The sequence below is a fragment of the Lactuca sativa genome, chromosome 3 (genome assembly GCF_002870075.4).
Source record: "Lactuca sativa cultivar Salinas chromosome 3, Lsat_Salinas_v11, whole genome shotgun sequence".
NCBI lineage: Eukaryota > Viridiplantae > Streptophyta > Magnoliopsida > Asterales > Asteraceae > Lactuca > Lactuca sativa.
Window position 1 is genome coordinate 76,927,492 of NC_056625.2, and position 72,089 is coordinate 76,999,580.

At 40.1% G+C, this 72,089-nt stretch overlaps 1 protein-coding gene and 1 non-coding gene across 2 annotated transcripts; one reads left to right on the forward strand and one right to left on the reverse strand.

Moving 5' to 3' along the window:
* The first annotated feature begins 18,379 nt into the window (after positions 1-18,379).
* Positions 18,380-19,454, forward strand: LOC111912585 (probable ribose-5-phosphate isomerase 2). The gene has a single exon (XM_023908326.2). It carries the CDS (start codon positions 18,529-18,531, stop codon positions 19,321-19,323), a length of 795 nt encoding a protein of 264 aa, XP_023764094.1. The 5' UTR covers positions 18,380-18,528; the 3' UTR covers positions 19,324-19,454.
* Positions 19,455-28,752: 9,298 nt separating this feature from the next.
* TRNAE-UUC (transfer RNA glutamic acid (anticodon UUC)) lies at positions 28,753-28,824 on the reverse strand. The gene has a single exon. It is a non-coding gene; the product is annotated as a tRNA-Glu (tRNA).
* Positions 28,825-72,089: the final 43,265 nt, after the last annotated feature.

Consider the following 72,089-nt stretch of genomic DNA (forward strand, 5'->3'; position numbering starts at 1 on the left):
TTCCTTACGGTACCCCGCAATTTTTTTTTCTTTTTTTCATAATAGCTTATTTCTTTTGGAGAGGTGAGACTGAATAACAAAAGACGCGTTGGGACAAATGGAAGAAGTGAGTATTAGTAAGTTCGAATGTTTTTTGTGATGATGATATGAATGGATGAGACTTGTGGAAAGAAATGAAATCGAATGGATTTATATAGAAACAAAAACTAAAGCCTTGGATTGGATGAATATCATATTAATACAAGGGAATGAGGGATGAAAGAAATCAAAGTTGTGTTTCATCGTCAGGTAAGTGCTTGATGTATAATATTAAAATGAAATTGCCTTATATGATAGTTGTGGCCATAACCTTCGTACCACATTCTAAGTTGCTTCCTAAAAGTGTTGTATCCAAACCAAACTTAATTGTGTAATCTTTATTTATTTATTATTATTATTTTTTTAATAACTCAACCAAGAGGCAACTAGCAAGAAGCTAGCAACGAAAAAAAAAAAAGAGTTAAGACAGGATTGTTATTCATCCAATTACCCCAATTAATCCTAACCTTGGAATTACGAGAAGAAAACCAACGAAAAAAAAATTAACAATGGAATCAAATAAGAAACTTTTCCTAGGTTTTAAGGCGCTAAACATAACTACATTCCAATAAGTCCAAAGGACTCAAATTACCATCTTGCAAAGTGAATCAATAATAGCCCTCATCATTCTCGTATTTGGCCACGAATCCACCCAATCAGTCAACTCCAACAAAGTGGAAAAGGTAGGAATATCCACATCTAACCAAGAAGCCACATTTGAGACTCCAAAAGAAAAACATGATTGACATCTTCATGAGAACTTTGGCAAGACGGGCACAAAATGGAGTCAAGATTAACACCTCTCTGAGCCAACTTGGTCCGAACCAAAATACGGTCTAACAAAAAACGCCAGAAGAAACATTAATCTTGATAGGAATGTTGTGATTCCACCTAGTGGCATGAGAGGTTGAAGGAAGTCTCTCCTCATCAATCTTCCTTCTAATAGAACGAATCGTGAAAAGACTTGAGGGGTCTAGCTGCCAAACTCATTTGTCTGGAGAGGTACCTAAATATATATTCTCTAGAATAGAGGATAAATCGTCCAATCGTTGCCTCTCAGCCCCTCCTCCGATCGGTCGACGCCAAGAAAAGATCTAATCATTAGAAGACCGTAGATCACTAATAAACGCCTCTTGACAAGTAGACAAAGCAAAATTCTATGCAATTGCACCCTGAAAGGAGTACATGAATACCACACATCCATCCAAAATCTCGTGTTATTGTCATTATCAAACACCCTATACATGGAGTCAATCGGAACTATGTCTCTCTCATGAAGCTGATTAATAGACCCGATATTTTTTTGCCAAACACCCCCTCCTTGAATAGGTCGAAGAGTTTCCAAGAAACCACCACCATCTCCATATATATAAGTTTTATAACTTTCACTCAAATCGCTTGAGGTGCATTAAAAAATCTCCATTTCCATTTATATAGCAAAGCCAAATTAAAAGCATCAAGACTACCTATATCAATACCATAATGCTCAGGAGAACTAAGAAGAACATCCCACTTAACCCAATGGATTTTTAGTTGATCTTCCTCAATACCCCAGAAAAAATGAGACCTAAAGGTTTCAAGCAAATGGGACACTGTAGTCGGTAAGCAAAATAATGACAAATAACAAATACCAAGACTTCCCAGGACATATTTTATAAGAGTTAACCTGCCACCAATACAATGAAGCTTCACTTTCCAATTACATAACCTTTTCTTGAATCGATTAATAATCACCTGCCATGCTTTGATACACACCATAGACTCCCCAATAGGAATCCTTAGATACATAAAAGGGAAGGAGCCTGGCGCACATCCCGTGATGGACGCCATATAAGTAACATCAAAATCACCATATAAAAAATGTCTTAGAAATCCCGTATTTTTGTAAAACACCCGATTTTGTGATTCATTTATAGACCCGGTTTTTTGTTAGTTTTGACAGGTAATATGACCATTTTTTGGACAGTAAGTTGTTTTCCTGTAACTACCATATGGCAGTTTTAGGACAGGAAGTTAGTTTCTATTATATGATCAACTTCGGGTTTATTTTTGGGTATAAATTTCATAACATCTTCTTCATTCTCCATTCTAGAAAAACAGTAAGTTTCATCCGATTAGATATTTTGAGTGTACCCTCGAAATGCTTTAATCTGAAAGTGTTTCATAACTCTCACTAATCCAAGATTATCTATATTCCGTTTATCTAACAAAGATTAAAGCATTATGTGATAATGGCAAGTGGTGATTCTGTGAAGGATATGACAAACAAGTTTAACAAATTGAACAAGTTTGAAGGACAAGACTTTCGTAGATGGAAGAAGAAGATGCACTTTTTCCTTACTACTCTGAAAGTGGTGTATGTTTTGAGTACACCCATGCATGTCTTACCATAATCTGTTGAAGATGAACCTTTGGAGGCAACAAGAAGGAGATCAAAGTGGGAAAATGATGATTACATATGTTGTGGTCATATTCTATGTCTGACTCTCTTTTTGATATCTATCAAAATTTCGAATATGCAAAAGAACTGTGAGATTCTCTTGAATCCAAGTACATGGTTGAAGATGCTTCGAGCAAGAAGTTTCTTGTCAGTAACTTTATGGGTTAAAAGATGGTTGACTCCAGACCTATTATGGAACAATTCCATGAAATGTTAAGGATTTTGGGACAGTTTGCTCAAAACAGTCTGAAAATGGATGAAACCCTTTTTGTGGCTGTGATCATTGACAAACTGCCCCCTTCCTGGAAGGATTCTAAACATAACATGAAACATAACAAATAGGAATTGACTTTGATTCAACTTGGAAGCCATTTACGGATTAAAGAGTCAATAAGGACTCAAGAAATTGATAACAATCCGAAAGGCAAGAACCAAGTTGGTTCCTCTTCTGTGAACATGGTGGAAGGAGAAAGTTCAAAGAATCCCAAGAAGTCTAATGGAAAAAGGAAGTTTAAAGGAGAGGATGACAAGTTTTCAAACAAGAAGGCTAAGTTGGTTTGTTGGAACTGTAACAAACTGGGACACTTCAAGAAAGATTTTCGTCTTCGAAAAGTGAACAAGGATGGTGCTGGACCAAGTGGATCCAAGGATCCAGAAAAGCAACAAGGTCAGATTTCTGTTTTCATGTAGAATTCTAAATATATTCAAAATTATATTTCTGAAGCATTTTATGTGCAGAATGATAATGTTGCATGGTTGGTTGATTCAGGAGCAACAAGTCATGTTTGCAAAGATCTATATTGGTTCAAGGACTTTCAACCAATTGAAGATGGATCTATTGTGAAGATGGGAAATGTTGCAACTGAACCAATCAATGACATAGGATCTGTTTTACTTACTTTTACTTCTGGGAAATTTTTGTGTTTGAACAATGTTTTATATGTTCCAGGGATTCGTAAGAATCTCGTGTCTGAAATTGTATTAAATAATTGTGGTTACAAACAAGTGTTAGAAATTGACAAATATATCTTGTCAAGACATGGTTCTTTTATGGGATTTAGTTATATATGTAATGGAATGATTAGGCTTAATATTAATTATCCTTCTAGTGATAATTCTGTTTGCATGGCTTCTAGTAGTACTAGCAATAATTTTCATAAATCTGAATTATGGCATGCTAGACTAGGACACATTCATTACAAGAGATTAAAATACATGTCTAAAATGAGTTTAATTCCTGTTTTCGATATGCAAAATAATGAAAAATGTAAAACATGCATGCTAACTAAAATCACTTGACAACCTTTCGAAGATGTTGTTAGGGAAAGCAAGGTGTTGGATCTTATACATAGTGATTTATGTGATTTTCATGCAACACCTTCCCTTTGAAACAAGAAGTATGTTGTTACTTTTATTGATGATGCATCTAGATATTATTATATCTATCTGCTACATTCTAAGGATGAAACATTTGATAAATTTAAAATTTATAAACAAGTTGATCTTTATAAAAATGAACTAATAAAAAGATTGTGTACTGATGGAGGTGGTGAGTATTATGATCCAGTTTATTTTGAATCAACTGGAATAATACATCAAACCACAGCTCCATATACACCACAACAAATTGGTGTAGCTGAAAGGAAGAATAGGATTTTGAAAGAAATGGTTAATTCCATGTTGTCTTATTTTGGATTAAGTGAAGGATTTTGGGGTGAGACAATGTTAACTACATGTTACATCTTGAATAGAACTCCAAATAAGAGAAGTAAGAATACTCCTTATGAACTTTGGTGTAAAAAGGTACCAAATTTGAGTTATCTCAAAGTTTGGGGTTGTAGAGCAGTTGTAAGGCTTACTAAACCCAAAAGGAAAACATTGGATGAAAGAGGTATAGATTATATCTTTATTGGATATGATGAGCATTCCAAAGCTTATATATTCTATGTTTTAGAATCTAATGACTCTGTTTCTGTAAACAATATCATAAAGTTAAGAGATGCTATCTTTGATGAAGAAAGATTTACATCTATACCTAGACCAAGGGACATAATTCAACAATCTTTCAGCAAGAACACAACTAAAGTTGGAGATGATTTTGGTGGTACAAGTTCTATGCCTGAACTTAGAAAGAGTACTAGAGCTAGAAAAGCTAAATCTTTTGGATCTAATTTTCAACTATATTTAGTTGAAGGAACAAGGGATGAGATTATGTCTTAACCTCCATATTGCTTTAATATTGAGGATGATCCAAAGACTTTCAATGAAGCTATGACTTCTAGGGATGTTCATTTCTGGAAAGAGGAAATTCAAGATGAGATTGATTCTATCATGCATAACAATACTTGGGTATTGTCTGATTTACCTCTTGGTTGCAAGGCATTAGGATGTAAATGGATCCTCAAAAGAAAAATGAAGATGGATGGCACAATTGACAAGTATAAAGCCAGATTGGTTATCCAAGGCTTTAGACAAAAGGAATGCATTGATTTCTTTGATACTTATGCTCCTATTGCCAGGATTTCTACTATTAGATTATTATTAGCTCTTGCAGCTATACATAATCTTGTGATTCACCAAATGGATGTGAAAATTGCATTCTTGAATTGTTACTTGGATGAGGAAATATACATGAAACAACCTGAAGGGTTTGTGATGCCTGGAAATGAACACAAAGTGTGCAAGTTAAAGAAATTATTATTTGGTTTGAAATAAGCACCAAAACAATGGCATCAAAAGTTTGATGATGTTGTCTTGTCTAATGGGTTTGCATTAAACCAAGCTGACAAATGTGTATATAACATTTGATACTTCTGGTAAAGGATTCGTGATTTGTTTATATGTGGATGATATGTTGATTTTTGGTACTGATTTAAAAGAAGTTGATAAAACCAAGAAATTCTTATCATCTACTTTTGAAATGAAAGACCTGGGGGAGACTGAGGTAATTCTTGGTATAAGAATTAAACAAGGAAACAATGGGATGTCAATTTCTCAATCTTATTACATTGAGAAGATATTGAAAAAGTTTAACTTTGAGAATTGTTCTCCTGTTAGCACTCCTATAGATCCTAGTCTCAAGCTTCTACGTAATAAAGGATCTCCAGTGTCTCAATTTGAATATTCTAGGGCTATTGGTTGTCTAATGTATGTCATGATTAGTAATAGGCCTGATATAGCATATTTTATGGGAAGGCTTAGTAGATATACTAATAATCCTAGTTCACATCATTGGCAAGCTGTGAGTAAAGTATTCAAGTACTTGAAAGGGACCGTGAATTATGGTTTAACTTATAGTGGATATCCTTCTATTTTGGAAGGTTATTCAGATGTCAGCTGGATTAACAACTTAGAGGATCACTCCTCTACAAGTGGTTGGGTGTTTCTTTTTGGAGGAAGTGCCATTTCTTGAAAATCTAAGAAACAAAGTTGTATTACTAACTCAACCATGGAGTATAAGTTTGTTGCATTGTCTGCTACTGGTAAAGAAGCTAAGCGGCTAAGGAATTTGATTTATGAAATTCCATTATGGCCCAAACCGATATCTACCATTTCTATCAGATGTGATAGTGCTACAACCTTGGCTAAGGCTTATAGTCAAGTGTCCAATGGAAAGTCTAGAAATTTAGGTGTTAGATATAACATGATTCATGAGCTCATCATGACTGGTGTGATATCTGTTGTGTTTGTAAGAACACAATTGAATTTAGCCGATTATCTACCCAAAGGGTTAGCAAGAGATCTTGTGCACAAGGCGGCTGTAGGGATGGGTTTAAAGTCCACTTAAAATCTTTTATATTGAGATACCAATTCCCATTTAATGCAATATTAATATTAGATGTTGAATTCAATGTGGAAAGCTTGATATTTGAAGATTGGAACACATTTTATGATCATCCCAAGGTATGTGTTCAGTACTGCAAGTTAAGGAGGTTGGAATTTTATTTCTTAATAGTTCTTTGAAATATTGCATTTGTAGGTGCAAGAACAAAGGAACTATCCACTACTAGAAAAAAGGCCTTTTACGACGCGCAAAATACGACGCTCATTGATCTATGTTACGCAAAGGAGAGTGACATTAGAAAAATGTCATCTCTTCAAAAAATTTAAGGATAGAAGACACGCATTATTGCGCGCCCTTAAATTAGTGTCTAAAAAAACACGGAAGGCACCTATAATAAAATGCGCGTCGTCTAAGGATGTCGCTTTATATTTTTTAATGGAACGCGCGTTCCATCCTTTAATAGTGGGGGAAAGGGGGAAATGAAATTCTGAAAAAATTAAAAACCCCGCCATGCTCTCCTCTACCTTCTTTCAATCGTTCTTCTCTCTCTCCCTCTCTCAATCAAATACCAAAAATCGACTATTGTTGGAACTAGGGTTCCGATTCTTAGTGAAATCGAAGGTTTTTTGGTCACTAGGCCATGAAATTGATCAAAGGGGTACAATTTTTGGAACCATGACTATTGTTGGAACTAGGGTTTCAGTTCAAAAACCCTTCATCTACTTCCCTCGATCTTCAGTTCCTCAAGTACTTTCTCAGCCTCTCAATCAATAGAAGAGCTGTATCACAACTACAAATTTAGAGTGATTTCCATATCAAGTAGAACAGTAGCTCCATTAAAGTCAAGGTCTCGAAACTCCATGGTCAATCACCATCAACATTCTACTTATTTATTTGTTCCAGAGGTTTGTCTTCCTTTATTACGAGTTTTATAACCTTTTTAATCACACTCGATTAGCCCTCGATACCTAATGTTATCTTTTGCGTTGTTGCTTCTGCTCTGTTCTTCTTGAAACCTCCCCACACTCTCATGTCGAAACATAATTTATGATATCGAGTTGGAAATCAATAGAAATGGCTATGAAGGTCGGTTGGGTTGGACGATGCTTCCCACTCGTCTTGTTCGTCCTCTCGCTTGCGTATGTACTATCTTCTCTTCTCTTCTGTGTATTTTTGCTCTTAATTCTTCCTTTTATGTCCTTCAGGCACCATTGAAATCATTACATGTAAGCTAGGGTTTTCCTAAATCCAAATTGGGAGCCACAGGGTGACCCTATACGAGCCCTGATTTCTTACGAGCCACAGTGAAGCGTATAGGAATCGGTTGAGGCGGAACGATTTTCAGACGCGCACGCCTTCGAATTTTTAGTCTAATTTTGACTTATTTTGACTTAGTCTAATTTTGATGATCCCATCCCATGGCCAAATTGAATACTGGAATGTGTTTTTACCAAACGGAATTGCTTCAATTTGCAATTGGGATCGTCAATTTAGATTTTGGAATGTTGAATTGGAGATTGACGGGAAATTGATTGCCGACTGAAATTCCAGTCTTATGCTTTGATGCTTAGTCTTATGCTTTGATGGTTCGCCTGGTACTTTAATGGATTTAAGTGACATTCCTATTATCCTATATTCCTATTCCATGTATTCTACAATTCCTTCTAGTACTCTATTCTGCGTATTCTACACTTCGAGAGTATAAATATTGGGAAAGTTTGCAGGTGCAGTTGGCAACTACCTATGTGGCGAAGCTTTTCCAGTCATTTATCAGGTTTAATAACATCTTGATTGATTTTCATAAATACATCTGGGGTATACATATGTGGGCAACTTCGAGCAGGTAGAATGTTTTTCTTTTGTGATAATTTCTTAGAGTAAAGCAATTGGTGCTTTGAGATTTTAAAAATATAATTTTGTAGTTGTGGTTGTGCAGATGACTAAGGCTGGTGAAATTGGGTCATTGACTATGCCTTATTGCAAAGGGGATTGATTTTAGATTTGTAGATATACAATCTCTGTTTTATAATATGCGTTATTTTTCAACAAAAGGAATTGAAAAAAATGGTTCAATGAAAATGGTTACATGATTTGTTTCTAAAACTCTAGTTTTTTACTATTGCTTGATTTTTTAGCTTCTCTTCATCTATTTCATTGTTTTATTCTGATTTTATGCATTTTTTAAGAAATGTAGTATAATTGCTTCATTTATTGACATGTACTGTTGTAAAATGTAAACAGGGAAAGTTTCTAGCTGATTTAGCTTGTTATGGTGATAAGTTGTTCCAAGTAGTGTTCAAGGAAAGGTAAGTAATCTGGGACAACTAATCTTTGTTTCCCCAAATTGCAATCCAGTCAAGGCTTCATGGATTATTAAAATATAATTTTTTTACTGTAGCAACAAGAACCATTGGTGTGATCAGTAAAATCGATCAAGCATCTTCAGATCCCAAAGTTCTTGTTGCTGTTTAGGCACTTCTGTTGGGTCAAGGACCAAGGAGTTCAGTTGATATCCCATGGGTTGCTCTTATTGGGCAATCAGTTTCCAAAAAACCCCTGTGTACATCTTTTTGGAAGAAAGACCATTTTGCCCATGCTGAAATCACAACGTGTATGTCTAATATTTTATTCTCTCTTTTTACTCTGTTTTTATTGTGTGAAACAGGGCCTGAACCAACACATAAGTTGTTGCTGCTGCTGTATCTGATTCTTTCTGATTCATTGTCTGCACGATACTTCAAGGAGATGGTATGATTATTATTTTTAAAGGCTTAAATGCAAGAAATGGAAGTAGAGTGAAAATAGATTGGTATTTGGGATTGTTTAAATATTGATGTGGTTGGTGTGGTGTTTGATAAAAATAAAGGTGCAATGATTGTATTGTATTTGTATATGTAGGAATCACATACTGTTGTTGTACCTGAGGTTCAACCTTACACTCACACTCACAGGCCCTATCAACAACAATCTTCAATCCTTTAACGTGAACGTGATCCTTATGATTCTCTCCTCCCAATCCCAAGGTCAACATTACTAATAATAATAATTGTATTTTTTTAATTTGAGATTTATATTTACATTTCAAAATGTTTTTGTGACTTGTGTAGAAATGTTGGACATGATGGCAGAGGTTTAATGTAAATAAAACACTTTACCTGATGAAATATAGTGTAAATGTCCCATATGCCCCTCATCAATTCATGCAAAATGGTTTGATTGATGGACATGGAGGAGGTCTAGGATCTTACCCTAGGCCTGCGGCACGCCCTCCCTCACCCTCTTTTACTGCTCAACGTTTAATACATCATGAACAACAGGTACTACATTTGTGACAATATTTTGCTTCTTTTTTCTCTTTAAAGACGCACTTAGTACAACATTGTCATCATCTGAAATGTCATCTTGTGTTTTCTCAATTGGGACCTTATTCTTGCTGCTATTATCAAAGTAAAAAATATATTTATTTATTTATTTATTTATCAATGTAGAGTACACGTTCTAAAATAAAAAGTACCTTTTCTTTAGTGATAAAAGTGTTACACCATCTGAAACATCATCATCTCTCAAGTTCATTTTATCATTTGACTTTTGTTTTTTGACACGTAAGCCAAGTTGTGTCAGCTTACGTGTAATTTGTGTTGCTGACAGAGAAAAGGAAGCTGCCATGGAAGAAGAAAGGGGAAAGGAGGAAGAGGCACAGATTAAGTTAGAAGAAGAGCATGTGAGCTTGTTTATACATTATAGTTTATAAACTTTATGATAAATGACCATTTTGCCCTTTTTCAGGAAATCGAAAAATTACAGGTACAATGTTTGCAAATTTAAAATTTCTATTGTAGATCCGTTTTATGGCACTATATCATTGTATAATAAAGAGAGAAGAGAAAATATCTCAGAAGACTTTTTCGTGTTCTGCCTTCTGAAATGCAAGATGTAAACATCACTAAAATCTCCCTCTCTCTCTCTCTAATATAAGGGTAAAAAAAGGTTTATAAATCTCTTGTAGAGTTGTATTTTATGAGGAAAGATTCAAGAATAAAGAAAAGTAAGTAATCTTATGATATTGTGATTGTCCCTTTTTCTGGATCAGGTTTAATTTGGATTTCAAGCTCACCAGCATCTCCAAGTAATGAGGGATCCGTTACACTTAAGAATATCAGCTTATCAAGAGCATCACTTGCATTACTAAAAGAAGGTTTCTTGTTAGAACTTTTGTTTTTAAAAACGATAAAAGATGGAAATCAAGCATGAAACATGTAGACTGTAGAGATGTTTTTACATGTAAATTTATATATTGTAAGAAATAGAATTGTAAGACATTAAATTTTATGAAATGGATTATATTTTTTTATATGATATTTTATTTTATATTGTGAGGCATTAAATGCAAATTTAATTTGAAAATTAGTAAATCTATAAAAAATATTTTTTTTTAACATTTAAAATTATGATACACAAACATGCGTGTCATCTTCATTTATGACATGGCCTTTCTTGACAGAGGCTTTCTTGATACGCATTGCGTGTCATTAACACACGCGTCGTAAGGTTACGACACGCGAATGCGTATCGTCTTCCTTTATGACAGGGCCTTCCTTGATACGCATTGCGTGTCGTAACCGCGCGTCGTAAATGCGTGTCATAAATGCGCGTCGTAAATGCGCGTCGTCTCTCTTTATGACAGGGCCTTCCTTGACACGCATTTGCGCGTCGTCTGAGCGTTTTACGACGCGCAATGACGTCGTAAAAGGCCTTTTTTCTAGTAGTGATCTATATAAGAATGAAGTTTAGTTGCTTCAAGAAGTTGGGACTTGGCTTTGATATGCTTATTGAAGGATGGGACACAAGCTAGTAAATTATAGTGTCAAGTTAGAACTTTGAGAATGAAAATTGTTGTGTATATTATCTTCATGTATTCACTTAGAATAGAAAGGGTTCAATCCTTAGTGACACCTTGATATTCGAATATTTGGAATGAATAATATACTAATGTGAAATTCAATCGTCACGATATTTCATTTATGCATCAGTTTGTTGTTGTTATGATTTTATTTTAAGTTAATCAAGATTACACTTAAATGGGGGAGTTTTGTTAGTGATTTTATATCACTAATATTATTTAAGTGTAATGGGGCTAATTTGTTGATCAATGTCACTTTGACAATTATCGAACAAACTAGTATCGTGCGGAGTGCACATTTGTTTGATTTTGTCATTGTTGAAAGTATATTGCTATTTAGGGGCGAAGCCCCTGAACTAACGGGGGTCCGGGGGCAACGTCCCTGGGAGCAAGGTCCAAGGGGCAGAGCCCCTGGCTGGGGTCGAGCTGCCAGGTCAGTGCGTAAATTTTTTATATGAGTTATGTTACTATATAAAAAATGTATGAGAAATCTCATATTTTTGTAAAATACCCGGTTTTGTGATCCATTTATAGACCCGATTTTATGTTAGTTTTGACAGGTAATATGACCGTTTTTTAGACAGGTTGTTGTTTTCCTGTAACTACCATATAGCAGTTTTAGGACAAGAAGTTAGTTTCTATTATGTGATCAATTTCGGGTTTATTTTTGGGTACAGATATCATAACATCTTCTTCATTATCCATTATAGAAAAACAATGAGTTTCATCTGATTAGAGATTTTGAGTGTACCCTCGAAATGTTTTAATCTGAAAGTGTTTCACAACTCTCATTGATCCAAGATTATCTATATTCCTTTTATTTAACACAACCTCTAGAGGTTCCCATGTGGAAATGGGAACAAATCACGATGGTCTTCATCACCAAATTGTCGAGAACGACAAAGGGTTTCAACGTTATTTGGGTCATCATGGATCGATTGACCAAGAGTGCCCATTTCTACCTATTCGGGAGAGCTCATCGGCCGAGAAGCTGGCCGGTGTGTATATTCGCGAGATCATTGCTTGATATGGGGTTTAGTTATTTATTGTTTTAGACTGTGATGTTCGGTTCATCTCCCGTTTCTGGTAGAAGTTCCACGAGGAACTAGGCACACGACTGCATTTTTGTACAACTTATCATCCGTAAACAGACGAACAAAGTGAGCGGACCATATAGACCCTCGAGGATATGTTGCGGGCCTACGCTATTGACTTTGGTGGGAGATGGGACTCCTACCTACTCCTTGCAGAGTCCTCCTACAACAACAACTTCCAATTCAGTATTGGTGCTCCACCATTTGAGCTGTTGTATGGACGGAGATGTCGTACACCAGTTTGTTGGGGTGAGGTTGGCCACAGGGTGATGGGTCATATCGAGGTGGTTTTGCATACTACCAAAAAGATTCAGCATATCACACAATGATTGCAGACTGCTTAGAGTTGGCAGAAGAGTTACGCCAACCGGCGTCGATCCGAGTTGGAGTTCCAGGTGGGCGACATGGTGTTGCTGAAGGTCTCACCCTGGAAGGGTGTGATTCGCTTCAGGAAGAGGGGAAAGTTGGGTCCCCGATACATTGGTTTGTTTTGATTTTTGCTAGGGTTGGTAAGGTTATCTATAGATTGGATCTTCCGGAGGAGCTCAGTTAGATCTATAGCATATTCCATGTTTCGCAGTTGCGAAAGTGCATTTTGGATGAGGATGCGGTTGTGTCACTAGATGACATCTAGGTCGATGAGCGCCTGAACTACGTAGAGAGACTGGTAGTTGTTTTGGAAAGGAAGGTGAAGATTCTACATAACAAGGAGATACCTTTGGCAAAGGTACATTAGCAGCATCAGAGGGGATCCGAGTGGACTTGGGAGCTGGAGGCCGAGATGCGGGAGCATTATCCGGAGTTTTTCACTGCAACAGTCTTCGAGGACGAAGCCTAAATCAAGTGGGGGAGAGTTGTAACATCCCGACTCCCAAGTATGAAATTTAAGGGTTTTTATGCATTTCATAAGACCTACCTGACGATTTGAAGGTCCCAACTTGTCGTGTAGAGACCAAGATGGCCACGTAATTTACAAAGCCTACTCGACGAGTTGGAAGACCCAACTGTTGACCTTGAATGTTGACTTTGACTTTGACAAAGTTTGACTTCTAAGGGTATTTTGGTAATTTGGGTCTTAATGGAATTGGTCCTATGATGGTTGTAGGTGTTTGAGTTTGGGGTTGTGATTCGAGAGCTTGATCTTTTCAGTTCAATTGGACATTGTGAGGTGAGTTTTCCTCACTATGCCAACAGGTTCGAAGGCACCAAGGCCGACCCTTTTTGGATTGTTATCCTAGTTATCGCATGATGATATGCTTAGTGATATGTTAGATATGTATCCTGGTATATAGGATGATGCTATGTCTAGTGACATGTTAGGTCGGTATCCGGGTAGATAAGATGATGCTATGATTAGTGATTTGCTAGATCTGTTTGACTGTTTGTACATGCTAGCCAGCATATGATATTATGTGTTGATTGTGTGATTGCGGGTGGGTTGAGGTATTTCTTCTTTGTGCTCTAGGCCAACAGGCCCAGGGCGGCCCGGATAGACTGAAGGCCTATCGGGGCGTACCAATCAGGCCGAAGGCCCGAAGAATGGTCCAGACAGGATGAAGGCCTAGTAGGGGGACCAGGCATGATGAAGGTTCTAACAATGGGCCAGATAGACTGAAGGCCCAACGAGGGCGATCCAGTCATACTGAAGACTCTATATGCATGTTGTTTGTTATTATATTGTTATGGTTTGCATGGCATTGGTATTTTGGGGGAAATCACTAAGCTTCGGGCTTACACTTTTGGATTTTGTTTCAAGTACTTCGGATGATCGTGGGAAGGCAAAGGCTTGATCGTGCGCATCCTCACATTTTATGATTTCGATTTATAGGATACTTTTATATGAAACTATTTTGAAAACATTTTGTAATAAGTAATGGTTTTTGGATGCTTGAAAAAGTTTTAAATTTTTATGAATTTTATGAATGTTACAAATATGGTGTGAGAAGGTTTTCATGAAGACATACCAACGCACTTAGTGATGTCTTTGGAATACTTTGATGTAAAAATAAACATGTGAGTGTCGTTGAACTATAATTCCAAGGAAACAACTTAGAGGTCCTAAATCTGGCATGGAAAACTCACTTGCAAGAAGAGCCATGAATGATGTACGTAACTTTTGAGTGGACGTTGTAAGTATAATGTCATCCACATAAAGTAATAAATAAGTGATATCATGCCCGTTGTGATAAACAAAAGTGAGTGATCACATTACCTATGAATAAAACCGATTTTGGTGACATATCTGCAAATCATTTATACCATGCGCGAGGAGTCTGCTTGGGTCCATAAAGGGATTTTTGGAGTAGACAAACATGGTTTGGCCGGGAAATATCCTAAAACCGCATAGGTTGGTGCATATAATGGACCTCATTAAGCTTGCCACGTAAAAAAACATTTTTGCATATAGTTGGTGAACCGACCATGACTTGGAGATGGCAAGTGTCAAGACCGTACTGATGGTAGTTGGTTTAACAACCGGACTAAACATCTCCAAAAATTGATTCCCATTTGTTGAGATTGACCATCACCAACAAGTCGTGCTTTAAAGCCGGGAAATGAGCCATGTGAATTCATTTTATGTCTAAAAATCTGCATTGAACGAATAATATGCATACATGGTTTCTTAGGGATAAGGGTCCAAATCTTATTATCAATAAGAGCTTTATATTCGTCGGTAATAGAATTTTTCCAATTTGTATCGGAGAGGACCTCTTTTGGATTTTATAGGAGAGGAGATAAAGAAGAGGAGGTGCTAAGATTGAATGGAAGCTTCAGTTTTGAAATACCCGGCATGCTACGAGTGTGGATAGTTCAAGTGAATGAGGGTGCGATTGTAGAAGTGGGTTGGAATATAGGAATTGTAGCGAAGGAAGGGTTGGGTAAAGAGTGATATGGGATAGAGGAAAATGGAGATGAACACCCAATAGTGGATTGAGGCAAGGAAGTGGTCAGTCGAGGTGGTTGTTGGCTATATGGGTCAACGTTGGGCTGCTGGGCGAATTCTGCAGCAGGTTGGGTTGGGTCAGAAGTGGGTTGCGGTGAAGGGTTTGTTGTTATTTCGGGTTGGTGTAAGTGGAAAGGAAAGATGTTTTCATGAATGAGCTTATATGTATCGGGTAGAGAATGGAATTTGGTAGCAAATGGAAATATTCTTTCATCAAATACCAAATTTCGACAGATAATTATTTTTTGTTGGTTGAGATCTTAGCATTTGTAGTCGCAATGATTAGGTGGGTAACAAAGGAAAACACATTGCGTAGAACGAGGTTAGAGTTTGTTGATGGTGGTGGCAGGAATGAGAGGATAACATAAGCATCCAAACACTCTTAAATGTGCATAAGATGGTGTGCGATGATAAAGAAGTTGTGTCGGGGTTTGATAATTTAAGAGTTTAGAGGGTAAGATATTAAGTAAGTAGGTTGCCATTTTAAGGGCATGGTGCCAAAATGAGGGAGGTACATGAGAATGAGCAAGAATAGTACGAATGTTGTTGTACGTTAATGTCACATATTTTTCTTTTGTATTTTCCATTTTTCCAAGATGAATGTGCAAAAGAAAAATGAAAATGCAAGCCATGTTGAGTGCAAAATTTATGGAAATAGGAGTTATTGTATTCGGTACCATTATCACATTGAAAGTTTTAGATTTTGGTTTATTAAATGAATGTGTGAAAGTTTTTAAAAATTGTGAAGACTTGAGATTTGTGACTCATAGGGAAGGTCCAAAGAAAATTTGTGTAGTCATCAAGAAATAAGACATAATATCCCCCGGAACTCATAACTGGAGAAGTCTATAAATCGTTATGTATGATGTCAAAAGCAGATAAAGTAAAAGATTTAGAGTCATAAAATGGAGATTTGATATGTTTTCCATAAACACAAGAAGAACAATGCGATTTGGTTTTAGTACCATTACAAGAAACAAATTGTTGAAATCTAAGAGAATCTAAAGTGTTTGCTCCAGGGTGTAACATCCCAAAACCATGACAATTTTTTTAAAAAGACATTTTCATAAAACATAAGATTGTCAAACATTATTGCGAAACAACTACGATATGCGTACATCCTATACCCACACTCTCAAGAGTAGATAACCATACATTACACTGATTTCTAACAACCACACCTACTCATGAAACTTCTACTAACCTACAACCGCTTTGTGTATGCTAATCATATATAAAACTAGATTCGATAGACAATCAAATAATTGATTCTACCCTAAGCCCACAACTAGAAAAGGAGCAGAAAATAAGGCTACATCAAACATTCTTAGGCTATAAAATCTAAGTTATGTACAACTATGATGCACACACTAAAAAACTACAATAATAATGCCATTTCCATATAACATATCAAGAAATCCCTTTAGGCTATCAGACATCATAAATCAGGCAATTATATCATGCAATTCCTGAAGATCTATAGCCTATAAGCTGATATGTATTTCAACACATCAACAATTCACATAAAACAAATGTGGGTATCTTGGGGAATAACTTTCCTTGGGCTCCGACTGACTGTACACATCACATCCTCTCCGTTGATCGTTTTAAAAATTAATTATGAAAAATATTTTTGCAGATCCATAGTTTAAATTTGGAATCACAAAATTGTTCATCCAATTATCTCAAACCTGGGCTATGGTACCAAATTTTAACATCCCATAACCATGACAATTTTTTTTTTGAAGACATTTTCATAAAACATAAGATTGTTAAACATTATTTCCAAATTCAAATCCATAGAAACCAGTGTATCAAAATATTCTCTCAATGCATAAGTCAGTAAGAGGATATGTATGATCATGCATGCACCTTGCCCTGATCATCTGATGTACTTGAAAACATTAAAATCAACATTTGTAAGCCAAAGCTTAGTAAGTTCCCTCAAAATACCCCACACAACAATATATATACAATGCATGCATATTAGGCCCACATCATAAGACTGAATTGCCCTCGAACCCATAACATAAGATTGGATTGACCCCTTCCGGGCCCTCAGCTCATGACCGGCTTGCTCCCGAGCCCACAACATAAGACTAGATTGCCCCCTCCCGGGCCCTCAACTTATGACTAGATTGCTCCGAGGTTTGTTGGCTTACAACACACAACAGTACTGCCTCAACCCAACCACACTATGTCAACATATTCAAATAATAGTCAATTACCAACAAATAGATGTAATCATACAGATCTACCAATATAACAGATCGTTATAGTGTACCAACATCCTAGAAACAAGGACACATACTACAGTACAAAGTATAGTGAGAAAACTCACATCATAGTCTAAAAGATAACAAAACCGATCTATTTGAACTTACCTTAGGTTCCAGTCATGTGTGATAAAGCGTTGATATCCATGTACCAGTTTGAATCTGGTGGGTTAAATGTCATTGTTTGCATGGCTTGAACAAGATCAGTGGGTGTTGGGTTGTACACATTTGATGAAAAATTCTGCTATGGACGCGGGCAAAGGATGCTTGGGGTTGTTACGCCTAGTCCATGTATTGGTGGGATGAGGACATGATGGTTCCATCCACTTTGCTTGGGGTCAAGCCCAAGGAGGATATACGCCCCATGTAGGTTGTCGATATTGGGAGGGAGAAAGTGTTTATTAACTGCTTGATTTATTCATATCTCCCTAGGAGTATATATACACATCGGCTAGAGTTGTATAAGGAAACCGTAGATATACACAAATGCTAATAAGGATAAATGCAAAAGGTATAACACTATAATATTCTAATAAAAGACCAAAATATTAGTCGAATTGAATGTAAACCTTCCATCTAACAGGTTAATCAAAAAGTTCACAACCATTTTTTATTATATAGAGTAATTATTATTTTTCATTAAAAAAAAAGATAGAACTAAATATGAATATAAACTAAAATATTTTTAAATATAAGAATTAAAATGTGTATAAACATAACCGATTTGAGATTAGGGACTTGGGGGGAGGATACTTATCCAAATTAAACCGAATCGAGTTGACCCGATTCTCCAAATCGGACCCTTCACTGAACCTTCCCTGCTTCTCCTAATAAATACCCCACTCGGTTTCCCCCAAATTTGCTCGACCCCAACACGTTTCTCTCTCCAAATCTCATCTTCCCATTTCAGATCTTCAAAGATTATCAAAACCCTAAAAAATTTCATTCTTATCTTCCTTTCCATTCTTCGGTCTCAATTGCTCCAACGCATTACCCCAAAACTCCCTTAAAGATGGCTATGGCTTATCTCGGATCAAAGAAAGCCAACGCCGCCGCACTAATGTCGTCGCCGTCCCCTTCACCCCACCAACGCATCTTAACCCAAGACGAACTCAAAAAAATCGCCGCCTACAAGGCCGTCGAGTTTGTCGAATCCGGCATGGTTCTCGGCCTCGGAACCGGCTCCACCGCCAAACACGCTATTGACCGTATCGGAGAGCTTCTCCAGCAAGGAAAACTAAGCAACATCGTCGGAATACCCACTTCGACGATGACTCATGAGCAAGCTTTGTCTCTGGGCATACCTCTGTCGGACCTTGATAACCACCCTGTTCTCGATTTGGCCATTGATGGAGCAGATGAGGTTGACCCAGATATGAATTTGGTCAAAGGCCGAGGCGGATCGTTGCTTCGTGAGAAAATGATCGAAGGTTGTTGCAAGAAATTCGTCGTGATTGTCGATGAATCCAAACTGGTGGACTATGTCGGAGGAAGTGGGTTAGCCATGCCGGTTGAAATCGTTCCTTTTTGCTGGAAATTCACAGCGCAGAAGCTTCAATCGTTGTTTGAAGAAGCTGGTTGTGTTGCAAAGCTTCGTACTTCGCCGGAAAATGGTAAGCCATTTGTGACTGATAATGGGAATTTCATTATCGATTTGTATTTCAAGAAAGACATTGGGGATTTGAAGGCTGCCGGCGATGCAATTTTAAGACTGGCCGGAGTGGTAGAACATGGAATGTTTCTTGACATGGCGACTACTTTGATAGTCGCCGGAGAACTAGGAGTTACCGTGAGGCATAAATGTTAGTTCTATGGCAATGGCTACCGGAGATTTTGGTTTCTAGCTAACATTATTAGGAAATGAAATTAGGAATTATGTTTCTCCGATGAAATTTTATTCAATTTTTATGCGTTTATTTGACGAACTATTGAGGAGGATTTTGCGTCGAACTTGCTACAACCACAAGATATCCTTAACGTATCTTCAACAATCTTATCATTTTCATCGTATTTTACAAAAAGAATTTTTATAGAAAACTAATTATTCTGAAAAATGTGTAAATGTCATGTCGGTTAAATACCACGAATGTTGACAGATTTGATTGCTTATTATATAATTAAAAGAGTTTAGGCAGTTAGGCTCATTGAAATTTTAACAATTTTTGGATTTACTAGTTTGGAAATATGGTCATCCGACCTTTTTTAGGGCATGCAAACATATCATGATGCTCTCTTTGGTGGCCTCCACCCAAAACCTATCTTCTAGACTACAAAATTGGCATCAATTTTAGGTTTAAAGATTAGTTCGTAACCTTGTAAAGTTTGGCTAAGGGACTATTTATTTGATATGGTTTTATTGGGCTCGATTGGATTTCACTTGGTCCTATAAGGTTGGATTTAATCGGTTATATTTAGACTATTTGATATCATACTTAGAAGCTTCTACTTGTCTTATTATATAACTCTTACTTACTATATTTCAAGACAATTGATGATTCAATGGACATTGATTCGATTATATTTGACCCAATCAACAATTATCAAACTATTTTTAATAACTAGAAACCTCTCTACAAATTCATGTTTCTTCCAAAGTCACTCATATAGTTGCAAGCCTTTTTTTTAACAAAACGATGACTCCAAATATAATATCTCACTCTAACCAACATGATATCATAGTCGGTGTTTAGCACTTTAAGGGCTCGATGTATATAGTCAATCTCATTAAGTTTTCATTTAAGGGGAGTGTTGGAGTTTTAGATCGAAAAGGTCCTATCCTTTTTTTATTATCTTTTAATTTTTTAATTTTTTAATCCTATTTTTTTTTTATATATGTTGGAGTTCTCGTTTGTTTTTTTTTTTTTTTTTTTCTTTATATAATCTCCTAGATAGCTAGTTTAGGATTCCTCATTTCTTATTCAAATCTAAGATGACATCAAAACCACCGTATCTTTGGGGCTAACATGTATTGTCTAATACTTAAGAGCTTTTTTGGGGTGTACTGGAGTCACACATCCAAGTAATAACATTAATGATTCAATTTTTTTTACTGAATCAAATTTTTATTTATTTTTCGGACAACTTAACTAAATAATCGCAAAAATGGATGCGGACACCACTTAGGGAGATTGAACCTAAGGAAACGAGAATTAAAATTTCAAAAAAATAGTTCCTTAGTTGATAGTTTGTCTCACCACTCTTGCAATTCGTTTTTATATAGAAATAGTAAAATAAGTGTTAGTAAGGGTGCTTGGTTATTCAATCTATTATTATCGATTCCTTTGTAATGTTTTGATAGCTTTTTGCTAATTCTTTAATATATGAAATCGATGTGTTTTGTTGTGGAATATTTTCTAGTTTATTAGAAAAAATTTCAAATGAAAATGAAAATTTTGAAAATTCGTTTGGTTTATTTAGTTTTTAAAAAAGAATATAAAAATATGATCTTTTTTTAATTGCATGTAAATTAGAAAAAAAATTATTTTTTACAGGTTTTTTAAAGTTTTCTAAAATTTTCAAATCGTAAATGAAAATTCCATAATGTTTTCATAATTTTTCATTAAAAATTAAAGATGAATACTTACTCTATTTTCTAAAAACATTTCTAGAAGACAAAATTGCACAAATGGTCCCTGTGGTATGTTGAAAATTATCACTTTTGTCCAAAAATGTTTGGACTAGCACCAAAGGTCCAAAGTTTTTATTTTGTTGCAAATTTAGTCCGTTTCATAATTGGAAGTGTGTGAAATAACCTTTTTGCCATTTCTATTTGTTTTCCCTTCTCTTTTTATTAATTTTGTATTTTTCTGATTAATAGTTAAACAAAAAAGAAAACAAATATAACCTTACCCCAACCATATTCCCTCCCCCAATTCCCTTTCTCTCTACTGCCTGAAAAATATGAATGTCACCATCTTTTTTCCTGGCGTCGACTTCTCTCACACTTACACGACTCACCAAACTTCACCTTCCCTCCCTCACAAACTGATGGCTACGAATTTAACTGTACCAACAACCCACCTTTATCTTTTCGAATCACCGCCATTCTCTCTCACTCTCTCTCAAATCGTTGTCCTTCTCTCCACTATCCTCATCGTTTTGCTTATCCGACAAGCTTGTAGTGATTTGGTGTAACACCCATAAAATTTACGCCAAATTTAAACTTTTAATACTAACAAAAGAGTCAAATAGTAATTATTTAAAAAAAACCGTTTCCAATTCTTTTATCATCAGAGTGTCCCAAAATAGATCATGAGGATGAGGAGCGGTACGGTCACGCCTTCGCCTTCCCTCGCTCTCCAGAAGTACCTGAAACAATAAACTGAAAACTGTAAGCCCGAGGGCTTAGTGAGCTACCCCCAAAATACCAATACCACACTAGCAGAAGCCATAGCAATAACGATCAATCAAAAAACATACATACTGGGCCATCGGCCGGACTGGTCCGCCCTACTGGGCCTACAGTCTATCTGAATCTATCTCGAGCCTTCGGCATGACTGGTCCGCCGCATGGACCTACAGTCTCCCTGGACCACTCAAAGGGTGTGTTGGCCTTCAGCACAAAGCAGGACCACCTCAACCCATCCAACCAGCAACTAACCATGTACGCATACTATCATATACCGGCACATACACATAGCAAACATATCTATCTCAATTACCATCAATCATAGAGTTTCACTTGTAACTAGAGCATTGACCTAACAGGTCACTATCATACCAATCCTTACGGATCATAAAAGCATATCATGCTATCTATCATGATTTCGATCTAACAGATTTGAATCGTATGTAGCATACTATGACAACCGATCTAACCGATCTCTAGCATAACAACCATCCTAAACAGGATGAATTCTAACATGGCAATCACATAACACCCATCCTAAACCAGGATGAATCTAACATGTCAATAACAAAGCAACCATCCTAGACCAGGATGTGAATCATAAAGGGCCGACCTTGGTGCCGTAGACCCTATCGATATAGTGAGGATAACTCACCTCGCAGATGTCGATTGAAATGCAAACCCCAACTATCGGATCACTTGACACCGGCTCCACCACCTATAACCATAGCACAATATACTCATAAGTTCTTACTCTTATGAGACACCCCATAACCCCTTAGTAATTCCTGATCAAGGTCAGAGTCCTCAGTCAAGGTCAATAGTCCATGTTGACCTCAACTCGCCGAGTGCACTCGGCCACTCGCCGAGTCCATGGAGCACATTCCAACTCGCCAAGTCATCGGAGTGACTCGTCGAGTTCCTTCAAATCCTGATCAATCCTTAAGGGCCACCCGTCGAGTATCCTCCTTGCAACTCGACAAGTACACACGCATGCCTACCCAAGGGAAAAGTCATCCGAATCGCCAAGTTGTTCTTCAACTCGTCGAGTTTTATGGTGATCTTCATCGGACTCGCCGAGTTGTTCATCCAACTCGCCGAGTTCAATGACCATCTTCATGTGACTCGCCGAGTTCACTCTTGCGACTCGCCGAGTCCATCCAGTCCTCTTTCCATACAGACTTGATTTGAGCCATGCAGCGGCTCCAAATCACATATCCAAGCTTCGAGGGCATACTTACCACGTAAAGTTGCAAACTTTACGTGCATGCATGGTTATAAAGGCTCCAAATGTCTATTTTAAGTTCTTAATGGAGCTTCTAGTCCAAGAGGGACTCCAACCACAACCAATACAACAACTTTATGACTCTAGCATCCAAGAAGGGTTCAGATCTAAAGTTACAACTTCAGATCTAGCCCATAGCTCAACATCCTAACTTGAAAATCCATAAAAAGCCCTAGAATCAACCAAAGGGAAGAAAAGGAAGTAAGAATGGTACTTTGATACCTTCAAACGGTGCTAGCTGAGGCAAAACCCGCTTCCCATTCCTTTCTTGCTTCAGTTTCCTTTGCACTCTTAGCTTCCTTCCTCCAAGATCCTCTTTCCCAAGCTTCAAACCCACACCAAAGCACACACACACGAATTAAGGTTTCAAGGGCTCTCAAAGACTGTAAGGAGGCCCAAAGGAGGCTGAGGCTCCTTTAAATAGGGGTGAAAACCCCGGGATTTAGGGTTTCATCTGCCATCTCCTACTCACCGAGTCCCAATAGTGGACTCGCTGAGTATGTCACTAAACGCGTGTTCTCACCCCGCTGCTACTCGACGAGTAGGTCGACCAACTCGTCGAGTAGAGCCTCATCCCTAAATTCTTAATTAATTAATACTGAGAATCGGGGTGTTACAATTCTCCCCCACTTGAACTAGACTTCGTCCTCGAAGTCCGCTGAAGAAAACAATGTCGGGTAATTCTCGCGCATTTCCACTTCTGTCTCCCACGTCCACTCGGATCCCCTCTAATGTTCCCACTGCACCTTTACTAAAGGTATTTCCTTGTTCCGCGGAATCTTCTTCTTCTTTTCCAAGATAGCTACATGCCTCTCCACATAGTTCAGGCGCTCATCGACCTGAATGTGATCCAACGATACCACTGCATCCTGGTCCATGACGCACTTTCGCAATTGCGAAACATGAAATGTGTTGTGGATCCGGATAAGTTCCTCCGGAAGCTCTAGCCTATAAGCCACCTTGACAACCCTGGAACATAGTTCAGGCCCTCTTCCTAAAACGGATCACACCCTTCCAGGGTGAGACCTTCAGGAGAACCATGTCACCCACTTGAAATTCCAACTCAGATCGGCGTCGATCTGCATAACTCTTCTGTCGACTCTGAGAGGTCTGCAGCAGCTGTCTAATCTGCTGTATCATCTCAGTAGTTTGCAGAACTACCTCTGTCCGACCCATCACCCTGTGCCCAACCTCGCCCGAACAGACTGGGGTTCTACACTTCCGCCCATACAACAGCTGGAAAGGCGGGGCGCTAATACTGGAATGATAGATGTTATTGTAGGCAAACTCTACAAGTGGTAGGTGGGAATCCCAACTCCCACCGAAATCAATGACGCACGCCCTCAACATATCTTCGAGGGTCTGAATGGTCCGCTCACTCTGCCCATCAGTTTGCGGATGGAACGCTGTACTAAAATGCAGCCTCGTGCCTAGTTTCTCGTGGAACTTCTGCCAAAAACGGGAAGTGAATCGAACATCCCGATCGGAAACTATGGAAAATGGAACCTCATGGCAAGAGACAATCTCGCGGACGTATAGGTCGGCCAACTTCTCCGCCGATGAACTCTCCCGTATAGCTAGGAAATGGGCACTCTTGGTCAATCAATCCCCGATGACCCATATAGCGTCGAAACCCTTTGCCGTCTTCGGCAACCTTGTGACGAAATCCATCGTAATCCGTTCCCATTTCCACATGGGAATCTCCAGGGGCTGCAACTTACCATGCGGCCTCTGGTGCTCGGCCTTGACCATTATGCAGGTCAAGCACCTTTCAACGTACCAAGCGATATCTCACTTCATACCAGGCCACCAATAACTCAAACTCAAATCTCGATACATCTTGGTAGCCCCCCGGGTGAATAGAAAAACGAGACTTATGAGCCTCCTCCATCACTGTCTGCCTAACTCCTCCGGTCATCGGAACCCAAACCCGACCATATCGCGTCAATAGCCCGCGACTATCCTAAACAAACTGGGCGCTTTCGCCCTTAATCCTTTCCAATTTCCCGTTCTCCGGTTTCATACCCTCGATCTGAGCATCTCTGACCAAACCCACCAGCGGGGAATCCACCGCTATCCTCATACATCTGGCTGGGGTAGAAGACCCAGCTGACTTGCGGCTCAGGGCGTCCGTGACCACATTCGCTTTACAAGGATGGTAAAGGATCTCACAATCATAGTCCTTGACTACATCCAGCCACCTGCGCTGCCTCATATTCAAGTTCGGCTGATCCATAATGTGCCTCAAACTCTTATGATCCGTGTATATGGTACAAAGGACCCCGTACAGATAGTGCCTCCAAATCTTGAAAGCGAAGACCACCGCTCCCAACTCAAGATCGTGCGTGGGGTATCTCGTCTCATGCGGCTTCAACTGCTGCGATGCATAAGCTATCATTCGCCCCCTCTGCATGAGGACTGCCCCTATGATGGATACCACAGAATCCTCCACTCCCTCGGGGAGTGTCAACACTGGCGCCTCGCATAACCGTTGTCGGAGGGTCTCAAACTCCCTCTGCTGCTCCGGGCCCTACCGGAAATCCACTCCCTTCCTCGTTAGACGAGTGAGGGGTACAACAACCTTGGAGAAATCACGAATGAATCTCCGATAATACCCTGCTAAGCCCAGAAAACTCCTGATGTCTGAGGGAGATCTCGGAGTCTCCCACTGCATAACCGCCTCCACCTTGGACGGATCGACCAAAATCCCATCCTGGTTAACGAGATGTCCAAGGAACTGAACCTCCCGCAACCAGAACTCACACTTCAAGAACTTGGCATAAAGCCGCTCTCGTCGCAGCACCTCCAACAGCTCCCTGAGGTGCTCCTCATGCTGCTCTCGGGTCTTGGAATACACCAAGATATCATCTACAAACACAATGACCGAGCGATTGAGCATCGGTCTGCAGACTCGGTTCATCAAATCCATGAACACTGCTGGCGCGTTGGTGAGTCCAAATGGCATCACCACGAACTCGTAATGACCATAACGAGTCCGGAACGCGGTCTTCTCCACATCTTCCTCCCTCACCCTGACCTGGTGGTAACCTGATCTCAAATCAATCTTGGAAAACCAAGATGCATCTTGCAGCTGGTCGAAAAGATCATATATCCTCGGGAGCAGATAACGGTTCTTCACCGTTAACTTATTCAAATCCCTATAGTCAATGCACATCCTGTGCGAACCATCCTTCTTCCTGAAGAAGAGGATCGGTGCTCCCCAGGGTGAGCTACTCGGACGAATAAACTGCTTACCCAGCAGTTCCTGCAACTGAGATGACAGCCCCTGCATCTCTAGCGGTGCCAAACGGTACGACGCCTTGGCGATAGGGGCCGCACCTGGCACTAGATCAATCCTAAACTCAACCTGCATCACCGGAGGCACTCCGGGTAACTCCTCCGGAAATACATCAGCAAACTCTCTAACTACAGGGACCTCTGAAACTGAGAGCTGCTCTCTAACCTGCATATCTACCACATACGCCAAATAACCGGCACACCCGTGCTGAATATACTGTCGAGCCCTGGCCGCCGAACAGAACCCTGATCCCGACCTGGTGCCCTCACCATATACTACCAGTTCTCCCCCACTTGGGGTTCGAACCACCACCCGCTGTCCCTCACAATCGATTATGGCGCCAAAACGGCTAAGCCAATCCATTCCTACAATCACGCATACATCCCCTATGGGGATAGTAATCAAATCTATTGGGAAAGACACCCCGAAAATCTCCAACTCGCATCCTCGGTAGACCGAAGAAGCAGAAACCCCGTGCTCGTTGGCGATCGAAACTTGCAACGGACACTCAAGATCATCTATCAGCACACTGAACCCCCTAGAGAAGATCTGAGATACGAATGACCGACTCGCCCCCGAGTCAAATAAAACCAAAGCAGGCAAAGAATTTACTAAGAACGTACCTGATCATAGGCACGACCAATAAGCATAAAACAAATACAATAACTGAGATAAAGAATAGGAACATACCAGCAACCACATCCGGTGCTGCCTTGGCCTCCTCGGCCGTGAGCTGGAAGGCGCGACCCTGATCCTTCGGAGGCTCCATCTTGACTGGCCTCACATCTCCAATCCTCACAGTAGTTGGCGCGGAACCCTGCGCCGGCTCGGCGGCGAGCTACGGACAGTTCGTCTTCACATGACCAACCTGATGACAATGGTAACAAATCCTCATATATGCTGGAAGGGCGGACTGACAGCAGTCCCTGGGATAGTGCCCCTCCTTGCCACATTTGTGGCACCCACCTCCTGCTCGACAAACCCCTGAATGAGCCTTACCACACTTTCCACAAGTGCGGCTCTGATGACCCCCTGACCGTGTATCAGCGGTCTTAGACCGCTTAGGCGCCGACTGAGACTGTTCCGGTGCCTGACGCTGCTCCTTCAGCTACAGCTCTATCTCCAACTCACGCCGCCGTGCGGCTTCCTGTAGGTCCAGGAGGGTATCACATCGCTGAGTAGACACAAACTGTCGAATATCCGTCTTGAGCATACTCAGATAACGAGTCATCTAAGACTGCTCTAAAGCAAACTCCGGGAAAAACATAGCCCTCTCCGTTAACATACGGGTAATCTCCATCACAGACTCCCCATCCTGTGTCAAGGTCAAAAACTCCTGAGCAAGCCGCTCCCGTTCCACGCGCGGAATGTAGCGGGTGCGAAACATATCCCGCAACTGCTCCCAGGTAATAGCAGCCCTCTAATCATCATTATACAACCAAGTCGTCAGCCTCCACCAGTCCTTCGCCCCAAGCCTCAGCAAGTTCAGGGCACACCTGACCTTTTGGTCAGCAGGGCATGAACATGTGAAGAAACACCCCTCCACGTCAGATAACCACCTCATAGCCCGAATAGCATCCTGTGTACCATCAAATGTCAAGGGATTCGTATTGTCGAAGTCCCGGTACTGGAAAGCCCTGCCGGCTCCTCCTCCTCCAACCCCTGCAGCAGTTACAGCCGAAGTGGCTGCAGCGGCAACGGTCTCTGCTAGAGCGGCATACCGCTCATCAAAATACTCGACCATCGTTGTCTTAATCGACCCAAACATCTCTAGCAGCTGCGCTCGAAATGCAGCAGCAATCTCTTTGTGCATGATCTCCCGAATCCAGGCATCCAACTCCTCAGTCCCTATCTGAACCACGGGCTCAGGTGCTATCGGCACCTCCAATCCTCCGTCTCCTGACCCTGATCCTGATCTTGATCCTGATTCGGACCCCGAAGAAACACGTCTCGTCACCACCATACTGCAAACACACTCAATGTCTCAGACATATCATATAATGACGGAAGACCAATTACCCTCAATCCCTAGGGGTTGTGACTTCCTTGATATGCGTATGGGTCCTGTGCTTTCAGTAGTATGGGCCCTTACTACCTTCCACACCTACCCACATTTGTGTCAAGTATCACCACAACGCCCTAAACTGTATTTAACATAATATGCGCTCAACCCTCACTAACAGGGGACATCGCCTACGACCCAACGCCTAATTAGACGTTCCATAATCAACTTCCTTTCGTCTACCAGGCGGACTTGACAAATATATTTCACTTTTGATAAAATCCTACTCCTATGGTCTTGGTATACCCCTAGAGGGACTTGAACCCTCGTTTTCTCCATGAAAGAGAGAGGTCGTAACCACTGGACCATAGGGGCACCAATGGACCATAGGGGCCTATGGCCACCTTTAGGAAATCAAAAAGCACTACACAATACAAATACAATAGGGAATAAGGCCTAAGGCCACCTTAACTTAAATATACATCAGCCGAGGGACACCAAGAAAGAATTACTTCTACCAAAGAAGGGTCCATAACTTCTATTCAAGTTGTTTATGTACCTGCAGATGATTTGACTTGTATTTCTAATAAGTTGTTCAATCGTTGGCATGTTGAATCATATACATAATGGACTGGTTTAGATCGATCCTAACCGCATGATTATGAATTCCTTTTATTGAATAGAATAGTAATTAAAAGTCATAATATATTAATATGAAACTCGGCAGGGGTAATTTCAAATCACGAATTGATGCGAAATCCAGGCTATGCTATTGTCATTCAACCGCTACAAGATCAACAATTCCATAAGCTTGGGCCTCTGTTGCTGACATAAAAACATCTCTTTCCATGTCTACGGAGACAACCCATAGGGGTTTGCCCGTTCTTTGTACATAAACCCTTGTCAGGGTTTCACGTAGTTTCAGCAGTTCTCCCACTTCCAGGATGAATTCTCCCCTTGCTACTTCAGAAAAAGAACCAGCAGGTTGATGGATCATTACCCTGATGATATAAGAAAATAAAAGGTTTCTTTATTTCGCATGATAAAGGGAAGAGAAAACAAAGATAAAATAATAACAAGAAAAAAAGATAGAATCGAACAACCGTACGGGCATTATGCATTGCATACGGCTCTACAATAAAATTGACCCTTACCTTACATCAAATAAAGAAAAAATAGGATCGATCAGACCCCGATCGGTAAATGATCAACTTACCTTTTCAATAATTTTTTTAAATAAAATAAAAAGGGTACTCAAGCGTTTCGGAGTCAAATCATTCAAAATTTATTTTTTGATATCTAAATCTAAAAAAATATCTGGAAAATTGCATCAAATAGGATTTGAACCTATACCAAAGGTTTAGAAGACCTCTGTCCTATCCATTAGACAATGGACGCTTTTCATTGCTATTTTTTAGTAGTTTTACTTTATGATCTTTTATTTGAAAAAATACGAATCTAATATAGTAGGATTTCTGTAAGAAAATTATTTGAATTGTATATTCAATGATGAATGATGTATTAATTAGAGTCTATTAGAGTATTTAATAATATATAAATATAGTAAGATAATAGAATAAATCTATAAGTAGAGGCTATAGAGCGGGTAGCGGGAATCGAACCCGCATCGTTAGCTTGGAAGGCTAGGGGTTATAGTCGACGTCGATTCATCATTTTTAACGTCTCTAATAAACTTGACTCAAATAATGATGTCGAAGTAGGAAACTTTTTCAATTATCAAGATTTGTAATGATTCCTTATGGGTTGAATTTTGAGAAGTTGGAAATGGGCCAGTCTATCTTATTGATTGAGTCACTTGAACAGGCAGAGTCAAATAGAATTTATTTATTCGTTTTATTTCTAAGCAAAAAATCTTTTCTTCTTCCAACTTTTCGATCTTCCCATTCGTTCCCTGTGGGTTCCTCTTCCTACTAGTAACTGATCCTGCAGTTGCGCACCACTCACACATCCATGAAACTTCCATCATCCTCTGCAGCACTAGTGTACACTGGCTGCACATAGCGCTGGACCCGATAGACTTTCGAATATCCGATCCTACACTAAGGTCGAATCGAACATTCTCAGGCTATAAGATCTTGACTATCCACAGTCGTGGTGCATACACTAAGCATCTACAATTATGATGTCAATCCCATATACAAGAAACTCTAGGCTAATATGTATCATACAATCAGGCCAATCTATCATGCGATTCCTGAAAATACCTAGCCTAACACCAACATGTTGTTCTAACATATCAGAATATCAAATAACTGTATGGTATTTTGGGGCTAACTTACAGGCTCCGGCTGATCGTACCCTCTGCATCCTCCATCCTTTATTTTGAAAACCATTTTAAAAACTTATTTTTCGAAAATCTCCTTGGTTTGAGACTGGATTCACACGAGTGTTCCTCCAATTCACTCAAACCAGGGCTCTGATACCAACTTGTAACACCCATAAAATTTACGCCAAATTTAAACTTTTAATACTAACAAAAGAGTCAAATAGTAATTGTTTTTACAAAACGTTTCCAATTCGTTTATCATCAGAGTGTCCCAAAATAGATCATGAGGATGAGGAGCGGTACGGTCACGCCTTCACCTTCCCTCGCTCTCCAGAAGTACCTAAAACAATAAACTGAAAACTATAAGCCCAAGGCCTTAGTGAGCTACCCCAAAAATACGAATACCACACTGGCAGAAGCCATAGCCATAACGATCAATCAAACAACATACATATTGGGCCATCAGCCGGACTGGTCCGCCCTACTGGGCCTACAGTCTATCAGAATCTATCCCGAGCCTTCGGCATGATTGGTCTGCCGCGTGGGCCTACAGTCTCCCCTGACCGTCAGAGGGTGTGTTGGCCTTCAGCACAAAGCAAGATCGCCTCAACCCATCCAACCAACAACTAACCATGTACGCATACTATCATATACCGACACATACACATAACAAACATATATATCTCAATTACCATCAATCATAGAGTTTCACTTGTAACTAGAGCATTGACCTAACAGGTCACTATCATACCAATCCTTATGGATCATAAAGCATATCATGCTATCTATCATGATTTCGATCTAACAGATTTGAATCGTATGTAGCATACTATGACAACCGATCTAACCGATCTCTAGCATAACAACCATCCTAAACAGGATGAATTCTAACATGGCAATCACATAACACCCATCCTAAACCAGGATGGATCTAACATGGCAATAACAAAGCAACCATCCTAGACCAGGATGTGAATCATAAAGGGTCGGCCTTGGTGCCGTAGACCCTATCGATATAGTGAGGATAACTCACCTCGCAGATGTCGATTGAAATGCAAACCCCAACTATCGGATCACTTGACACCGGCTCCACCACCTATAACCATAGCACAATATACTCATAAGTTCTTACTCTTATGAGACACCCCATAACCCCTTAGTAATTCCTGATCAAGGTCAGAGTCCTCAGTCAAGGTCAACAGTCCATGTTGACCTCAACTCACCGAGTGCACTCAGCCACTCGCCGAGTCCATGGAGCACATTCCAACTCGCCGAGTCATCGGAGTGACTCGTCAAGTTCCTTCAAATCCTGATCAATCCTTAAGGGCCACCCGTCGAGTATCCTCCTTGCAACTCGACGAGTACACACACATGCCTACCCAAGGGAAAAACCATCCGAATCGCCGAGTTGTTCTTCAACTCGTCGAGTTTTATGGTGATCTTCATCGGACTCGCCGAGTTGTTCATCCAACTCGCCGAGTTCAATGACCATCTTCATGTGACTCGCCGAGTTCACTCTTGCGACTCGCCGAGTCCATCCAGTACTCTTTCCATACAGACTTGATTTGAGCCATGCAGCGGCTCCAAATCACATATCCAAGCTTCGAGGGCATACTTACCACGTAAAGTTGCAAACTTTACGTGCATGCATGGTTATAAAGGCTCCAAATGTCTATTTTAAGTTCTTAATGGAGCTTCTAGTCCAAGAGGGACTCCAACCACAACCAATACAACAACTTTATGACTCTAGCATCCAAGGAGGGTTCAGATCTGAAGTTACAACTTCAGATCTAGCCCATAGCTCAACATCCTAACTTGAAAATCCATAAAAAGCCCTAGAATCAACCAAAGGGAAGAAAAGGAAGTAAGAATGGTACTTTGATACCTTCAAACGATGCTAGCTGAGGCAAAAACCGCTTCCCATTCCTTTCTTGCTTCAATTTCCTTTGCACTCTTAGCTTTCTTCCTCCAAGATCCTTTTTCCCAAGCTTCAAACCCACACCAAAGCACACACACACGAATTAGGGTTTCAAGGGCTCTCAAAGAATGTAAGGAGGCCCAAAGGAGGTTGAGGCTCCTTTAAATAGGGGTGTAAACCCCGGGATTTAGGGTTTCATCTGCCATCTCCTACTCGCCGAGTCTTAATAGTGGACTCGCCGAGTAGGTCACTAAACGCGTGTTCTCACCCCACTGCTACTCGACGAGTAGGTCGACCAACTCGTCGAGTAGAGCCTCATCCCTAAATTCTTGATTAATTAATACCTGAGGATCGGGGCGTTACATTTGGGTTTTCAACAGATCATCTAGCATTGATACATATCTTATCTAGATTGGAGTTTTCGAAACCCTAGATGAGAACGACGATGACCATTGATTTTTAACGCCACCACCGAATTACAGCCACCACCATGGAGGTTTCAGATCTGAAAAACTCTAAAAACCCTAAATTATCATTTTAGTTGAGGTTTCAGTCAGGTGATATCTAGATTTGTTCGTCCGCCGCCATGGTGTTGCTAAGGATTGTTGCGACGAAGCTTGAAAAAACCTAGGGGTGGCAACTCTCGACCCACCCGTAACCCGACACTGACCCAAACCGAAAATAGATGGGTTTGGGTTGAGATTTTTAACCCGTCAATCCGTTTATTTCATGGGTTGGGTTGGGTTACCTATTTGGGTTCGCGGGTCAACCTACCATCCCGTATATATATATATATATATATATATATATATATATATATATATATATATATATATATATATATATATATATATATATATATATTACATTTTAAAAATATATATATTTCATTATTAATGAAATATGATTTCCATCCGTATTCGTAACATTTCATATTATTGTATTCCTTCCGTATTCGTATGTGGCTAGCCTGTGTTTGAGGTGCCCTAATTAGAAAAAACACATGTCATCATTTTTAGATACTCACGAATCATGAACGAAGAACGCATCCACTTTGTATGAATGTTTTTATCTTTCAATTTTATTTGGATGTTAATGATTTTATGTATTTATGTTAAAAACCTCTTTTTTGATGTTAATTACTTTAATCACTTTATAACTTTATGTTGAAAAACTTCATTTTTAAAAATGTGTTGCTTATTTATTAAACGGGTTATATGGGTTGGTTCGACCCACAAACTTGTGAACCCGCGAACGCATATACTTAAACGAGTTATATGTGTTAGGTTGGGTTCAGGTTTCCAACCCACCAACTCATGATCCGCCAACTCGCCAACCCATATATTATGTGAGTTGGGTTGAGTTTATATTTTTTGACTCGCCAACCCGAACCCAACCCGATTGTTAGGCCTAAAAGAACCCCAACTTATTCTTTCAAGATCTGAAGACTGACGGCTCTGTCGAAAGGTTTTCAGCACCATTGAAGAGCTCAAAAAGACGTTCGTTTTTGGAGGTATTGATTCGTTCGTTGTCGGAGCTCGGACTGCCTTTCTTCGTCTTTCCAAATCTGGAATTGAACTTTCCAAATAGATAGATAAAGAGGTTCTGGTTTCGTTAGGGTTTGAAGGATTTTCTATAAAAAGTTTTTGTGCTTTTACAAATCGGTTTGCTCTTGTGGTTTACAAATCTAGTAATGTTTTTTTTATTAAAAATCTGATTGTTGTGGGTTTATAGATTTGGTTGTTCTTGAGTTTAAGTTTGCAGATAATAAAATTATAAACAGGTTGTTCTTGAGTTTGAGTTTGAAGATAAAAAAATGGAATGTTTTATTGTTCAAATCTGGAAAAATTATATATGAATTCATCAAATGTTGGAGGTAGTTTTTAAGACCGGTGGCAGACGATAATGTTGGTTATATTCTGGCGATGGTGGTGGCAAAGTCTAGTGGTGGTGGTGGCGGGAAATGATGGCAACAAGTGTTTTGAATTTGTTATATATATATATATATATATATATATATATATATATAGAGAGAGAGAGAGAGAGAGAGAGAGAGAGAGAGAGAGAGAGAGAGAGAGAGTATTTTTTTTTAATTTTTATAATAAAAAAGTTGACAAAAAATACAAAGGGCAAAATCGGCATTTTAAAAATTCAAAACAAATTAGACAAAACTTACAATAAAATGAAAATTTTTGATTGTTTGTTCTAATCCAAAACTTGGATTAAAATGACAATTTTTGATATAGTTTTGTCTTTCTATCGTGCTCTACTTTTGTACATATATTAAGATTGATGTGTTATGATTTTGTACTGGATTTTATTGTAGCACTTTGAATATCATCTAACTTATTTTGAAGTAGGCTTTTATTGTTTTCTTTAGTTTGAACCATGTTTCTTAAATTCTTATACTAATAAATATTATTGAAAGTTTGAAACAGGTTGTTATAATGGGCTTGAATAAGTTAAAGCCCAAGCAATAGATGGGCTTTAAAATGAATTTTTTATTCTTATAAAAAAAATGTTGTTCTTCTGTTCATAACCATCAAAACTCAACCACAAAGTTCTCTATCATCTTCTCGATATGTTGATTTTCTTTAAAATTATATATATTTTATACTAATCTTGTTTCTTGATAAAAATACAATAGTTTTTTCACTGAGTTTTCATATATTTGAATTGAACCAACAGTCTGTATTGACACAATCCCTTTTTATCACTATACATATTTTATGTGTTAGATATTTTGGATTATTTATTTGTTAGACCCGATAACCACCAATCATATGTTAAAACCAAGGTAAGAAAACAAAATCTAATAAAGGAGTTGTTTTAAATTCTAAAGTTTCATTCATTTTACTAATGTTTGTAGTTGCTATTCACAAAACAAAAACCACTTTGTGTTTATTTTATCAATTTTATCATCCCATAACCCATATGTGTGAAGCTTTTGCATAATTGTTACTACAAATATATGTAGATAATACCCCTACGTATAATATTACAATAAATTATGTGGTGTTGTAACTTTTTATTATTTGCTAGATTTGACAACGGCCGTTAATCCTCCATTGTTTCCAACACTAATCGCTAATTATTATTTTATAGTTGAAGTTGTTTAAAAGATAAATATCACTGTATATACACCAAAAAAACAAAAAGCTTTCATAACATCACACCTTGCCATTTTTAACTAAATGGGCCGACCTTTTTATGCTAACTATAAGTAATATCTTATTAAACTTATATCTGAAAGATAAAAATGAGTCAAAACTGATATTAAATGCACCTTTTTAAAAATATAAGTAATATACGGATATATAATTTATTTTTGTTTAATCTTAAAAGGATATTTCTAAATAGTCATATTGGTATTATTAGCAATTAGAGTTAGATTATAATTGCATAATTAGCCTTAGGAAAGTTCATTTTGTCATGTAATTCTGTATTTGACATATTACATTTATTATCGTAGCCATAATATTTAACATATTTTACTTACTTTTTCACCAGCAAACTAATAAGTGAGGGTAAGGGATTTGACATTTATTATGTAAGCCATAATATTCACATATTTATCTTACTCTTTCACAAAATTAAAACAAGACATTACTTATATATAATTGAATCAGATTTGGATATAGAGCAAACATATTAATCTTTAAAATGTTAATAAGACACGGGCCATTGAAATATGGGATATGTAATATATTATAGTCAAAGGCATGACTTAGCTTTGAACATGATGATACCTGGACTAGACTTAAAAAATACTCTATATTTGTCATTTGTTTATTCTTTGAATGCATACATTGTGTTGTATCTCTCGGTAATTCCCTCCAGATTTTCAGGATCATGATTCATGAAGATATATACTTTAATGGCGTAGCCAAGATTTTATTTTAGGGTGGACCAAATAATTTACAAAATATGAATGGTAGTAAAATACTTCAAATGATAACAAAATGTAACAATATATGCAGCAAAAGGTATTCTATTTGTATATAATTTGAAATTTTTAATTGGTAGGCCACTTCCCCTAGTCTTTTGTATATATATATATATATATATATATATATATATATATATATATATATATATATATATATATATATAGAGAGAGAGAGAGAGAGAGAGAGAGAGAGAGAGATAGGTTCTAATGTTTCCAACAAATATTGTGCGCCTAAATGCACAAATGAGAATTCAAGAAATAATAAAAAAATTAAATAAATCATTAAAGGGTATTTTGGACATTTTATACTATTAATTAAGGAAATCATTTAATTGAAATCCTACAATTATGGAAATAAAGTAAATAGATTTGACCTAGTCCTTCACCTTCGTTTCCTGCCATCATTTCCGTTTGCTGTCATCGATCTAAACCATTTCAATCATCCTTCATCTTCCAGATTATTGTTTCAGTTTGAACACCGATGGATGTTTGATTAAAGATAGCTTCAACACGAATCTTGAAGAGGAAGGGGTTCGATTTAAAGACAGGGGTATAACTGAATAATGTAAAACCAATTAAACACCAATCAGGGTGAGGTTTGATTCTTATCTCCTTGGTAGCCGACATTCTATTCACTACATCAGTTGAACAATTTGATTTTCAATTGCTTTTCAATTTTTTATTAATTCTCAGGTTCAATTTTTCTTGCATCTTTAGCTTGTACTCAATAATTAACTTGAACATGTTAGGCTTGATGTAATTTCACAAATAAAGTTAACCCGATTCCAAATCTTTTATAATAAAATGTTTGTCAACTTATTTTTGTTGCTGATCTTGTATATTGTAGGTATACCTTCAGAATTTGGTCTTCAAAATTCTGCCTTTAAAGTGTTTGTGAAAAGTCCTCAACGAATGAGAGTGGCAATGAGTGCACTCTATAAGGGGTTCAATTCTTGAAACATTATTCAAAGCATGTGAATATGAGGCCTTTACAAAGCAGCATTATCACGAGCTTTGAGGCATGAGTAAATCTGAACAAAAAGAAAGTTGACTCAGTAAAAGCCTGAATTGGAGAAATATGCAGACTTTTATACCTTTTTGTGAAAGGAGCAGAGAAAACTTGAAGTAAACCCACGATTGCATCCGACAATGGGAAGATGTTGACATATCTTTTACTAATACACATGTAAGTCTTTGTTATTATTCATTGATTCTTTTTCTACATAGAATGCTGTAAATTGAGTAACATATGATTGATTTGTATGATATTTGTGAATAGCCTGTTAATGAACACGCCATGTAGGGGTGTTTTTCTTTCTCCATTGGAGAATAAGGCTGTAATATGTTTTTGAAGTTGATAAATATATGTAACAGCCCGGATTCCCAGGTATTATTTATTCTTATAATTTTTGGTGATTTGTGAGGAGACTCGGCGAGTTGGAGCTCAAACTCGCCGAGTATGATCGCGGTTTGGGCAAGGGTTCGCGTCCGGACTCGGCGAGTCCAAAAGGTGGACTCGGCGAGTCAACGCTATTTAATGAAGCCCTAATTTCCAGGGTATGAGACCTATTTAAAGGGGCTTATGGCCGTCATTTGCGGCCACCAACCCCAGAGAGAACCCTAAAGAGTCTTTGAGCGTCTTGTGAGAGAGAAGAGGAAGATCCTTGACTATTTGTGGGTGTTTTTGCATATAGAAGAGGATCAAGGCAAGAGGAGACCAAAGAAGGTGCTAATCCAGTGATTCCTGAGCTCAGAGACTTCATTTGAGGTAACCATTCATTCCTTTCTCAGTCCTTAGTGTAAATCTTAGAGTTAGGGTTTCCTTGTGGAATGATCCAAGGAGTAATTGGCCTCTTCTTGTGTTGGTGCTTTAGATCTGGACCCAAAGAGGTCTAGAGACTCTTTTCCCTCAAGCTTTATGAGTGTTAATGGAGGCCATGAGCTTAGAATAACATTCTAGAGACCATATCATCAAATAAGGCCTTTGGACCTTTGCATGAGCACCAAGATTGTAACTTTACGTGATGTATGTGCTTGGAAGGACTGGATCTATGAGTTATTGGAACGGATCTGACCTCAGGAGTGAGTTTGAGTTCATGCATGGCATAGACTCGCCGAGTCTGAAGAACAGACTCGGCGAGTAGCATGAAGATTGTCCATAACCACTCAGCTAGTGGTCTTGCCGAGTTAAGGGGGTTGACTCAGTGAGTCAGGGAGAGTCAGAGAGGGTGACGGGTGGACTGAGTCAAGCTGGAACTCGCCGAGTTGTTCTTGAGACTCGGCGAGTTGAGTCGTGGTGGCCCCGCGATTCATGCCAGGTGGAACTTGTCGAGTCAGGGAAGTACTCCACGTGTCAAGAGAGGATCCTAGGGAGTCAGTGAACACGTATAGACTCGCCGAGTCTCTCTAGTGCACTCGCTGAGTCCGGTTAAAGTTGACCGTTGACCGTTGACCAGAGTTGACCAGTGTTGACTTGATAGGGGTAGTCAACCTTAGTTGTGAAAGTGTTAATTAGAGATATATTGTGTTATAGGAGAATTATAGCTCGGGGGATCGAGCGCGAGTGATTTCCGGGATTTGCGAGTTATCGAGATACGCGAGATGAGTCTTCTCACTATACTTTACCTTGAGTAGGTAATCAGAGTTATGTGACAGAGTATTTGTATGCTATATGTATGTTATGTGTTGTACTGCATTATTTCTATGTGATTTATGCTGTGCATGTTTATAGAGTTGGAACCGGAAGGTTCACAGAGTTAGAACCAGAGGGTTCACAGAGTAGGGTCCATGGACCCACAGAGTTATAGCCTCGAGTGGCTAATATGTGTTATGTGTGGTATTTTGGGGAACTCACTAAGCTTTGTGCTTACAGTGTTGGTGTTATTTGTTTTAGGTACTAGTGATGACCGTGGGAAGGCGCCGGCTTGATCAATACACACACACGGGATTTTTATGTTATCAGATCTTGGGAATTTTATATAGCATGGATTGAGTTTCAAACATTAATGTTTGATGAATGTTAAATGCTTTGTGTTTTTGTAAAATGCGAAAAATTGTTTTGAAATTTATGGTGTTACAAGTTGGTATCAGAGCCTTGGTTTGAGGGATTCGAGTACACCTTCGGGCGTATTTGAACTCAAACTGAGGATTTGAGAAGTATTTTCAAAAAGAGTAAGAGATTTTTGGAAGAACGCAGAACAGAGTTGTGTGTACGATCAGTCCGCGCCCGAACGGTGATTTCCCAAAATACCCTCATGTTATGTGATATTGATATTGATATGATGTATTCTCATGCTAGAGTAGGCTAGGTACTCCTATTAGGACTAGAGTGGCCTGATTTGTGATGCCTTAGCCTAGGGAGAGGTGAGCTGCTATGAGATGCTTGAGAGTGAGTAGGTAGCAGCGAGGGGCTTATGAGAGATCTGTTAGAGAATGAATTATGCATGATAGAGTACTTGGAATTTGGGATCCGAAGAGGAGGACTTGGGGTGTATTCTGATACGGTGCGGACAATAGTATTGGTCCTGTACTACTGAAAGCACCGGAGCGGTGTACAACCCAAGTAGGAATCTTTGGTATACCAAGGATCAAGGAGGAATGAGTTGTCGAGTGTGAGTATGCTCGAATGGATTCTAATTTATCGTATGTTGTATTTCAGAGGTAGATCATGGTGAGGACACGTCTTATGCCTGAGAGCAGTGGGGCTAGTGATGAGGAGATCCGCCGGATCATCCATGAGGAGGTGGCTGCGGCCATCAGGGCAGAGATACCAGAGATGTTCGGGTCTATTAAGACCACGTTGATTGAGACCTTCGACAAGCGTTATGCCGCTCTTTCTGAGGCTGCTGTTGCAACGGCCACCGCAGCTATTGCTACCGCAAGGCTGCAGGGTGGTGATGCGTTGCTGTTCCGAGAGTTCAGCAACACAAAACCGCCGGAGTTTGATGGGACCCAGGACCCGGTGGCGGCTATGAGATGGATTTCTGACATAGAGGGGTGTTTCTTCACTTGCTCATCTCCTGAGCATTTGAGAGTACGGTTCGCGCTGAACCAACTTCGCTTGGGAGCGAAGGACTGGTGGAAGTTTGTGAGGGCGCACTTTACGCCTGCTGAGCTTGCGGCAGTGACCTGGGAGAGGTTCACTGCCATGTTCCGAGATGAGTACGTTCCCCAGGTGGAGAGGGAGCGTTTGGCCCAGGAGTTTCTGACCCTCAAGCAGGGTACTGAGTGTGTTACGGTGATTACCAGGATGTTCCATGAGAGGGCGATGTTCTGCCCTGAGCACGTGTCCACTGAGCAGGCACGTATGAGCCGATATTTGAGTATCTTGAGGCGAGACATTCGGGAGTTCGTGGCGAACTCCTCGTACCGGACATTTTCCGAGCTTCAGGTAAATGCCTGGAAGAGGGAGATTGAGCTAGAGACTCAGGCCAAGGAGGAGGCGGAGTCTCAGGGGAGGGATCGGCGACCGGCGTAGTCTCAGCCGGCAGCCAAGCAGGCCAAGCCCGCTGATCCCAAATCAGGGAGCCAGAAGGGCCGCACTTGTGGGAAGTGCGGCAAGGGTCATGATGGAGTCTGTAGAGCGGTATCTTGCTACAAGTGTGGCAAGGAGGGGCATATGGCCAAGGACTGCCCCAAGGGGTTTGGGGTGTGTTTCCACTGCAACCAGACCGGACACCGGAAGGCAGAGTGTCCGCAATTGCGAGGATCATCTCAGGGAGCACCTCAGGGATCTGCCCCTGCCGCCATCAGAGCTACCGAGAGTCGGCCAGTGAAGGCCGAGGCGCCGAGGGCACGAGGGAGAGCTTTTCAGTTGACCGCGGAGGAGGTCCGCGCAGCGCCCGATGTCGTGGCTGGTATGTATTCTTTCATGTATTTATTTTGATGTTGAGATATTATGCTTATATTATGTTATGCGTAGGTACTTTTCTTGTGAATTCTATACCTGCCTTGGTGTTATTTGACTCGGGTGCGAGTCGGTCTTTTGTATCTTTGGCTTTTAGTCAGCATATCAGTATTAGTCGTGAGGCGTTAAGTCGGCCTCTGAGAGTTTCCATAGCTGACGAGAGGGTGATATATGCCACGGAGGTTCTCCGAGGGTGCGTATTCGAGATTTTCGGTGTTGAGTTCCTGATTGATTTGGTTCCTATTGCGATGGGTGATGTATGTGTCATTGTGGGCATGGACTGGTTGAGCAGATTCGGTGCGGTTATCGACTGCGAGCGACAACTGGTGACCATACGAGACCATAGTGGGGGAGTTCTTACGGTGTACGGCGAGGGTACACGTTCTGGATTAGCGTTTTGTTCGGCCGCTAGGGCGAGGCAGTGTCTACAGTAGGGCTGTAAGGGTTTTGTGGCGTATGTGATGGATACGCGGGTGGATTCCGAGAGACCGAGGTCAGTTGAGGAGTGTAACAGCCCAAAATCCCAAGTATTGTTAAATTGCATTTTGGGGGTGTTTTAAAGGGGAGACTCGGCGAGTTGGAGCTAGACTCGCCGAGTAGGGTCGCAGACTTGGTCGCGGGTTCGCGACTGGACTCGACGAGTCCAGATATGGACTCGGCGAGTCGACGCTGTTCAGCAGAAACCCTAGCCGTTTCGATTCTGGATCGTATATAATGTCTTTAGGGCCGTCATGTCTCGTCTTTTGGCCGATTGAAGATAACCTAAACGGCTGTGGGCATCTGGAGCAAGGGTGAAGGCTAGTGGAAGCTTAAAGAGGTTGTTAGGCAAAGAGAGGCAAGGTGGTGATCAAAGGAGGATCAAGGGGTTGAGCTCTGAAGGTTGGGGACGCAGGGATCATGTTTTCCAGGTAATCCTCGGATCATTTCTGTAGTTTTGGTGTTGTACACGAATCTAGGGTTTAGGAAACCCATTTAAGGATTTGATAGATTATAGAGTTGTTACAAGTGTTTAAATCCCAGTAATAGTATGTGTAAAGGTCCAGGAAGTCCCATATCTATATATTACGGAATCATGCGAATTGCAGGAGGCAGTTGATTGACTGCATGGCTAGGACTCGCCGAGTTGTTCTTCAGACTCGGCGAGTAGCTTGAAGATTCACTAGGACTCGCCGAGTTGTTCTTCAGACTCGGCGAGTAGCTTGAAGACTTATTGGAACTCGTCGAGTCGTTCTTCAGACTCGGCGAGTGGTGTCAGGATGTCTATACTCGTCGAGTTACCCTTTGTACTCGACGAGTCCGGTCAAGATTGACCGTTGACCTGTATATATCTTAGAGGGGTCAGTTGTCTTGTTTGATAAGATCATTAACTAGGGCTGTGGTATTATAGGGAACCTACGGGCTAGCGGATTGTGTGCGAGTAGCTCGAAGAGGTTATAGCCTGCGTACTACGAGGTGAGTCTTCTCACTATACTTCACCCGGAAGGGTTTGATTGTGTGACCGGAAGGTCAAGTATGTTATGTGTTATGTTTATATGCTATAAATGGAAAGTTAGCTGCTACGCGTGATATACATGCTTATATATGGGCCGGAAGGCAAAGTATTATGTGACAGAAAGGTCAGGTATGATATATGGTGTATGTGCTTTATGTGTTAGAGTATTTGCATTATGTGTTATATATATGTACGGGCCGGAAGGCGATATGTTATGTGGATCGAAAGGTCCGGGCCGGAAGGCGATATGTTATGTGGACCGAAAAGGTCCGGGCCGGAAGGCGATATGTTATGTGGACCGAAAGGGCCGGGCCGGAAGGCGATATGTTATGTGGACCGAAAGGTCCGGGCCGGAAGGCGTATGTGCGTAAGGTATATTGGGGAACTCACTAAGCTTCGTGCTTACGTTGTTTATGTTATGATGTTTCAGGTTCTTACAGTAACGCGGGATGGCAACGGTTCGATTGTACACACCGAAGAAAGAGTTGTGTTTTGGAGGATCCTGGTTTTCTATTATAACGAAAATGAAACTATGTTTTGTAATTTGAATGTGAATAAGATTTTAAACAAGTGTTTTAATATTAAATAGATTATTTAAATGAAAATTTTATTTTTGGAAATCTTGGTGTTACAAGGAGGTTCCGATAGTGCATGAGTTCCCGGATGTATTTCCAGAGGAGTTGCCGGGTGCGCCTCCCGCGAGGCAAGTGGAGTTCAGTATCGATTTGGTTCCGGGGGCTGCGCCTATCGCTAAGGTGCCTTATCGCCTTGCACCTCCAGAAATGCAAGAGTTATCCTCGCAGCTTCAGGAGTTGCTGGGGAAGGGGTTTATTCGGCCGAGCAGCTCGCTGTGGGGAGCGCCTATCCTATTTGTCAAGAAGAAGGATGGTTCACACCGGATGTGCATTGATTACCGGGAGTTGAACAAGCTGACTGTCAAGAACCGTTACCCGTTGCCGAGGATCGACGATTTGTTCGATCAGTTACAGGGAGCATCTTGGTTCTCCAAGATCGATTTGAGGTCTGGATATCATTAGGTGAGGGTGCGAGATGAGGATGTCCAGAAGACGGCGTTCAAGACACGTTATGGGCATTACGAGTTTGTGGTGATGCCTTTCGGGCTCACCAGTGCCTCGGCAGTGTTCATGGATCTCATGAACCGAGTGTGCAGGCCGATGCTGGATTGGTCGGTGATTGTATTCATCGACGACATTTTGGTATATTCGAGATCTAGAGAGTAGCATGAGGAGCATTTGAGGGAGATCCTTGGAGTTCTGAGATTGGAGAGGCTTTATGCCAAATTCTCCAAGTGTGATTTCTGGTTGCGAGAGGTCCAGTTCCTGGGTCATCTCGTTAACCAGAAAGGGATATTGGTCGACCCAGCCAAAGTTGAGGCGGTGATGAGTGGGGAGGTGCCGAGGTCAGCTTCCGAGATCAGGAGTTTCTTAGGGTTGGCGGGTTATTATCGGAGATTTATCAAGGATTTCTCTAAAATCGCAGTGCTACACACCAGGTTGACCCGGAAGGGTATCGCTTTTTCATGGGGCCCCGAGCAGCAGGCCCCCTTTGAGACGCTTCGCCAAAGATTATGCGAAGCCCCGGTGTTAGCCCTCCCGGAAGGGATGGAGGACTTTGTGGTATACTGTGATGCATCGATTTTGGGGTTGGGGGCGGTGCTGATGCAGAGAGGGCATGTGATAGCATATGCATCGAGGCAGCTGAAGCCTCATGAGACGAGATATCCCACCCATGATCTAGAGTTGGGGGCAGTGGTGTTCGCCCTCAAGATTTGGCGTCACTACCTGTATGGGGTTCGGTGTATGATTTACACGAACCATAAGAGTTTGAAGTATTTGATGGATCAGCCCAACCTAAATATGCGACAGAGAAGGTGGTTGGATGTGGTCAAGGATTATGATTGTGAGATCCTGTACCACCCAGGCAAGGCTAATGTTGTAGCCGATGCACTGAGCCGCAGGGCGGAGAGCACCCCGCTGCGGGATGTATGTTTGAGATTAACTGTGATAGCTCCAGTGTTGGACGCCATTCGTGGGGCACAGGCCGAGGCTGTGCAACCTGAGATGCAGAAGAAAGAGTGAGTTGTTGGATTGATTTCAGAGTTCGTTACCGATGGTTGGGGGCTTATGACATTCCAGGGGCATATCTGGGTGCCGTTTGTGGGAGGAACGCGTACCATTTTGATGGAAGAAGCTCATCGGTCGAAATTTTCGATCCATCCTGGGGCCACTAAGATGTATTTGGACCTGAGGAGGGAGTATTGGTGGCCCTGTATGAAGAGGGATGTTGCGTGGTTTGTTGAGAGGTGCTTAACCTGCCGTAGGGTTAAAGTCGAGCACTAGAGACCGCTTGGTAAGTTGCAGCCATTGGAGGTTCCCGAATGGAAGTGGGAACATATCACCATGGATTTTATCACCAAATTGCCAAGGACTGCCAGGGGAGTTGATGCAATTTGGGTGATTGTGGACAGGTTGACGAAGAGCGCTCACTTTCTTGCTATCAGCGAGAGTTCTTCCGCAGAGAAGTTAGCAGAGATGTATGTGAGGGAAGTGGTATCTCGGCATGGGGTGCCAATATCGATTATCTCAGACCGGGATGTACGTTTCACTTCCAGATTCCAGAAGAAGTTTCATGAGGAGTTGGGTACTAGGCTGCATTTTAGTACCGCATATCACCCCCAGACGGACGGGCAGAATGAGCGGACGATTCAGACGCTCGAGGACATGCTCCGGGAATGTGTGCTGGATTTCGGGGGGAGTTGGGATACATAGTTGCCCTTGGCGGAGTTTTCCTACAACAACAACCATCATTCGAGCATTGGTATGCCGCCCTTTGAGCTGTTGTATGGGAGGAGGTGTCGGACCCCCATTTGTTGGGGAGAGGTTGGACAACATGTGATGGGCAGTACAGAGATCGTGCTTCAGACGACAGAGCAAATCCAGCAGGTCAGACAAAGGTTGTTGACCGCTCAGAGTCGACAGAAGAGTTATGCAGACAGACGCCGGTCCGAGCTTGAGTTTCAGGTCGGCGACCTTGTACCCTTGAAGGTCTCTCCTTGGAAAGGAGTGATTCGATTCAGGAAGAGGGACAAGTTGGGGCCCCGATATATTGGTCCATTCTGAGTGATCGTGAGGGTAGGCCGGGTAGCCTATCGTTTGGATTTGCCAGCAGAGTTGGGGCAGATTCACGACACTTTCCATGTGTCACAACTGCGGAAGTGTATAGCCGATGAGTCGACAGTGGTTCCATTAGAGGATATTCAGGTGGATGCGAGCCTGAATTATGCTGAGAGACTAGTGGCAATCAGAGATCGGAAAATCAAGGTTCTGAGGAACAAGGAGGTACCCTTGGTTTTGGTTCAGTGGCAGCATCGGAAGGGGTCCGAGATGACTTGGGAGCCGGAGCATGAGATGCGTGAGCAGCATCCGGAGTTATTTGCAGAGCGAGACTTCGAGGGCGAAGTCTAGTTCTAGTGGGGGAGAATTGTAACAACCCGGATTCCCAGGTATTATTTATTCTTATAATTTTTGGTGATTTGTGAGGAGACTCGGCGAGTTGGAGCTCAAACTCGCCGAGTATGATCGCGGTTTGGGCAAGGGTTCGCGTCCGGACTCGGCGAGTCCAAAAGGTGGACTCGGCGAGTCCACGCTGTTTAATGAAGCCCTAATTTACATGGTATGAGACCTATTTAAAGGAGCTTATGGCCGTCATTTGCGGCTACTAACCCCAGAGAGAACCCTAAAGAATCTTTGAGCGTCTTGTGAGAGAGAAGAGGAAGATCCTTGACTATTTGTGGGTGTTTTTGCATATAAAAGAGGATCAAGGCAAGAGGAGACCAAAGAAGGTGCTAATCCAGTGATTCCTGAGCTCAGAGACTTCTTTTGAGGTAACCATTCGTTCTTTTCTCTGTCCTTGGTGTAAATCTTAGAGTTAGGGTTTCCTTGTGGAATGATCCAAGGAGTAATTGGCCTCTTCTTGTGTTGGTACTTTAGATCTGGACCCAAAGAGGTCCAGAGACTCTTTTCCCTCAAGCTTTATGAGTGTTAATGGAGGCCATGAGCTTAGAATAGCATTCTAGAGACCATATCATCATATAAGGCCTTTGGACCTTTGCATGAGCACCAAGATTGTAACTTTACGTGATGTATGTGCTTGGAAGGACTAGATCTATGAGTTATTGGAACGGATCTAACCTCAGGAGTGAGTTTGAGTTCATGCATGGCATAGACTCGCCGAGTCTGAAGAACAGACTCGCCGAGTAGCATGAAGATTGTCCATAACCACTCAGCTAGTGGTCTTGCCGAGTTAAGGGGGTTGACTCGGTGAGTCAGGGAGAGTCAGAGAGGGTGACGGGTGGACTGAGTCAAGCTGGAACTCGCCGAGTTGTTCTTGAGACTCGGCGAGTTGAGTCGTGGTGGCCCCGCGATTCATGCCAGGTGGAACTCGTCGAGTCAGGGAAGTACTCGACGTGTCAAGAGAGGATCCTAGGGAGTTAATGAACACATATAGACTCGCCGAGTCGCTCTAGTGCACTCACCGAGTCCGGTCAAAGTTGACCGTTGACCAGAGTTGACCAGTGTTGACTTGATAGGGGTAGTCAACCTTAGTTGTGAAAGTGTTAATTAGAGATATATTGTGTTATAGGAGAATTATAGCTCGGGGGATCGAGCGCGAGTGATTTCCGGGATTTGCGAGTTATCGAGATACGCGAGATGAGTCTTCTCACTATACTTTACCTTGAGTAGGTAATCAGAGTTATGTGACAGAGTATTTGTATGCTATATGTATGTTATGTGTTGTACTGCATTATTTCTATGTGATTTATGTTTTGCATGTTTATAGAGTTGGAACCGGAAGGTTCACAGAGTTAGAACCAGAGGGTTCATAGAGTAGGGTCCACAGACCCACAGAGTTATAGCCTCGAGTGGCTAATATGTGTTATGTGTGGTATTTTGGGGAACTCACTAAGCTTTGTGCTTACAGTGTTTGTGTTATTTGTTTCAGGTACTAGTGATGACCGTGGGAAGGCGCCGGCTTGATCAGTACACACACACGGGATTTTTATGTTATCAGATCTTGGGAATTTTATATAGCATGGATTGAGTTTCAAACATTAATGTTTTATGAATGTTAAATCATTTGTGTTTTTATAAAATGCGAAAAATTGTTTTGAAATTTATGGTGTTTCAATATAGCTTGCTCAAGGCTTGTTTTCATGTTAGTATGAATGTCATTCAGTTTGGATTTAGAACGTAAAAAACAATAAACATGTGTAAAATAGCGATTTTGATAGAATTTTCAAAACCATTCTGCAAGAATAGTTTATTCTATAAGAATATTTATTGTTGTATTCTGAAAGGATTGTAGTTAATTGTTTATATGTTTAATATGCAGTTGTTACAAGTGTATCACTACAAAATATTTTGCAATAAATTTGTGATAGAAATGGCTTGAAGACCTGTTGGGAAAGCCTTGAAGAATGAATTAAAGAATGATCACTCTCATACAATGTAATTAAGAATGTTGTTATTTTTTTAGGAATTACACTTGTTATTTTTTTCAGAATGTTGTTATTATTCAATGAATCACAATCATACAATGTAATTATTTGGTATATTATTAGTTCAATAATCGATTTTGTGTATTCTTTCAGAATGTATTTAGTAGTTTATGATTGGCATCCAGTCATTCTGACAGAATAAAATCGAAAATATATTTACTAGTTCATGGTTGACATTCTATCATTTTGACAGAATAAAATCGAAAAATATATTTACTAGTTTATGGTTGGCATTATATCATTCTGACAGAATAAAATCGGATTTTTAAATTTGAATTAGTTTAAAATATCCATATTTTTTAAAATAAAAGAATTAATTATCCCTAAAAATTCGAAAATTTCCTTTTTTAATATAGGTTAATTGACTAAAATGCCTTTATGCTGAAATTAGTGTGATTATATGGTACATGTTATCATATTATAATATCATAGACCCTCAAATCATGACCTTTGATTCTATTCCATCCGGTGGTCTAGATCTGTGAATTCTGACACACAATAGTTACTAAAAACAATATAACCTCTCTCTCTCTCTCTCTCTCTATATATATATATATATATATATATATATATATATATATATATATATATATATATATATATATAAAATTAATATTTGTAATTAAAATTTGCAGTTTATCTTACAAAAGTAATGATTTATTTGTAATTAAAATTTTAATAATGTTTTGAAAAACCAATACTATATATTTTATAAATAAAAATATATGAATAGAAACTTGTAGTAAAGACAAAAGATATGATGCTTTTCTTGAAGATGAAAGAAAGAAAAGCAAAAAGAGATGATGGGTTAACATATGCCACACGGTTTGGCCTTTGCTTTCGGCCTTGGCTCTAGATTAAGCTGATGGGGTAATAAAATATGCAAAGCAACCATGAATGATCGCTTTTGACTTCGTTGCACCATATCTTGGTAAATCCATCTTTTATACAAAATTAATTGATATTTAACTTTTAAAACTTTTTTTTGTTAATTATTTGATAAATCACTACACATATTTTATATGTTTGTGAACAAAAGACAACAAAATTCATATTTCGATTTATAAACTTATGAGGGAGCCTTGTTCAATTTAATTTTTTCATCAATGTCACAAAGTATAAATAATTTTTGAGGCTTTTACTGATCTTGATTTGTGGTCGACTAACAATACTAGGTCTAGTATTTTCAACTCAAGTGCAAGGGAACCTGCTTGATTTGTATTTCGGCCATTGATCAGTTAGCTTGGCCAGCATAATCTCATTTGATTTCCATGTTCGTAAATCAAACTTATGGTTATAATTTATATATTTCGAAATTTAACTATTTGTCAACTATTATTTAATACTTTTGATTCAAGGCAAACAACAATCCAAGCTAACTTTAAATTAGGCAATGACCCAATGTGTTATGTCTCGAGTCGGAAAGCTAAAAATTTGTCTAAAATAATGCTTAATTTAGCATGCCAGAATATTGTAAATAACATATTATAGATTTTACAATAAATTGACGGTTTTATCATACATGTGTGATTATAAGTTTATAATTTGTCATCGAGACGTTGATTGTAAACTTCTTACTACTTTGTTTGATCAGATGCCAATACAAAATAATGGTAAAAAATTTAGATAATTTTTGTAGTTGTGTTCTGTCATTGGTCAATAATATGGTTTAGTCGACTTTTTTTTAAAGGTCGAGATATATTGCATCTTTTTTGGAAACGACAGAATTTTATAAGACTATTGCCTAGAAAGCGCATAGGCAGGGCATCGTCACATTTTAATTGTCAAAGAAGTGGTGGCTTTGACAAAAGAAAGAAGAAACTAGTTAATGATTTTCAAAATTGATTTTGAAAAGATGTATGATATGGTTAATTGCTCTTATTTATTAACAACTATGGATTTCATGGATTCTGGTCCAAACTTGCAAATATGGATTGAAGGTTGTTTACGGTCCTTCTTAGCTTAAATTTTGGTTAACAAGGGCTCGTTCAAAAGAATTATATAACACCATATTTAGGGCTAGAACTTTTGTCCTTTGTAGTAAAATTAAGTTTTTGAAAAATTAAATGAAATGAAAATAATTAAATGAAACATGAATAAATAAAATAAAATAATTAATGAAATAAATAAATACTAGCAAATTCAAAATTTTTAAAGCTATTGAAAGGCTAAATTAGGATGAAAGAGAAAAACTAAGTTTGAGATGTTAATGAGTTAAAATCTTGTAAAATACAAGCTAGGTATTAAGTTTGGGGCTATTTGATGCAAATAGGACTAGAGGTACTAAAACCTTAAAATTGACAAACTTCATTTAAACTTTTTTTTGCTCTCTTCTACCATCATCTTAATGAGTAGGAGCTCGAAATGACGAGTGAATAGATATTTTGAATACCATTAGGGATCTATGAAGCTCAATTGAAGAATTCAGAGCAAAACAAACTTAATAGGATTGAGAGAATGCATAAAAGGTATAATCTAGTCTTAATCTTGTGGTTTAAGCTTTCAGATGTTAGAGAATCGTCTTTAAATCTTATTTCTATAACTGATCCATTGATTTAATTCAAATTTGTATTAGATTCTAGAAATCAACATAGTGAGGTAATTTTATTTCAAATATGTGAATTGGAGATCATGAAGCTTTAATGGAGGTTTTGAAACCCTAACTTCATGAAATGTTTAATAGATCTTATGGATTTTTGAATTTATGCATTTAATTAGGTTAATGATGTGGTTTGGATGTGAAATTGTGGATTCCAAGTCCAAATCATAACATTCATTATACTAATGGTGATGTTAAGAGCTTTAATGAAGTTTTTGAGTTCATCTTTCGGAAAATCTTTTATGAGCTCACCAAGTTATAATTTATTTGTGTTTATAATATATATGGATTAGATATTGATCCAAGTGTTCTACGTTCAAATCATTGAAGAAAAATCAATGTAAAGGTCATAAATGGTGTTTTAAAGCTTTTATGGAAGATGAGATGATGACCTCTTTGATTAATGAATCAATCATGCTAATGATGTTGATAAGGATGTTATTTAGTGTTTTAACAAGTATTTGAATGTTATATAATAACCCTAAAACATTATAAGGTTAACGGAAGGGATTAAAGTTGAATTGAACATGTTTAAGAAGCTTAAAAGTGGAAAAATAATGAAGTTGTGCAGGTTTAATGATCCACTTGACAAAGTGGATTATTAGGCAAAGATCCACTCAAACGACTACTTTACTGTAGGTTAACGCATAATTTTTGTAATCCAAAATCAACTATGGTTGTTTCCATTACCTTCCATAAGCTTAAGTATGATGGAAAATGAGTATTTTACATGTGTACCTTTGGTTTAGCCATTTTAAAATATAAATAGTCATAAATTACTTGATTTAATGTTTATTATAGGTGATCACTGAGTGTTTAAATCATGCTAGGAGTGAAGTGGTGTGCTTATTTATTCCAAGATGATTTATTATCAAAAAATACATGTTTTATACTTACTTTCATGATTTCAAATGTAGACATTTTATGTGATATTATACATCTATGTTATGTGGCTATTATATGTATCATTTGCACATTAAAAAGTGTTTTGAATTGGTTTGATAATAGTTGGGGGGAAACTTGATGTTTTGCACTTGTTTTCCATCATGAACTTGTGCATTCACTTAGGATGTGATGGTGACTTGTGTTACAAACGATGACTAAGGGTACCCAAACAACGATGAAAAATGTACAATGATATTATGGTATTTTAGGCATGCCTCACTTGTATATGAGGGTACGTACGTCATATGTGGATATTGTATGATGGACACATTATATTAGGCATGATATTTCATATTTATATTGTTTAGCTACATGGTTTCAATACATAGACAATCTCCCATTTAACGATGTAAAGATGGGGATTGGACTTGAGTTAGAATGGGTTGGGATTTAGAAGCATAAAGCATTGCATTTGCATTTTGATGAGTTGGGATTTATACAATCTCCCATATTTAAATTGTTTAGTCCCTTAAAAATTTATGATGAAAATATTTTTGGTGGTGTACATTGTCCAAGAGATGTGCTAACCCCTTGGGAATAAAAATGTAATACCCAATAGGATTTCCAAGCCTAATTTATATATTTTAAACATGTATTAAAATTAGATGATAATGGAGAAGGATGACAGATGAATGCAAGGATTTTTAAAAGGTCGTGTTTATGTAATGGTTTTATTTTAGACTTATTCTTTGATAATGATTATACACCCTTGTATAAATAAAACTTAACACTTTAAAATTGTAAGATATACGTGGAGTCTAATATTATATCTCCATAAGATCCCATATACAAAGAAGGGAGACTACAACATATATATACACCTATTGGAATGTGTCGCACCAATGTAGGATACACTAACACTCCCCTGAGAGTCGGAGCCTCGATGAGGATAAACATGGATGTTTTGACCCACAGTGTGAGACGTCGAATCTAATACCATATTAGATACATGTGGAGACCACTATTGTCTCTCCAAAAGACCCCTTATGAAGATAATGGAGACTCCAACAAATATAGACACTTATTAGATCGTGTCGCACCAATGTGGGATACACTTACAAAAGTGTTTAAGTTGAAATATTGGGACCTTATATATGTTATTGTATATATTGGTTAGTGCATGTGTTTGTATATTTAGCCCAATATGTATCCTATAGTGTTGGACAAATCATGTATGTTCACTTATATATATTCTTTGTAAATCCCTTTTGGAGTAATCAAGGAAACTATAACACTCCAATTTCCATTTAATTTTAGTATTTATAGTTATGGGTCATAGAATTAATATGTGAGGTTATAAATTTGTATCCTTGAATTTTAATAGTCAGATTCATAGCTCAAGACTAATTATGAGGGAGTATGGAATTAAATTATAATTACTTGAAGGTCAAATCGATGATAGTTGGAACTGTGAGGAACTGAAATGAGAGTTGGGAACTTAAAAGTCGGAATACAAAAAAGAGGGGTTAATAGGGTTATTGTTTTAAACATAGGTATTTAATGGAAAAGGTTTTGAGTTGAATTGAGGGACTTAGGGCCTAATTTAATCAGCCACTTCAGGACCATTAAACATAACCTAAAACCCTAATCACCAATTGCTTGAGAATTTATGTTTTTGAAAACCAAGTTGCAGTGTTCGGACGATCCCTGTAGATATAACCATTGGATCTTCAAGAAATTTTACTTGTTGGTTCCCAAGACATATATGATGATTTGAATAGGATGGATTTGGATTTAGAGGTCTATAGTGTGAGTTACATATCATCCATCATGGAAGAAGTTTTAGGTTATCGTCAAAATTGTTTTAGGTGCAAGGGTTGTATGGCACATTCAATCTCAACAACCTAGGTATGAATTCTTCCTCATTGCTTGGAAAAGTCATATAGGACCTAGTGCCGATGTGTTACACACCTGGAAGGTCTTAATTGAATTTGGGATTTAATGGGTTGAGTGTATTGAGCCATAACCCTAGTTTCATCTTTCTGAAAAATCCTCTATTTTATCCCATTATTGTAAAAGTCATAGACAAATTATGGAACATAATTTTGAGTCAAAATTAGTGTCCAAAGTTTCATATTTGAGTCTTCATTATTTCATTAGTTTTGCCGAAAGTACGGAAATTACTATAATTGGGGTAAAAATCGCCATTTTTACAGACTGGTCTGAAATGAGATGCAGTTTTGTAAAATTTGCCAAAAATTATAGAAAATTTATATGAGGGCATGTAAGTAGTCCTAAAAAGGTATTTACATGAACTACCTAATTTTAATACATTTTTGCAAAATATGGAGTTTAGGGGGGGGGGGGGGGGGTTGAACTGGTCCCGAACATACCATAATTTTGAAGTAAAAATATGGAACTTAACCCATAAGCCATTTGTATATTTGGGGTATCAAAGTAGCCTTAACTTAAATATATTTGCTATTATTAGGAAGTTTGACCTCGTGTAAGGGGGTCTCAGGCTAATTTGGAGGGTGCTTTTCTGTTGTAGGTGAGTTCCTCACTTCATAACTCTAGGGTGTTATATGTCTATTATTAGGTAGGGTGCGACTTGGAATTTTGTGATTGATAGTTGATGTTATATTTGTTGATTGAGTTATATTTGATGTTATTAATTTTCTTATGGATTATACTTGATGTGTTTGGGGCTAAAGGATGAAAAGCCAAGCCGACTGACCGCATGCCTTGTGCCAAGTCAGATTGACCGAAGGCTATCATGCCAAGTCAGAAGGACTGAATGTCACACCCCCAAATCGGAACCGCGGAAACTTTTGGGGGTGGATGACATCATGTACAGTATCACAAAAATTGCATAATAGTAATAAAAGTAACAGCAACCATTGTATTGATAATATAGTATTTACATTGAATTCGAATCATTGTATATTTGACTCCAAAAGTAAACAACAAAAACTAAGATGTGATGCTACTATGCTCCGTCTTCTCAAAACCTGTGTGTGTACCTGTCTACTGATTTCCTGATAATACAAGTGGTTTTGAAAGTGTATCAACATTTAAGCTGGTGAGTTCATAAGCATTTTATATGAAAAGATATGTTCTTTGTTCCTTGAAAATGTTAGTGTGTTCCTCCAGAAAATCCAATATTTTCTGTTGTAAATGTATTGTAATATTAAAACCCTAAGACCAAAACGTATAAATGTTATTGTACTCTGAAACAGTATGATGTAGTTTTAATCCACATAAAACCATAAAATGGTTGTTTTCTAAAATGTAAGTTTCTATGTTAGAAAATAGTGTACTGTACTTGAATGTAGTAGTATGACCCATATCTGTTTCTCCTATGATTACTTAGTGTATCCAAGTTATATATAATCAAAGATCAAATGGACAGTCGATTGTGTGGTTCTACCCTAAGCCCACAACCAAACAAGGAACATGAAATAAGGCGGAAATCACAAATTCCACTACCTATCGGATATCATTTATGTAAAACTCTAATGTATGAACTAAGAAATCATAGAATTAGCAATAAGGGTCCTTTATGTCTTACTAGTTCGAATGTATGTCCCTGGATTCACCAGTTGTACTGTAAAGTCTTATATTTTAGTTTTATTATTAAATAAAACTTTGTATCGTTGTTTATGTATTCATACACTAATTGTATTTTTAATACCAAATTGTGAGTTTTTATAACCATGCTTGATGATCTAGGATGGCCTGATACGACGTTCTTCAGGCTTCATAATCGTTATGACATTTGTCACCCGAGAACTTCTGTTCCAATTGTAGCTAACAGTCAGGGCACGAGATTGTCTGTCCCGTATAGATCTATACAAAACTTCACGCTCTCCCTCCAGGAGACTCTGGTTATAAAATCATGGCTTTCGTTGGCACTTAGATAAGTATTTGAAGGTATGTCTCACAAAGCTATATTGATGGTTACATGTAGAATAATGAAAATCCATTTAGTAATGATAAATCATTTGTATTACTCTTTTCATAGTGAAAACCTAGTGCGTATGTTCTATAAACTATATCTATTATAGTTTATATGTTCGTTCTTGTATTGTTATCTGATTTAGTAGAATAGTATGTAAGTTTCCTAAACTATACCTATTATAGTTTATATGTATGTTCTGTATGTAATGAAAACCTTTGTAATGTAACATTTTGTATAAACAGTAGTGAAATATTTGAGAAAGATACCATTTTTCTCAACATGTTACAAAAGGGTGAAAGTTTTATTTAAATAAGTTTTATACTCATATATGTATATATATATATATATATATATATATATATATATATATATATATATATATATATATATATATATATATATATATATATATAATTTAGATTAAAAAGGCAGTCGGACAAGTGATTCTTCCTTAAGCCCACAACCAGACAAGGAACATGACTTAAGGCGGAAACACTAGTCCTAAGCTTGTTAAATCTTAATTATATATATATATATATATATATATATATATATATATATATATATATATATATATATATATTGTGAAATAATCAAAAGTTGAAATAATTTAAGAAGTGTGAAATAGTTTAAAATAGTTTGAATCAATTGAAATTGATTGAAATGGATCGAAACAGTTTGAAATCGTTTAAAACACAAGATTCCTTGTGTTTTACTTGTATTCCCCCTGAAACCATTGAAAAATAATGAAAACGTAGGGGTATGAAGTCACCTTGGATGAGTGTTCTCGGTTGGGTAGCGAAATGATAGCGATGATCATCGGGTTAGAATACGCGTGAATAGCTGTATCCTAATAATATTTATACACGATATCATATTTAAATTATCTTAGTAATAATTTAAAGTGTTAGACAACACTAAATCATGTAAGAAATACTTACAAAAACAATTCTTAAAATTGTTCTTGGTGTTCTTGGTATTCTTGTGTGGAAATATGGGTATTTGAATATCCTTATGAATGTTCTTGATAACTTTTTGAAGATTTGAAGGGAATCTAGGTAAAATCTTATGAAGATATGCCATTTACGGATGTGTTTTTTGAGCAAAAAGTGAAGAATTTCGGTGTGAAAGTGAGAAATGAGGTTTGTTTTCGGCCATGCATATATATATATATATATATATATATATATATATATATATATATATATATATATATATATATATATATATATATATATATATATATATATATGAAGATGGGCCTCAAACTTGTGATTTTGGTCCTTAGCAAGTAAGGTTTTCGACCTTAATGGGCTATCTTAGAGATTTCGGTCGCACTCCAACCAAAAACCCAATGAACTTAGATTCCTTAAATTAAAATCTAAATGTTCTAGAAGTCTAAAACCGAAAACCCCTTTGTGGTGCATTTTTTTTATGGTTTTAACTTTAACCTTTTGACTTATGTTGACTTATATTAACCTAAATCAACATGGGTTCCAAATTACACTTAGTTTTATCTTATACACATGTTCTCAAACCTATATGTGATACAATGCATCATAGTTGCAATGTGGTTTCACTTATACTTGGTTAGGGTTTAGGCCATGCTGGTGCTAAAATTTTCGGATTATTACACCGAAGGCAGAAATGCCAAGTGTGTGGACCGAATGAAAAAAATTCCAAGTCCTTATTTGGATGTTGTTTTGGATGTGTTCTTGAACATGCACAAGTTGTATGATTTTGATGTTTATGCTATATGTATGCTTGTATGATTGATGATGGCATGATAAGTAGGAGTATAGTATAATGCTTTTATTATTATTTTGTGTTGGAATTTACTAAGCTTCATGCTTACCATTTCATTTATAAATGACTATTATAGGTATATCTGGTACAAATAAGGGTAAGTTGTAACGTCCCAAAATTTATAACCAAAAATTTCATTTTATATTAGATAAAAAACCAACCTATACTTGCTTATAGAAACCAAAATAGGAAAACAGAGTATATCATCCTCATCCAAAATACATCATAGTCAATAATATGGAAACATGGTGTGTGCAATACGATCATCTCAAGCTCTTCCCCTTTGAATAGGAAGTACCTAAAACATAAACTGAAAACTATAAGTAGAAAGTTTAGTGAGTTTCCCCCAAAATACCACATACCATACATACAATGGGCCTCGCCGGACCTTTATTGGGCCCTACTCGGCATCGGGAATCGCCCGATACATATCTGTTAGTAACATGCTATGGGCCTCGCCCAACACACTCATCGGGTCTCGCCTAGCATCGAGACTAGCCCGAAACATATACAAAACATGCAAGAGTCACACAGACAACTAGCATTCTAATAACAATAATCTATGGGCCAACATTGGTACCTTTAACCCGCTAAAACACTGTGAGAAGACTCACCTCGATATGCTGATAAGCAAATAACACTTGAGCTGCTAAACCGGAAAATCCCCGTACTAAATCACAAGCAATAAAACCCTAATTAACAATTAGGCCATAAATCATAACCGGGAATCTAAATCCTTAATCCTGACTCCTAGGGTAAAAGACCATTTTACCCTTCCTTTAATGTACCCGTCATCCCATGGACCAAGCCCAGAAGACATAAGGCCCAACAAGGCCCGAGATGCCTAAGGTGCAACAATGGCCCAAAAACATATGGCCCAACAATGGTCCAAAAGAATTAAAGCCCCAAAAGTCTCATGTGAGTACGATAAGCCTACCACCTGATTATGCCCGACATACAACTTCACGACCAAAGGAAACAAGAACTTAGACACGTACACTCAGAGTACACTTGCATACGCATGACATAAGCTCTAGCTTACAAAAAAGTCATTAAGCACTTAATGCTTTAATCCCAAACATCCATTTTGCAGATCTAGCTCTTGGGGAATGTCTTAAATGATAAAGTCACCAACTTGATGCCTTTTCATGGCTAAAAGAGACTCAAACCCTCGATTTAGCATTCTACTCCCATCAAATGATCTTTAACTCATGCATGGTTGATCTACAACCATCAAGATGCAAACTTTATGAACTATGAACCGCATAAACATAAAAAGGGAAAACTCAAAACTTCTGGAGTAACATTTACTCACAAGAACTAATTCATGGGACCAAAATTTGCTCAAACCTCAACTAGTTCTAGATCTAAGCATAGAATAACCAAGGTCAAGAATTTATACCTCTATTAAGTTGAGAAGGATGAATAAACCCTATATATACAAGCTCCAACTTGATCAATGCTCCTTCACCAAGCTTCTTCTTCTTCAACATGTATCAAAAACACACCAAAACATACACAAGGATCAATTCCCTCTAAAAATAGGTTAGGGTTCATAATGCTTTTAGGGACAATGGAGGCTGGTAATGAGAGAACCTTGGTGCATAAGGTTGCTTAAATAGGGTCCAAACCCTAAAGTTTAGGGTTTGCATCTGGCTCAGGTATGCGTACTAGGAGGGAAACCCCATGTCCAAAGCTCGCCATGGTGTGCCCAACATACCAAGATTATGGGCTGACTCAAAAATTCAACAATACTTATATCTTAAGAATTTTACATGGAGATCAGGCATTATAACTCTCCCCCACTTGAATCAGACTTCGTCCTTGAAGTCTGCCTCCGCAAACAACTATGGGTAGTGCTTTCTCATCTCCTACTTAGGCACCCATGTCTACTCTGATCCCTTTCGACGCTGCCACTACACCTTTACCAATTCCACAACCTTGTTTCGAAGAGTCTTCTTCTTCCTATCAAGGATCTCCATTGGTCTCTCTATATAATCCAGAAACTCATCCGCCTGAATATCCTCCAAAGGAACCATTGCGGTATCATTGACTATACATTTCCACAGCTAAGAGACATGAAATGTGTTGTGAATATGACTAAGATCCTCAGATAGATCTAAGTGATATGCAACCCTGCCCACTCGGGCTAAAACCCTCGATCTTGACCACTACACCTTTACTGCACTTGTCATAGCGGCGTCGACCCCGCTTGCCCGTCAATCTTGAATCATAACCCTTGGGCCTCTTTCCTGAACCCTCTGATGCCTGAGCCAAAACCGTCTTCCTCTTACTCACAGACTCCAAAACAACCTCCCGCTCGCGAGCTTGAGCTAGCATGTCCTCTAATGTCTGCCAGCTAGATATACTCACAAAATCATGTATCTCATCTTTCAACATATGATGATATCAGGCCTTCTTCATCTCCTCTTCCGCCACATACTACGAAACTAGCAAGGCCCTTTCCTTGAATATGGCAGTAATCTCTACGACTGTCTTAGTAGTCTGACAAAGGTCCTGAAACTCCCTCGCTAATTGTTGGACCTTAATCACTGGTGCAAAATCAGCCATGAACCTCACTACAAAGTCATCCTATGTCATCGCTTCTATAGCCTCACCTCCCAAGGCGTGGCCTACCTCCTCCCACCAATCAAGAGCTCTGTCCTTCAGAAGATAGGATGCAACTCTGCCCTTCGCCTCCACGGGAAAGAGGCTAGACCAAAAGGCGTTCCCGATGTCCGCCAACCACTGTCTACTAGTAATGGGGTCCTTCTTCCTGAAGAACTCATGAGCCTCACATGCACAAAACTCTCAGAAATTCAAAGAGCGTGCACCTACCAAAGCCACCATCTAAGTACAGAATGTGCTCAGACGCTCATCCATCAACTGCATAATACCCTCATTGATTGAACCAAATATGTTGCTGGTAAATCTCGGATGAAATGAACTCCCGCTTCTGATCATCCACGGATCCGACTCTAGATCCTGAACCCGATCCCTCACCAAAACCTGAACCTCCTCGAGTGATCACCATATTGAAGATAAACCAAACAAACCATCAGAAAACACTCAAAGATTCCCAAACACTACAAGTTTCCTTAGTCTCATCGTGACTTTACTTGATTCGAGCACAGATCCTCTGCTTCCAGTATTATGGGCCCAATACTATCTTCCACATCTATCCGTACTTTCCTCGAGGATCGCCGCAATTCCTCCAAGTTACTTCTCTAACAATCTGAACAATCATTTTCATAGCAAACACTCACTACACCGAGACATCTCCTAGGCTCTCTTAGGGCTACCATCACACCGTCTCTGTTATCAGCTGCAGAAGGAACTCCCACTAATAACCTCTAACTACCTCATGAATACAACTACATATTAATTGTAACATCCCAAAAATATGGTCCAAAAATTTCATTTTTTAATCACTAAACAAACCATAATTGTCAAATCATTTCTTTCATAAACATAAGTTGCTTTATCAAAACTGAGTATTAATTCAAAACATGCTTATTTCATCAGAGTAAAACATCCCGAGCTAAACCTCTTGGTGTGTGCCATGCAGTTATCTCGAGCTCTTCCATATGCTACCGGAAGTACCTAAAACCAAAACTGAAAACTGTAAGCACAAAGCTTAGAGAGTTCCCCAATCTGCCAAATACCATACATATAATCACATACTAGGTAGGCTTCCTGTAACACCGTAAAAATTTGAACAATTTTTCACTTTTGAAAAACCATAAAATATCATGTGTAATCATAAGTAAAAACATTGTGTCAACATTGTATCAGTACAAAACCCAAGATCAAAATACATAAACTCCGGTGTGCGTGTGTACGAATCATACCGGCGTCTTCCCGCGATCATCACTGGTACCTGAAACACATAACACATAACACTGTAAGCATAAATGCTTAGTGAGTTCCCCAAAATACCACTCTAACACATAATAGTCACTTGAGGCTGTAACTCTGTTGACCCTCAGGTCAATGTGTCTCAGTGGGGCTCTCCAGCCCCAACTCTCTGTGGGCCCTCTGGCCCTAACTCTGTGGACCCAAAGGTCCTAACTCTGTAACTCTGAATCATGCATATCACATATCACAATAAATCACAACACATAAATAACATGAAATTACACTGGCATAGAACTCTAAAATACTCTATCACATAACTCTGTTACCACACTAGGTAAAGTATAGTGAGAAGACTCACCTCGGGTATCTTGGTAAATCTATGACTCGGTAAATGCTGGTCTAGCCTCCGCCTAATCATATAAAATAAATACCCTAATTATTATAGCTCTCAAGGCTTGACTATGTCCTCTTATGACGCTCTCAGAAGGGTAAAAGACCATTTTATCCCTCTCATAACTCAAAAGGCCCCACAATAGACCATACCCTAAAAGTCAACCCAAAGTCAACTTTCCGGGTTACGCTGCGCGTACTAGATGTGTACGCTGAGCGTACCCGGCTGCATCTCAGAAACGAGGAACGCCACCCAGTATGTGGCGCGTATTGGGATTACGCCGGGCTTACTCCCCAGCTTCAGCCCTTTAGCTCTTGAGGTCTTAAACAGTTAAGACTCACGTCCAATTTCTAGATCTAACCACATCTAAGCCTCTTAATCCATAAAGTTGATGACTTTATGCCTTTGCATGGCTGAACAAGCCACCAACTTTCATAATATTCCATCCTCTAACCCTAGAAGGCTTATTACTCAATCATGATCTCAAACTAACACTAAAGATGGAAACTTTATGGCTCTAAATCACTAATAGCACTGAAAGGGGACAGATCTCGGACCATGGAGCACTTTACACTCATAAAATCTCCACCTTTGGGGTTTTTAGCCCTAGAAATGGCACATGCAACAACAAATCAAAAGAAGAGGAAAGTTTTGAACTTTATACCTCTAAGTGTAGCCCCTTGCTCTGTAGATCTCAGATCCAAAATGGCACCTCAAGCTTTAGCTTCCAAGAATTCCTTTCCTTCTTCTTCACTAAGTCACCAAAGCACAATTAGCTCCAATAACACTCACACACACAAAGGACGGTGGGAAGCTATCTTTTAGGGTTTCACTCACTGATATGGAGGCTGAGAAATGAGCCTTAGCACCCTTTAAATAGTGCACAATACGGATTAGGGTTTTGCACCTGGGCGGGTACGCCCGGCGTAACTCTGGTTACGCCCAGCGTACCTTGGCGACTCCGCGTCCAAACTAAGCACACGAGTATGCGTAGCGTACCCCTTTGGTACGCCCAGCGTACTCACTTGCTAATTTTTCTCCACACAAGGGATATTCATGACTAATTGACAAAGAATAAGGGTAAAAGAAACACACCTGAATCTCAGGGTGTTACAATTCTCCCCCACTAGAACCAGACTTCGCCCCCGAAGTTTCATTCCTTGAATAACTCTGGATGCTGCCCTTGCATCTCCGACTCTGACCCCTTCCGATGTTTCTACTGAACCAAAACTAGAGGCACTTCCTTGTTCCTCAAAACCTTGATCTTCCGATCCCTGATCGCCACCGGTCTCTCAGCATAATTTAGGCTCGCATCCACCTGAATATCCTCTAATGGCACCACTGCCGACTCATCGGCTATACACTTTCGCAACTGCGACACGTGAAAGGTGTCATGAATATGACCCAACTCTGCAGGTAGCTCCAAGCTTTCCCCTCTTCCTGAATCGGATCACTCCTTTCGAAGGAGATACCTTCAGGAGCACCAAATCACCGACCTGAAATTCGAGCTCAGATCGTCGCCTATCAGCATAACTCTTCTGGCAACTCTGAGTGGTCAACAACCTTTGCCAGACCTGCTGGATCTGCTCTGACGTCTGAAGCACTATCTCCGTACTACCCATCACACGCTGCCCCACTTCTCCCCAACAAATGGGGGTCCGACACCTCCTCCCATACAACAGCTCAAAGGGTGGCATACCAATGCTCGAATGATGGCTGTTGTTGTAGGAAAACTCCGCCAAGGGTAAGTACGTGTCCCAACTCCCGCCGAAGTCCAACACACATGCCCGGAGCATATCCTCGAGCGTCTGAATCGTCCGTTCGCTCTGTCCGTCAGTCTGGGGGTGGTACACGGTACTGAAATGCAGTCTAGTACCCAATTCCTCATGGAATTTATTCCAGAATCTAGAGTTGAAATGCACATCTCGGTCTGAGACAATCGAGATCGGCACTCCATGCTGTGATACCACTTCCCTCACATACATCTCTGCCAACCTCTCTACAGAAGAGCTCTCGCTAATAACGAGGAAATGAGCGCTCTTCGTCAACCGGTCTATAATCACTAAAATTGCATCGACGCCCCTCGCGGTCCTCGACAATTTGGTGATAAAGTCCATGGCAATCTGTTCCCACTTCCACTCGGGAATCTCTAATGGCTGCAACTTGCCGTGCGGTCTCTGGTGCTCGGCCTTAACCCTGCGACAGGTTAGGCACCTCTCCACGAACCATGCAACGTCCCTCTTCATACAGGGTCACCAATACTCCCTTTTCAGGTCCAAATACATCTTAGTGGCCCTGGTATGGATCGAGAACTTCGATCGATGAGCCTCTTCCATCAAAATGGTACGAGTTCCGCCCACATGCGGCACCCAAATCCGGCCCTGAAACGTCATAAGCCCCCGACCATCGGTAACGAACTCCGATACTTGCCCGATAACCCGCTCTCTCTTCTGGTTTTCTGGTCTCACGGCCTGGGTCTTAGCTCCTTGAATGGTGTCCAACACCGGAGTCATCACTGTCAATCTCATACAAATGTCACGCATCGGAACACTCTCCTCCCTATGACTCAAGGCATCAACCACCACGTTGGCTTTCCCCGGGTGATACAGGATCTCGCAATCGTAATCCTTCACCACATCCAGCCATCTCCTCTGTCACATATTCAGGTTGGGCTGATCCATCAAGTACTTCAGGCTCTTGTGATCCGTGTATATGGTACACCGGACCCCATATAGATAGTGACGCCAGATCTTGAAGGCGAACACTACTGCCCCCAACTCTAAATCATGGGTAGGATACCTCGCCTCATGAGGCTTCAGTTGCCTCGATGCATACGCTATCACATGGCCTCTCTGCATAAGCACTGCTCCCAACCTTGATATCGACGCGTCACAATATACCACAAAATCCTCCATTCCCTCCGGAAGGGATAACACCGGGGCTTTGCATAATCTTTGGCCAAGTGTCTCGAAGGAGGCCTGCTGCTCTGGACCCCAAGCAAAAACTACACCCTTCTGGGTCAACTTAGTGAGTGGCGTAGCGATCTTGGAGAAATCCCTGATGAATCTCCGATAATAGCCTGCCAGTCCTAGAAAACTCCTGATCTCCGTGGGTGACCTCGGCACCTCCCAACTCATCACTGCCTCAATTTTGGCCGGGTCGACCAATATCCCTTTCTGGTTAACAAGATGTCCCAGGAACTGGACCTCTCGCAACCAGAAATCACACTTGGAGAATTTGGCATAAAGCCTCTCCGATCTCAAGACCCCTAGGATCTCCCTCAGATGCTCCTCATGCTGCTCTCTAGATCTCGAATACACCAAAATGTCGTCGATGAATACGTTCACCGAGCGATCCAACATCGGTCTACACACCCTGTTCATGAGATCCATGAACACCGTTGGTGCGTTGGTGAGCCCGAAAGGCATCACCACGAACTCGTAATGCCCGTAACGAGTCCTAAACGCTGTCTTCTGGATATCCTCATCTCGCACCCTCACCTAATGATATCCAGACCTCAAGTCGATCTTGGAAAACCAAGATGCTCCCTGCAACTGATCGAACAAATCATCAATCCTCGGCAACGGGTAACGGTTCTTGACCGTCAATTTGTTCAACTCCCGGTAATCAATGCACATCTGGTGTGAACCATCCTTTTTCTTGACAAAAAGGATAGGAGCTCCCCACGGCGAACTACTCGGCCGAATAAACCCCTTTCCCAGCAGCTCCTGAAGCTGCGAGGATAACTCCTGCATCTCTAGAGGCGCAAGGCGATAGGACGCCTTGGCGATAGGCGTGGCCCCCGGAACCAAATCGATACTGAACTCCACCTGCCTCTCAGGAGGTACGCCCGACAACTCCTCCGGAAATACATCCGAGAACTCACGCACTATCGGAACCTCTCCCACAAACCGTGGTCTCTCCGTCTCAACCCTCGTGTCCATCACATATGCTATGAATCCCTTACATCCCTGCTGAAGACTCTGCCTCGCCCTGGCGGCTGAGCAAAATGCTGAACCGGAACGTGTACCCTTGCCGTACACCGTAAGAACTCCCCCACTAGGGTCTCACATGGTCACCAGCTGTCGCTCGCAGTCAATGATCGCTCCAAATCTGCTCAACCAGTCCATGCCCACGATGACACAGACATCCCCCATCGCAATAGGGACCAGATCTATCGGAAACTCAACCCCGAAAATCTCAAATACACAACCACGAATCACCTCGGTGGCATACACTGCTCTCTCATCCGCTATGGAAACTCTCAGAGGTCGACTTAACGCCTCTCGACTAATACTGATGTGTCAGCTAAAGGCCAACGATACAAAAGATTAACTCGCACCCGAGTCAAATAACACTAGAGCAGGTACAGAATTCACAAGGAAAGTACCTACGCATAACATAATATAAGCACAATATCACAAAATACAAAAGAATACATGAAAGAGTACATACCGGCCACGACATCAGGCGCTGGGCGGACCTCCTCCGCAGTCAACTGGAAGGCTCTCCCGCATGCCTTCGGTGCCTCGACCTTCGCAGGCCGAACATCCGCAGCTCTCATCGCAACAGGGGCTGATCCCAGAGATGCTCCCTGCGCTGACCCCCGCAACTGTGGACACTCTGCCTTTCGGTGTCCAGTCTGGTTGCAATGAAAACAGACTAAAAAACCCTTAGGGCAATCCTTGGCCATGTGCCCCTCCTTGCCACACTTGTAACAAGACCCTGCTCTGCATATCCCATCGTGGCTCTTGCTGCACTTGCCACAAATGCGGCCCTTCTGGTTCCCAGATCTCGAATCAGCGGGTTTGGCCTGCTTGGCTACCGGCTGAGACTAAGCTGGCCGCCGATCCTTTCCCTGAGACTCAGCCTCCTCCCTGGCTTGGGTCTCCAACTCTATTTCCCTCTTCCGGGCATTTTCCTGAAGCTCAGCAAATGTCCGGTACGATGAGTTCGCCACGAATTCTCGTATATCCCTCCTCAACACACTCAAATACCGGCTCATACGTGCCTGCTCGGAGGACACGTGCTCTGGGCAGAACATCGCCCTCTCATGGAACTTCCGAGTAATCGTTGTAACCGACTCAGTACCCTGCTTGAGGGTCAGAAACTCCTGTGCCAATCGCTCCCTCTCCACCTAGGGAACATACTCATCTTGGAACATAGTAGTGAACCTCTCCCAGGTTAATGCCGTAAGCTCAGCAGGCGTGTAGTGCGCTGTCACAAACTTCCACCAGTCCTTCGCTCCCAAGCGAAGCTGGTTCAGTGCAAACCGAACTCTCAAATGCTCAGGGGATGAGCAGGTAAAGAAACACCCCTCAATGTATGATATCCATCTCATCGCTGCAATCGGGTCCTGGGTCCCATCGAACTCTGGTGGTTTCGTGTTGCTGAATTCCCGGAACAACAACGCATCACCACCCTGCGGTCTCGTCGCAGTTATAGCTGTAGTGGCCGCAGCAACAACAGCCTCAGAAAGAGCAGCGTATCTCTCATCAAATGTCTCAATCAGAGTGGTCTTGATAGACCCGAACATCTCTGGTATCTCCGCCCTGATGGCCGCAACCACCTCCTCCTGAATGATCCTACGGATCTCAGCCTCGCTCGTGCTACTGCTCTCTGGTGTGTGGCGTGTCCCAACCATGGTCTCCTTCTGAAATACAACATAAGAACATTAGAGATACCCTTCGAGTATAATCACACTCGATAACTCCACCCTAATTGTTCCTTAGTGCCCTAAGGGTTCTTACTTGGACTGCGCACCAACCTGGTATCTTCAGTAGTACGGGCCCAATACTACCGTCCATACCGCATCGACATTCATCCCAAGTCCTCCTCCTTGAGCCCTAAATCCCAAGTACTCTACTCTCTCTATCATGTGCTACTCACTAGCAAATCTCTCATAAGCACCTCGCTGCTATCTAAATCACTCTTAAGCATCTCTAGCAGCAAAACCCCTAGACTAAGGCATCATATATCAGACCACTCTAGTCCTAATAAGAATACCTAGTCTACTCTAGCATGCATATCGTAACTCATCATATAGCATAACATAACATATCTGATAATCACTTATTATGAGGGTATTTTGGGAAATCACCGTTCGGGCGTTGGTTGATCATACACACGGCTCTGCTCTGTTTGTCTCAAGACTCTTTTTACTCTTTTTCAAAAATATTATTTTTATTATTAAAATTTCCTCAAATCCCCAGTTTGAGTTCAGATATGCTCGAAGATGTATCCGAATCCCTCAAACCAAGGTTCTGATACCAACTTGTAACACCGTAAAAATTTGAACAAATTTTCACTTTTGAAAAACCATAAAATATCATTTGTAATCATAAGTAAAAACATTGTGTCAACATTGTATCAGTACAAAACCCAAGATCAAAATACATAAACTCCGGTGTGCGTGTGTACGAATCATGCCGGCGCCTTCCCGCGATCATCACTGGTACCTGAAACACATAACACATAACACTGTAAGCATAAATGCTTAGTGAGTTCCCCAAAATACCACTCTAACACATAATAGCCACTCGAGGTTGTAACTCTGTTGACCCTCAGGTCAATGTGTCTCAGTGGGGCCCTCCAGCCCCAACTGTCTGTGGGCCCTCTGGCCCTAACTCTGTGGACCCGAAGGTCCTAACTCTGTAACTCTGAATCATGCATATCACATATCACAATAAATCACAACACATAAATAACATGAAATTACACTGGCATAGAACTCTAAAATACTCTATCACATAACTCTGTTACAACACTAGGTAAAGTATAGTGAGAAGACTCACCTCGGGTATCTTGGTAAATCTCTGACTCGGTAAATGCTGGTCTAGCCTCCGCCTAATCATATAAAATAAATACCCTAATTATTATAACTCTCAAGGCTAGACTATGTCCACTTATGACGCTCTCAGAAGGGTAAAAGACCATTTTACCCCTCTCATAAGTCAAAAGGCCCCATAATAGACCATACCTTAAAAGTCAACCCAAAGTCAACTTTCCGGGTTACGCTGCGCGTACCAGATGTGTACGCTGAGCGTACCCGGCTGCATCTCAGAAACGGGGAACGCCACCCAGTACGCGACGCATACTGGGATTACGCCCGGCGTACTCCCCAGCTTCAGCCCTTTAGCTCTTGAGGTCTTAAACAGTTAAGACTCACGTCCAATTTCTAGATCTGACCACAACTAAGCCTCTTAATCCATAAAGTTGATGACTTTATGCCTTTGCATGGCTGAACAAGCCACCAACTCTCATAATATTCCATCCTCTAACCCTAGAAGGCTTATTACTCAATCATGACCTCAAACTAACACTAAAGATGGAAACTTTATAGCTCTAAATCACTAATAGCACTGAAAGGGGACAGATCTCGGACCATGGAGCACTTTACACTCACAAAGTCTCCACCTTTGGGGTTTTTAGCCCTAGAAATGGCACATGCAACAACAAATCAAAAGAAGAGGAAAGTTTTGAACTTTATACCTCTAAGTGAAGCCCCTTGCTTTGTAGATCTCAGATCCAAAATGGCACCTCATGCTTTAGCTTCAAAGAACTCCTTTCCTTCTTCTTCACTAAGTCACCAAAGCACAATTAGCTCCAATAACACTCACACACTAAGGACGGTGGGAAGCTCTCTTTTTGGGTTGCACTCACTGATATGGAGGCTGAGAAATGAGCCTTAGCACCCTTTAAATAGTGCACAAGACGGATTAGGGTTTTGCACCTGGGCCGGGTACGCCCGGCGTAACTTTGGTTACGCCCAGCGTACCTTGGCAACTCTGCGTCCAAACTAAGAACACGAGTACGCGCAGCGTACCCCTTTGGTACGCCCAGCGTACTCACTTGCTAAGTTTTCTCCACACAAGGTCTAATAATGACTAATTGACAAAGAATAAGGGTAAAAGAAACGCACCTGAATCTCGGGGTGTTACACTTCCCAAGTCCACTAATGGCTCCCAAGCTTTTCTTTACCAAAATAAGCTCACAAGGCCAGACACACACAACAATGGAGGAAGGACGACTATCTAGGGTTTCAGAGTTTCAGAAACTGATAAGGAGGCTAGGGTTTGAGCCATAATGCTCCTTATATAGTGGTTAGCCCCCAAAATCAGGGTTTAGGATCTCTGACAGTACGCTGGGCGTACTTCTCGTACGTTGAGCGCACTCCTCCCACACCTGCGATCACTTACTCTAATACGATGGGCGTACCCTCAACTTACGTTGGGCGTACTCTCGCGTCTACCACCATGCATGAATGGTCCTTCCTTTCCATCTTTCTCTATGATGGACCAATAATGCCAATAACTTCAAAGTGCTATAACTCTTTCATTCTAAGTCCATTTCCGACAAACTTTATATCCACGAAAAGGTGGAGAGAAACCCTACGCTCCTAGCCACACCCCAAGCCTAAAACCTTTCAGATAAATCCGAGACCCATAAAAGACTGAATCGTTTATACCCTTGGCATCTAAAAACCACAAATGAATACTTTCAGAACTGGGTGTTACAACTCTCCACACTTATATTGGACTTCGTCCTCGAAGTCTGCCACCGCTACCTACCCTACATACATCTCATGTGCCATACCCACAGTTGTTCCCTTACCTGACCTACGGGGAACTTCTTCTGTCTTTCTGAGATTTGAAATCGATAAGGGGGCTGTCTCCCCGACAGGCCGCCTATACTACCTTGCCAAAAATTCAACGAATAACTGCTCAACCGCAAAACTTCTCACCCTGATCAGCTTTGCCACCATCAAGGACACCATCTCTATCTACAACCAGATGTATAATACTTATACTTGCCAGGAGGCTCAGATAATTCTTTGAGTAAAAGATTCATCCCTGAAATGATTAGACTCAGACGAGAGCTGCACAACAGATTCAGATCAATTACTCTGAGATTATCCAATCCAACTGTAAGTGTCTTCGCTCTTCTTGTTCGCAAGTTACCCCCTCTTACAAGAATCATCACATCACTACTTCTACCTGAGCACCCTACTGTCACTTATCTACCTTCCAAGGTGACGGGATCTTCCAGGCCTAAACTTTTCTGTCCACTAACTGGAATACTGGATTCCAACCGGTTACTGAACCACTGATCACCCTCTCAGTAGCTCTCAGCGACATCTGCATATATCTTCGGCTTTCGAAAACTGCTCTATCCACCTTGCCAATCTGGCTCCATAAGTCCTGGGATCCTAGATCCCCTATCTTGACCCTATGGTCTCTACCAGGTCCCACCTGTGCTGCTATAATCATACGGGCCTCGCCCACGGGTATCACCCAAACTATCCTTTCTCGATCTCTATTGTGCTAACTAGGAGTTACGGGCCTCGCCCATACTCCGCTAACTAGGAGACACAGGCCCTCGCCCACACTTCTCTAACTAGTTGCTAACGAATGTTACGGCTATCCCGCAGTCTTAATACTCTTCCCGCTCTGCCTAACTGCTCGGGAATGCTACGGCGGTCCCGTAGTCTTACATCCTGACTAAACTCGCGTCATGCTGAGAGATTCTCCAAACTGGTTCCCAAACAGTTACCAACTACCGTGAATACACGAACTCAATGTTGGGAAGTTTCCCAAACTCCCATCTCGGGCACTCCTCTATCTAAACAGCCACTTGGGCCGCTTTCCTTCACAACCAAGTTGCGAACTCATCCCAATTTTGCACTTACTTCTGCTCCTGGCTATTGGGATAGTTCTCCCCCACTTCGATTCAACTAGATCCCTACAACTCCAAACTTGGAAAGGATTCCCAATCCTTTCCTCCATCGAATGGTCGATCTTCTGACAACCGATACTTACCACTGCTAGTGCTCCAAAGCTAACCAATACCAAATCTGAGCCACTCTTGAAGACTAACAGAACACCTCCTGAGTTCCACTCACACTTGCTACAGTGACTGCATCCTAAAATCCTGCTCTAGAGGGAAACATCTTTGAACTACTACTCTAACATCCATGGTATGAAAATGGCATATAAATCATAAATAAAAGC

Coding starts and splice junctions, on each gene's coding strand:
- LOC111912585 (XM_023908326.2), top strand. CDS start 18,529: ATGGCTATGGCTTATCTCGGATCAAAGAAAGCCAACGCCGCCGCACTA.